A 72,089-nucleotide genomic window follows, 5' to 3' on the forward strand; every position below is an offset into this window, starting at 1 on the left:
ACAGATCTGGGGAAAATATATGATTTAATTAACACTTTGCTAACACAAACTGTTTTCAGTTCCATTGGAAGAAGCATGGTCTAGTGGAAAAACACAAGGAGAGCTGGGAGATCAGAGGGTTGTTCCTGACTTTGCTGTTCAATGATGCATAAGTCACTTAAGGCCAAATCATTCCCTACGTAGGATTTCTGCATGTAAGGACTAGAGACTTCTTGAGGTTCCCTTTGTAGCATTTTCCTGATATGGGTCCCTTGGGGATGACATAAGGTCAACTTTCCCCTGAAGAAGGAGAACTGGGTTAGTCCCCAGAACCACAGAGATCCTCAGAAGCCAGTGCCAGCCATCCAGAGGCTGTGCCCCTCAGCCTGACTGATGTCTCCCTAACAGAATTGGTCAAAAATTTCCATTTAAACTTTTTTTCTAATGGAAAATTGGGTTTCTACTAAATGAATTTTTCACTGGAAAACCAACCCCCACCCCATCCCAAACCATTAACTTCAGCTGAAAATTTTGGATTTCAATTTTTTAAAGAAAAGTCCAAATTTGCTGCAGAAATGAAACTCATTTTGCAACCTGCCCCTAATAGAATAGCTCAGATAGGCCCCATATCACAAAGGAAACACCCACTCTCCCTAGAGTATCCCCAAGTGGGGGAGGAGGGGAAGAGTTCAGGGAGATACATTGATGCTGACAGGATTTAGAGATCTGCTGGGCTGAGAAGGATTTCATCTTCCCAGTCCCTCCCATCCCCAGCTGTGAGGCTTGAAATCGGAAGGGTAGAAGGAAATGAACAGTAATGGCCTACAGGTGGCAATGCCCATATCCACTCCACCCACCACCACCCCCCAACCCCAAAGCTGAGATTCGCTGGTTCCCAGTACCTGACATGGATTTTGAAGGGAAACCCTTGCAGAAAGAGAAGGAATTCAAAGCATATTAACACAAGGGATTGAAAGTTTTCTTTCAAAAAATCCATTGAAAGCCATCAATATCATCTAATTTGCATCTGAAGAAGTGGTTTTTTACCCACAAAAGCTTATGCCCAAATAAATTTGTTAGTCTTTAAGGTGCCACCGGATTCCATCTAATTTGAAGAAACTTTTAAACCCTTTTTTAAAGACATTTTTAATGTAATTAATCTCCATACTGAAATGCAGACAAGCTAAGCAAGGACTTTTATTATTTCTATAGCATCAACAGTGTGCCAGGTGCTTTACAGGAGTCAGGTATGAAACTAAAGCCCCTACTCTGAGGAACTGACAAGCTAAGTTTCAAAGTTTTCTTTGAATATCCTTTCTATTTTATTTTAGATTTTTTAACAGCTTTATGTTACTTCAATAAATACATCCAGCATCCAGACATCATTCTGATGCACATGGGATAAGAAACTAGAGATTGGAAAGAAAAGTAAAAGCTAGTCTTAAAAAAAAATTTAAAAGGTCTATCAGGGAAAAAATCTGCTCAAATTGTGACTCTTCAGATTAGAGATCCTATGGACTGTATGTGAATGTGAGATAACAAAAACTCTGAGAGCAAATAGATAGCATCATACTTGGATCTGAGTTGAGAGTAAGTGCAGTCTGTGAAAAATAAAATGTTGTATAAGGGTGGTCTGAAAATACTTTGGAAATAATGCTGTTTTGTTGAATTGGTTTTCCCGTATTTGCCTTCAGAACTGCTGCAAATTGTTTTATTGCACAAAAGCAGCAGCTCTTGTCACTTTAACTTATGCTTCTACAAGTGAAATTCATGCAAACAGAACAGGTAACTGATTATTTGCCTGTCATGTGTTTATACCTACACAGCACAACCAATTCATCAAATGGGTTGTCAAGTATATCTATGCTGCCCTTGCTATGCACACACAACTTCTATAGTGCTGCATGTAGAGCAAGAGCTGTATACATAAAAACAATGTTGAAAGAATGTTAAGGTTGCAAAGTCAAGCATTCAAAAGATAGGAAATGACAGAATGAAGGCTGTGCATACACCATTAATTCCTCTCCTTTACATATATGCATTATGCCATACCTTTGAATTATATGATCACATACTGTTTTTTTCACAGGACCCCTTTTTACCCATTGACTAAAATTAATTTAGTTAATTCTAGATGCCTCTCTGTTTTAAGTTGTGCATTGTGTTTGCTTAGAAACATCTTAGGGGTCTGTTCTTTAAAAATATACTTACCTCCCTTACTTTGGGCCACAGTATGAACCTCTTACTCACCTTGGTGAGTATTTACACACATAAGTATACCCTGCCGTATTTTTGTGAGAATAAGTTCTCATCCACGAAAGAATTGCACAGTCTAGCCCTTTGAGTGCAAAATGATGAATTTTCTATGTGTAATTCAACATCACAAAGTGTGTGTAAATAGGGGCATATACTGGAATATAAGTAAAAGTCTGATGACGGTTTACTTGATTCTGCCTGTGACAGGTTACCCCCCACCTCCGGGGGGCCACCTGAGGTACTGGGATACTACTGAGCCTGCCTGTGCCACCAGCCTGGGCTCCCTTGCACTGTCCTGCTGAGCCAGGCCCTCAAGCCTCCTCCAGCACACACACAGGTAGGGACACACCCAGCTGCAGAAAGACACAGACACTGAAATCAGCTCTGCATGGGAAGACTCAGCTAGGGAATTGTCCAGCACTCAAATGCATACCTCCTCTGGAGTGTAAACCCAAAACTGTATTGTCTTGCACTGCACAGAAAACTGTACAGCGTAAACTCATAACATTCACTCCCTCCCTCAATGTGGAGGAAGATATGCACAGTCTCTCCCCCCGCCCCACCCCCCCAGTTATGGATTCCACAAACTGGGTTTAGAGAAAAAAACAAGTTTATTAGCTACAAACAATAGATTTTGAGTGATTATAAGGGATAGCAAACAGATCAAAGCAGATTACTGAACAAATAAAGCAAACATGCAAACTAAGCTTAATACATTAAAGAGACTGGTTACAAGTAGTAATTTTCACCCTAATTGTTATTTTAGGCATTTTTTTCACAGGCCAGACACCTTTTCCAGCTCGGGCTCAGTCCTTCTCCCCCACCCCCTTTCTCTTTGTTTCTTACATATTTCCAGCCATCATCCTGGGTGGGGATATGAACCAAGATTAACTCATTTCACTGCCTTAAATAGGATTTACATATGGCGGGAATTCTTTGTTTCCCAGTTTGATCCCCACTCTATTAGTGGAAAATACTAGTAGTCCAAGATGGAATCCAGTACCACATGACATGAACATATGACCTTGCAGTGTCAAAGCAGCCAAAAGGCAAAGGTTGTTTGCAACATCCCAGGAAGCTTCTCAGGAAAATGAGAGATCAGCATCTTCAATGTCCTGTTGTTCCCCCTAATGGCCCATCCAGGCTGATTGTATTTTGTCTGGTGGACATTCCCCAGGTGTAAACACAGTTGTAATAGGTACATAGACAATATTCCCAACTTCAGATACAAAAATGATACATGCATACAGATAGGATAATTATAGTCAGTACATCATAACCTTTCCAACGATACTTCACATGATCCATCTTGCATAAAACATATATTAGTTATTATATGAATATGGCATAAATAATATATCTATGAAGAATATGGGCATAGTGTCACACTGTCATTGATGGGGAATCTCTGTATTGAACTCTGAGCATCAGCTCCAAAAAGCAGTCACAAAAAGGTGCCAGCACACTGCTGACTCTCAAAATAAAATAAAATAAAATAAATAAAGTGCATGTGTGAGGGAGGTTAGTTAACACTCTGTGCTAAACATGACGTAAGATTCAGGTAGGTTTTTATCTAAACTGTTTCCCCATTCTTCATAATAATCAATAGGTGGATATTCACCTCATGTGGGTTCATGATTTTGCTTGGAGTCAGATTATGGAGTACCTTTTAGGTGCTTTAACTTCAGATTAGCTCATTAAGGACACAGAATTAAAATTAAAGGAACATGTACTTACTGGCACTATCATTATAAGTAATGGTAGCTTAGGTATATATTTCTTTAAAAACAGTGACTTAGGGCTGGTTTGCACAGAGTTTTTGTACTGCTTTAACTATATTAGTCTAGAAATCGATATAGTTAAATCTGCACAACTTCCTAGTGCGGACACAACTATACCAGTATTAAAGTATGCTTATATGGAGATAGCTCGTTCTCCTACATTTAGCTAAGCTCAAGACAGAAAAATAAATGTTAGGATTAGAGGCTATAGAAAACAAGGGATGTTGTGGGCGGGAATACTAGAGGGCTCTGTATCATTTATGAAGGTGTTCATTATAAACTCAGAGCTATGTGTTCTATGATAGCACACTGAAAACATTCCCCTTTGATCTGTTTCCCTGACTTCTACTCTGTTTACTGTGTGTGTAAGAAGCACAGTACAACTTTCAACATCCCCACTCTCTCTGATTAGTCATCTTTACACTGGGTGTTTACTAATAAACTCTCTCCCAAAATAACTCAAAAGAAGCCTTGAAAGGTTGTAAGTCTCCAGATATATTCTTTGGATGAAGGTGTTAACAAACCTTAATCTCCTGACCCCTGGGCTCTTAAAAAGACAGTAAAATAACAGCCACTAGAGCTCAGGGGAAAAGATTCTCTAAAATATTTTTTTTCATATTTAGAGGTGTTTAATTTGAAATCTTATTCATGTGTAAAAAAACTGTATAGAGTACAAAGCTTTTCATTTTTGACATATTTTCAATCTAGAATTGATTAGTCTGCAGTGTAGATTCAAAGGCCTTGATTCTTCACTCCCCTGAATGTTGTGTTGTTATTTACACCAATATAAAATGAGCACAAAGTGGGCATAAAACACTATTAGATCAGAGTGATAACATTTAATACTCATTGTATACAAGTGTAAAGGACTATACAAGGTGCAAGAATCAAGATCAGTTTCTCCTAATCAAAGTTTTATCCTATCAGAATGTCCTAAACCACCAATAAGTTAACCTGTAGACAAAAAGTTAGGACTATCTGAACAATCTCTGATAAACAGATTATATTCAGAAATAAATATTCAGATTGAGATTGGTATAAAGAGGGAATTAAAGCCAATTCTCAAAGGTCTTTGATAGCCCCTCTTACCTCCAAGACAATTGGCCACGTGTATTATTGTCTTCCTCTGCAACACAGGGCACAGGTCACTTGCTAGGACCACCTGGGTATATCTCACTTAATCATTTCCCTGACATTGCAGGGCCCTCAGGCATTTGTACACCACAGTCTCTCCTGTTCTCTGCCGGTGGCAATAATATATATATATGCAGTGTTATTTTAGCTGGGTTGGTCCCAGGAAATGAGAGAGACAAGGCAGGTGAGGTAATAACTTTTATTGGACCAACTTCTGTTGCTGGAGGGTACAAGTTTTGAAGCTACAGAGAGCTCTTAAGAGATAATAGCTCTTAAGAGATAATAGATAGTAGCTGGAAAACTTGTACCTTCCACCAAAAGAAATTGGTCTAATAAAAGTTATTACCTCATGTCAGGTTTCCCTTCCCACTCTGAACTCTAGGGTACAGATGTGGGGACCCACATGAAAGACCCCCTAAGCTTATTTCTACCATCTTAGGGTAAAACTTCCCCAAGGCACAAACTCTTTGCCCTTGGAGGGTACGCTGCCACCACCAAGTGATTTAACAAAGAATCAGGGAAAGGACCACTTGGAGTTCCTGTTCCCCCAAAATATCCTCCCAAGCCCTTACACCCCCTTTCCTGGGGAGGCTTGAGAATAATATCCTAACCAATTGGTTACAAAGTGATCACAGACCCAAACCCCTGGGTCTTAGGACAATAGAGAAATCAGTCAGGCTCTTAAAAGAAACAGAACTTTATTAGAAAGAAAAAAGGTAAAAGAAGCACCTCTGTAAAATTAGAAGGGAAGCTAATCTCACAGGGCAATCAGATTTAAAACACAGAGGATTTCCCTCTGGGCAAAAACTTTAAAGTTACAAAAAGAAAACCAGGAATACACCTTCCTCTCAGCACAGAGAAAATCACAGGCCAAAACAAAAGTAAACTAACACATTTCCTTGCTAGTACTTACTATTCTAATGGAGTTGGATTGCTTGCTTTCTTGATCGCTCTCCGGCAAGCACACAGAACAGACAGACAAAAGCCTTCCCCCCTCACCCCCAGATTTGAAAGTATCTTGTCCCTTTATTGGTCTTTTTGGTCAGGTGCCAGCCAGGCTACCTGAGCTGCTTAACCCTTTACAGGTAAAAGGATATTGTGCCTCTGGCCAGGAGGGATTTTATAGTACTGTATACAGGAAGTTTGTTACCCTTCCCTTTATATTTATGACACCTCACCTACTGTGCTGGTGGCAATAACAGTCTAGTTTCCTAAGGGCTGTAATACTTTGGTCTAATTCTGGTTTTGGGCTCGGTGTGGAGGTGGCTGATATGGAGTGGCTGGTAGATGTGCAGTGGCCTGTGAAATAAAGGTCAGATTGGATGATCTAGAGGTCCCCTCTGGCCTTAAACTCTATGTCTCTATGATTATGGGAAGATTTTATCTCTTACTGAAGAATGAGGCCTAAGCCACTGCCAGAGGCAGAATACCAAACTTGACAAATAAATTGGTTAGTCCCTAAGGTGCCACAAGTACTCCTTTCTTTTTTCTAAGAGAGACAACAATTATATTGTTCCAGTGAAAGATATTAGCTCACCCACCTTGTCTCTCTCATATCCTGGGATGAGTATGGCCACAACAACACTGCAAACAAAGAGTGAGTGATCTAGTCTGGCATGATAAGTCCTGCGGCAAGTTCCCGTAATTAGCCTGACACTCTTTATGCATGACTTTCCTACTGTCTGCTAGACGACTATTGAAAAGGAATTGCTGTATCGCAGGAGGTTATCTGACAATCAACAAATTTAAATATTTTTTTAAATGCAATCTTACCATACAAAGTACATGCTGTAAATTTCAAGTAAATAACTTTAATGCAAAATTGACTAAAATTACATCTTCATTTATGCAGGTTAGGTAATACATATGCAAAGCAATATGCAAATTGTGCTTAACGTTCACAAGAGCACTTCATCTAACTTAAATGGATTCACAAGCATTCTTTTGATGGTGCTTTTGATGCTGCTAGATGCATACTGCCCATTTGCCCTCATCTTAACAGTAATCACTCTATATCTTCTCTTGCTGTACATCAAACCTCACTGAATTCAACTAAAAAGAGTGGCACTTTAACAGGAGTAGTTGCTTTTAAAGTACCCCTTTTTAATGAGTCCTTATAAACAAAAGGAAGGGTTAATAACTTCACCCTAGCTCGTATTGTGGGCTGGATCCTGGGCTACCTTAGAGCAGTTTTGCCCAGTATACCTGGCATTAAGTTGCCCTAAAGCCGCAGGAGGATCTCCCCAGTATAGGGGCATTTTATGTGGGAGAAGAGATTCTACATAGTAGCTCTTCCCCCATTTGTGTTCTTGGCACTTAAGAGGTGGAAAAAACTACCAGGATTCCTAGTAGTTCTAGTAATGTGGATGGGACACTTAAAATGTGTCAACTGTTAAGAGAACTAAGTAAACCTAGTTTAATGTAATGTAAACCTACAACCTAATAAAAACAACAAGGAGTCCTTGGGGCACCCTTAAATAAATGTGTTAGTCTCTAAGGTGCCACAAGGAATCCTCATTGTTTTTGCTGATACAGACTAACACAGCTACCACTCTGAAACCTACAACCTAATGGCACCTTACTTCACTGAGAAAGAAAGAAAGAAAGAAAGAAAGAAAGAAAGAAAGAAAGAATTTGGCCTGTGATAGTAAAGTGAGAAACTAAGCGCTGCTTTGCTCTAGTTGGTCACATGAGCCATCCAATAAAGCAATTTTCTAATGTGCAGCTTTCACTCTGATATATGCAAAAAATACACAGTCTTAAATAGGTTAAACAGGCATTTTGCCAGACTGCCATTTTGATCACAGATAAAATTTGGAGGGGAATATTTTCTCAAGGTTAGACCATGCACAGAAAATTCCAACTACATAACTTTTTCTACTAGAAAAAAAATACATATTTTGGCCATTAACACTGAAACAAGAGTGTGATATTGCATCACTATGTACACTACATTTTCAGACAAACACTAAATAATCAATAATTAATTATTCAAAATAACAGTAAGGACAAAAAAAATTAAATACAGCCAAATTATTATATATATACAACAGCCAAATTATTATATATACACATGCACACCCTCTAACCTTCTCTGCAATAAATAAAATGATTATTAAAGGTTAATTTGTTGGTCAGTATTATCGTCAAACAAGCAAATAAATAGACATTTCTAACTACATTCTCTCTGAGTTGTGTGTATATGTGTGTGTCGCTAGTCAATCAAATCTCCAGTGTCAATTCATTTGATAGAAACTACTGAAGATGGAAGACAACAGGCATCACATTTATTAAATGGCTGTTAGTACAGAAACTACATAACACTAATGTCAGCCTCCAGACTCTAATTTCCATCTCAAGTGGGACCGTATCTTAAAAAAACTTTAAAGACATTTTCCTGGGGAAGGAAGACAGCTCAGAAGCAAGTGCTAATAAAATGTTACTATCATTCAAATCTGTTAGCCTAAAGAATTCTACTTCACTTTACTCGGCACCTTACACAGAACCAACGGCTACATGTTTAGTAATTTGTTGCAATTGATTTTCACTTGAAAATGGCCCACATTGATTGTAAAATGGTTCTTTTTATTGGAAAATAAATGAGCTCTGTGGAAAATAATGTGTGAAATGCTCTGCAAAAGTAGATCTATTTTTGACATCATAACAAAATTTGAAAAACCTTAAATTTTCATTTTGGCGCAAATGTTTTGCACACTCCTAATCTGTGTACCTGTACATTTGTGTTTGCATTTATCTACACATGTAATAAAAGGATTCAACACGTATCACACAAATGGTTGTGTGACTGTGTGTATGAAAGAAGAGGAGAATTTCCACATTAGGGTTTTTAAAATACCAGAATACAGAGGATCCATATGCTCTATATTCAAATTTCCTTAAACAGTGGGTAAAATTATGGATCTCGTCGCTAGAGTTTTACAAAAATGTGCATTTTTATTTCTTCAAACTTAACAATAAAATTGAAAAAATTCATGAAAATCCTAGTTTTGAAAGACAAAATGGAAGCCCTTTGAGGGCCTGATTTAAAGTCCAGTTGAAAGACTCCCACTGAGTTCAGTCAACTTTGGATCTGGCCTTATGCCTAAGGCTATGATTTAGTCACAAGTATTTTTAGTAAAAGTCATGGACAGGTCACAGGCAATAAGCAAAAATTCATGGCCTGTGATCTGTCCATGACTTATACTATAAATACCCCTGACTAAATCTTGGGGGGTGTATTGCTGGGAGAGGGGCAGGGGGGACCTCTGCTGGGGGGAGCCAGGGTTTGCTGCTGGGAGGGCATCTGGGGCATGGAGCCAACAGTGGTGCATGATGATCTGGTCAGCAGGCATGGTGCCCTGCTGGCCCCAGAATCTAACGTGGGGAGTGATGGGAGCCAACAGCAGGCCCTGAGTAGGGACAGTGAAGTTCCTCTGTTGCTGAAACAGGTCTCAGAGCAGGCTTTGGAGCAGGAGCAGCACATATTGGGTCCACACTCAGAGAAGCTGTTTGATGCCCCCTCTGAGGAGCAGCCTGCCATGGAGCCTGCAGCAGACACAGAAGGGACAAAAGCTGCCCCTGAGCCTGAATAATTTCTGGCTCCATTTTAATGCTTCTTAATACAGTAACGGAAGGGATTTCCACACTATGAACCAATGCAAAATTTGTGAGAAGCCTTGGCTAACAGCGTGTATGCACTAATGATGGATTGTACACCCCTACTCCCCTCACCATGTCAAGTTCAAAGTGGTGACTGGGAAATGCAGACAGCAAAGAACATCTTTAAAGTGTATTGTCACTGGAAAGGTGCAGACTTTTACTAGGGCCATTCCTGTTTCTTAAAAATAATAACCTTACATTGACATGCCTGTAAATATGCCACTCTGTAACCACTCAATGGTCTATCAAGCTGCCCGGAAACATTGACTTGTGCAGGGGTGGGGACGTGGAAATGTGTTCCATTGACATATCTCGTCCATTTCTGTTAGAGGAAGTCCATGCAGTCCATAAGTGACAAAACCATTTGTCCCAGATACGCCTGGGGTTTGAAATTTTGTTCAGAAATGTGCCAGAGGAGCATGGGGGTGAGGAGGTGGAAGCTGTGGAGTTCTGCATGTTTGCATGCAGTGGTAATGGAGTAAGCCATGTGGAGATGAATGCAGTAACCTAGAATCATAGAATATCAGCATTGGAAGGGACCTCAGGAGGTCATCTACTCCAACCCCCTGCTCAAAGTAGGGCCAATCCCCAGTTTTTGCCCCAGATCCCTAAATGGCCCCCTCAAGGATTGAACTCACAACCCTGGGTTTAGCAGGCCAATGCTCAAACCACTGAGCTATCCCTCCCACCTCATTCCCTCATGAATTCTGACCCTGTTCCTTGTGCAGATAGCTGGAAACTATTCCTGAATCAGGAACTCCAGATAGGTCGTCATATTTTGGGGAAAGGCATATTTTCCAGGGCCACCTCAGTGGCTGACCAGGCCACTTCACTCATAGATGTGCTGTTCAGCCACTGTACGTTTGAATACTTTGGCTGCATACACTGCATGTTTCACATCAGGAGTTTGGAATAACATCTCCTCTGCCAATTGGGCACCACAAGAACTGTTATGTCCTCCAAAATGTGTAAGGTCTGAAATGACAGGAAAAGTTTCTGTAGGATGGCCATTGATGGCACCACCCTCGCCCCCAAGTAGTTCTGAAATTTTCTAAAATCAAAAGAGCAGCTTTGCATTTTTAACTTATTGTGTCTGCACTTCTTTTGCTGTAATTAACTAGGCTGTGTCTACAAACCTTCTGTGGTCTGAAGCATCCCTCACAATATATTGGCGTTCAGTTTCTAAAAGTATCATTTTATGTCCTTGAAATTCCACAAGGATTTTTTCTGTGCTCTTGCACTGAACTATTTGAGACAATAACCCTGTGTCTTGTCCTATTCATGGCCCTTCAACCTCTACTGGCTTCAGTACCTCCACAGTTCACCCACACTGCAACGGAAGCCTGGGCCAACATACCTTCATGGACCGATCTAAGGGGAAGCATTCTCTGATGAATGTATAGAATCATAGGGTTAGAGGGGACCACATGGGTCATCTAATCTGAGCCCCTGCCAAGATGCAGGATTTGTTGTGTCTAAACTTATGGTTGAAGTTCTGGAGAAGGCTGGCAAGCAGGTCCAGTGCCAAAGACAGAGGGGTGTATGGCTAGAGGAAAGGAATGATGGGACGCAAGAGGAAAGGCTCAGGCTGGCTTCACAGGAGCAGGCACTTGCTTTGCAATTTCTGGAACAGGAATGGCAGCTAAGGAAGGACAGAACTCAGCAGAAAGAACTGTGTGTGCAGCTTATATCATTAATGACCACCAGAGTAGCAGAGTGGACAGTCAAGTTTTCCCAGAGTGCACCATGGTCAAAGGGCTAGAGCAGGCACATTTCAGAAGAGCGCCAGGAGGTATGCTATATGGCGGATTTGATTCGGGTCTGTGTGCTGCCGTGTGGATGCCAGAGGCCCAGGTTCGAGCCCAGATTAGAAAAAAGCTTAATGTAGGGTTAACAATCACTGTTGATGCTCAAGCCCTGGGTTCTCTAAACCAGGCTCAGATCACTTGAGTCCCACTAACCCTGGGCATACATTGCGGTGTAGACAGATCCTGAGAGACTTTTTGCTCTACAGGCAATGCTGCAGGCAATTGCTGCACATTAGCTTACAAGGCGGTAACTGCCTGAATTTACAGCATAACTAGAGTGATACCTGATATCATCAAGACCAGGGGTTCTCAAACTGGGGGGCGGGACCCTTCAGGGGGTCGCGAGGTTATTACATGGGGGGTCATGAGCTGTCAGTCTCCACCCCAAACACCGCTTCGCATCCAGCATTTATAATGGTGTTAAATATATAAAAAGGTGTTTTTTATTTATAAGGGGGGTTGCACTCAGAGGCTTGCTATGTGAAAGGGGTCACCAGTACAAAAGTTTGAGAACCCCTGATCAAGAAAATCAGATGATGAAAACTTGAGTCTGCAAGACACTGAGTCTGAGGAGCAGAGAAAGATTGCCAAAGCCAGTTTGGTAGAATGCTACCGGGGATACCTGGGGCTAATATAGTCTGACAACATGGGTAACTGGAGGAGATACAGTATGGTGCACTTCTCAAAGCTGTATGAAGACCATGACACATGGAGGAAGATAGCTGGCCAATAACTCCTGTGTGTTGTGTTTACTGTTCATTGTGATGTGACTCTGTGATGCCTGCACTGTGAGAATGATGATGATTCACCATCTGAATCTATAGTGGGTGGTTTTCTTTTCTGATGAGCGTGTCTCCAATACCACAGATAAAGCAAACTTGCACTTTCTGTATGAAAAGGTAAACTATGTTTCAAAGCCCTATTGTCAGTAAATGTTTACATGAATTTTTTATTGCCAAGTTCTTTTATAGAAATATCTGGCATTATTTTTTGTGCCTGTGTGCCAGCAACTATGTAGTTTTCAATAAATGTCAAAACATGTTCAGAACAATCCTTTGGGGATAACAAATGACTGCTAGTTTGTGAACTTATTTTCTTTGTTATCAGAGCATAACATAATGCTTTCAAAAAGCTGCATGGCAGGCAGGTTTTAGTGAAGCGATTAGGAACACAACATAAAGTGCAGTACAGAATCATGTCTGATATATTAGCGATAAATCAGAAAAAAATGACAGGCTAAAGATTCATCTTTTACTGTTAGGGCCAAAAATTAGAATTAATTCTAGCTTTATGTTTTAAATTAACTACATCTGAGGTCAAGTCACCATTCACATTATCTGCCATTCAGGTGCACTATATTAAATCCTTAACAACCAAAAATTTCAATTAAAGATGAAAATTAGCCCCATTAATCAAGGCATTGATCCTATATTTTATAATTACTTAACAAACATTAATTAATCCTTGCAACCCCCCTGCAGGTTAGATAAGTATATTTATCCCTGTTCTACAGATTAGAAAAAAGACGAAGGGGGACTATGTTGTCTGTAGTGTTGTTGTAGCCATGTTGGTCCCAGGATATTAGAGAGACAAGGAGGGTGAGGTAGTATCTTTTATTGATCAAACTTCTGTTGGTGAGAGAGACAAGCTTTTAAGCTTACACGGAGCTTCTTCTGCAGGTCTGGGAAGTGTACTCTGCCTGTCACAGCTAAATATGAGGTGGAACAGATTGTTTCACATAAGTAGTTAATGCATATTTCAAGGGACAATTCATGGTAAACTGGCCTGTTAGCAACTCTCCAGTCATAGGGAGAAAAGGAGAGGGGAAAAAAGTGGAGGGGATGAGGTTAGTGGGTAATAGGTAGTTGTAAAAAGCCACCAGTACAGTGTCTTATTCAGTCATTGTTTTTTATTGTCTAGCAAAGATACGAATTTATGCTCCCAGGCTCGTCTTTTGAAGAGTTGTACAGGTAACATTTTTTTCTCCTTTCCTTCTTACGTGTTAGTGGGCCACTTAATCTTGAATGGTCCCTTGCAATATGTGTTAACTACTTATGTTAAACAATCAGTTCCACCTTGTGTTTAGCAGTGACACTCTATGGGCTTGTCTTCACTACAGGGGTAGGTCGACATAAGTTATGCTTCTCTACGTGAATAAAGTAGCTGGAGTCGACGTAACTTAGGTCGACTTACCATGGTGTCTTCATGGGGCGGGGCAAGGGTGTTCAGTTTTGTGCAAGTAGAAAGTTGTCAACCCTAGTGTAGCTGTGATAGCACTGGTCGTGGAAGTGGAGGCATGGCTGAGCTGTGCTGACTACATATCCACGGGTTTTAGGTGTTTACATGTATGTGAACAGGGGACTCACACCCCTAACTTGAAGAGTAGTCATAACCTCAGTTGAGAGTCCTGGTTTCTTCTCAGTGGTCACTAAAGCTCAAATCATGTCACATTAATTTCTCATGTGAATTAGGTGTCTAAATTCACTTTACAAATCCCACCCCAAGTCTCTTGGCCCCCAATCCCCTGTTCTATCCACTGGAACATTTAGAAAGTGTTTGCTTCATAATGGCTTCTTAAAAGACCACTTATCATCTTGGTATTATCTCATATCACAATGAGTGCAGTGCCGTGGGGGAGTCTTTTTAGCATTCTTTTCACCTTTTTTCTTGGAATCTCATCTCTGTAAAGATGCTTTTTGATATTGAAAGCTGTTAGTCTTCTGTTCTTCTCTGATGAAGCCATAGATAAGGCCATTCCCTAAGCAAGGATACCATTTTAAAAGATGCTGGAGAAACATAGAGTTCTTTGACAATGAAACCTTTTTAGAAAGCATTTTAACATAATTTTATGCAGTAGGAAGTTTACAGGAAATATATCTGCAAATTATGATAGTGTTGAATGCATTTTTATTGAGTCTGGTTATATATGTATGCAAACTGGATTGACTGTTCAATTTAATAAGTACATACTATATATTTACATGATTTTTCCTTGCTTGCTGCAATAATATAAGGCATTAGAGGGCAAAATATCACAGACCTTTTTTTTTCATCCCAGTTCTGCAGTTTCTCAATTATAACATTTAAAAACCAGTAGGAGAGCACTTCAATCTCCCTGGACACTCAATAACAGACTTAAAAGTGGCAATTCTTCAACAAAAAAAACTTCAAAAACAGACTCCAATGACAAACTGCAGAACTGGAATTAATTTGCAAACTGGACACCATCAAATTAGGCCTGAATAAAGACTGGGAGTGGTCACTACAAAAACTAACTTCCCCATACTAATTTCCCCCTACTGTTACTCACACCTTCTTGTCAACTGTTTGAAATGGGCCACCCTGATTACATTAGCCTCATTACCACTACAAAAGTAATTTTTCCTCCCTTGGTATTCTACTGTTAAGAATAGCCCACTTCCACTTTAATTGAATTGTCTCGTTAGTACTGACCCCCCGCTTGGTAAGGCAACTTCCATCTTTTCATGTACTGTGTATTTATACCTGCCTACTGTATTTTCCACTCCATGCATCTGATGAAGTGGGTTTTAGCCCACGAAAGCTTATGCCCAAATAAATGTGTTAGTCTCTAAGCTGTCACAAGTACTCCACATTGTTTTTGCTGATACAGACTAACACAGCTACCACTCTGAAACCTATCCTGTTTCTGAGTGCCAATAATGAACTTTAGGGAGTATAAACAGAAGGCAAAGCCAATACCACCTTATTCTGCACCTAGAAAGTAAACAGGCAGGGTGTTTGCATTCATGGAAATGGGATCTCAGCAAACCTTGGTTGAAATCATTAGTGTCTAGAAATTAAGTTATGATTTTGTTTTATATGTAACCTTTTGTTTCCAGTGTCCTTACTCAGTATCACTTGAATCTTTGGTAATAAATGTATCCTTGTTTCCATTATAAATTTATCTCAGCGCTGTGATTTTAAGCACTGAATCATACAAGTTGAATCATACAAGCTGATGTGTACACTATTCCTTTGGGGACAGCAGACCTGGTATTTCTGTAAGTATTCAGTGGAGAAGCACCTGGACACTACAGGGGAATGCTTCAATGGGAGTCGGGGACTGGGGTGATTGATTGTTAAACTCCAAGATTAAGTAAGGGCTGGCTTTGCCCAGAGGAGAGTGTTTGGGTAGCTAAAAGGCTTGTGGTGTCAGAGAGCTGACATCCAGTCAAGCACAAGCAAATCTTTCTTTTGTTGGTGGCAGTGGGGTAACAAGGTGACTCACAGTCCTGGGTACCCTGTGAGCCATGACACTGATTTCTTGCTGAATTCCACATAGTATCAAAGACTCCTGGTATGAAGTAGCAATTTGCTATTGAGCCATCCCCTGTTATGTCCTTCAGGAAATGCACAATAGACTGTAGAAGTTACAATTTACAAGAACAAATGCTGGGATCTATTTAATGGCAGCATCTGGTTTACATAACATTCATTTGAAATTCATTTGTGATGGAAAGGAATACAAGAATCTCTTTGTAGTCATATCAAACTCACACCCTCTTCTCCAGGGAACTGATAATCACTGTATCTGCAGTTTGAATCTTGAAAGAGAATGTGCCTGGCTCATCTATGTGGTGCTTCCTGTCTCCTCCAGGAAAGCAGAGTTTCATCATTATGCTTAGGATCACATGTTCTGCAGCTGTTTGTGAGTTCACTGAGGAGTGAACCTGTTACAGCACAGAGTCTGATTTATGTCACAGACACAACCTATTAACAGGACAGTTTAATGCCTTATAGTGATAGACTCAATGAGCTCAATCTATTCAATTTAACCAAGAGAAAGTGAAGTGTGACTTGATCACAAACAACTATTTGATAATGGGTTCTTCCGTCGAGGAGACAAAGGTACAAACACAATCCACTGGCTGGAAGTTGAAGCTAGAAAAATTCAAACTGGAAATAAGATGCAAAATTGTGAACAGTGAGGGTAACTAACCCTTGGAGCAATTTCCCAAGGGTCATGGTGAACCATCTATCACTGGCAATTTTAAAATCAAGACTGGATATTTTTCAAAAAGATACACTCCAGTTCAAACAGGAATTAATTCAGGGAAGTTCTATGACCTGTGTTATACAGGAGGTCAGATTAGATGAGCATAGTGGTCTCTTCTGGTTTTATAATCTATGAATCTATAATCCCATACACACACACACATCTTTCAGAGACAAGTCGCTAGTCAAATTAAAATATCAAAAGGATTAGCATACAGTGCCTGTGTAACGAAGTGGCTTTTGGCGGGAAACTACTGAGAGTATCAATTCAGGACAAATTTCATAGAGCAGCGCAGTCACAGACGAAGGCTGGGGTTCCTTCACCACTAACGCACATAAAACCAGCCAAACAGAGAGGACTTCGGTTTCACCCCACTGGCTAACCAGAATTCATACAAGCAATTCCCTCAGACACTCCAGTTTCCCAGTATCACCACCAGTGTCACTCCTTGTGGGGATGGATGGTTATGAAAACCAATACCCCAGTAAAAGAAAAATGGTTCTCCAGATCCCAAAGGACCTAGCCCCAGACCCAGGTCAATATACAAGTCAGATCTTACCCACAAATCACGCTGTTGCCAATCCTTTAGAATCTATAATCTAAAGGTTTATTCATAAAAAGAAAGAAATGTAGATGAGAGCTAAAATTGGTCAAAGTAATCAATTACATACAGCAATGGCAAAGTTATTGGTTCAGGCTTGTAGCAGTGATGGAATGAACTGCAGGCTCAAATCAAGTTTCTGGAGTAAATCCACAGCTTGGATGGGTCATTCAGTCCTTTGTTCAGAGCTTCAGTTTGTAGCAAGGTTCGTCCAGAAGTAAGAAGCAGGATTGAAGACAAAATGGAGAAGATGCAGCTGCCCTTTATAGTCTCTTGCCTTGTGGCCTGTGCTTCCTTTGTTTCAAACACATGCTGCCCAGCACATGGCTTGGAAGCCTTAGAGTTCTCTCCATAGGCATGTCCCTTCATGCCTTGCTGACTCATAAGGTGTATCTGTCTATTCTCAATGGGTCAGTTGTATAGCTGATGGTCCTTAATGGGCCATCAAGCAGGCTAGGCAGTGCTGATGCCAAACTGGTGGTGTCACCCAGAAGCATAGCACAAGTTTGAAATACAGACATACGTACATATCTATAACTCATAATACAAAAGCAATACAAACATATAAACAAGATTATCATATCTGGCAAATTATAACATTTTCATTGACACCTTACTTGACCTCCTTTGTACCAGATTTGGTGCAACAATAGGACCTTGGTTGTAATAATGATCTATACGGTCACAGTTCATGTCAATAACGTCACAGCCTGCACCTACATGCCTTGCCTATGTATTATAGCACACGGATGCTGCATTACCTCCAGTACAGCTGTGCAGCTGATAGCAATAATGGGACCCCTTACGCAGAGACCACTGGAGCTAACCAGCGTTTTTACCCCAGTGTCCTTCAAAGCTACTCTAACTTGAAGAGTAGTCAGTTTCCCACAAAAGACTAGTGTAGACATAGCCAGAACTTTTCTAATGTGTGTGCTTATTATAGCTCTTTTCCAGTTTCTAATGCTTCTACATTGTACTCACCAAGCCATTTCTTGTACACAGTCCTTTTCTGAGCCTTCAGGTTGTTGTGCTCCCCTGTTGAATAGCAGTAAAATAGCATGTTAAGAATGTATATGAATATTTCAAGTACTGTAATCTTGCTGTTTATCTCACGGTATCGATAATGAGCAGGCATTAAGATCTGATTTTCTCTAGACTCATTGATTTGTCCCATCTGAAATAAAACTAAGCTATTTTTCTGACCTTGTAGGTGGTTAAAAATCATTATGTCTACTTTATTAGAGAATTATTTCAGCGTGAATTTCTCCTGAGGCATAGAGGGCATTCTCCTGTGGGGGAAAAGAATCCATCTCAGACATGTACAGAAAAGGGCTTTGACATTTTAGTCACCCTTCCCTTCCAATATAATATGTTGCCTCCCAAATTGTAAACTAATAATTACGTTTCTGAGTAATGGAGGGATTGCTGGGTACAGTCTGACATTGATTTGTCATAGGGATTTTTCAACCTGGTTTTTGCTTCCCATCAAGTAACAGAATGTTCCATGTAGCATTTCTTTTGATTTACTGAGTCTCTTATGATGCCCTTTGCTACTGGATCAGTCTCTATCAGTACCAATATCTCTGCACTGCTTTTGAAAAAGCAGCAATTTATGGAGTCAAATTCTGATGTCAGTTCAACCCATTGGGATTGCATTGGTGTACCAGAGATCTGTGTTTGCGCCCCTGAATATTAAGCAGTCTCCTAACAATTAAACAAAATGCTAATTAAGGAAAATAAATAGGAATATACTTAACACATCAGTTGACTGAAATGCAATCCTTACATAAAGATGTGAAATTTGGCAATATGGAAGTTCCTGCAAACTAGTAGGGATTAACATGTGACAGTGGTAAAAAAAAATCACAGCTTCACCATCTCCTAGCACTGGGCCAGGAACTTTATTAGAATAAGGAAAACAGTCCAAAAAGCTACTTTCATCCCTAGACCTATTCTGTCTCTTTCTCTTTCTGCTTCCTCCCAGGCTTCCTGCTCCAGATTTAAAGAAACCGTACACTTATCCTCACAGGAATACACAAAATGGTTCTGATAAGGTATACAGAAAAATAAGAGAATGGAAAAGAGCAAAAGAAAACTTAGGTAAAATACAAGGAAAAATTATTAACATTGAGGTCAATGAGACTATAAAATATTGACTTCTTCCAAATGAAGTTTTGGAAGCCCTGTTGCTTGAATCACTTAAAACTAGATTGAAAACGTATGGCAGGATATTGTTCTGTACTGGCAGAGGGATAGAAATGAGAATCCAATACAGTGGTGTCCAACCTTTGTGGCATCCAGAGCTGCATAGCCAATTGCCAATTTATCAAGAGCCTAGGGACGCTGCTAATTTGCATTTACATGATTTTAGTAGGACTTTAATCTTAGATGAATGCAAACAGTTATTGTTTGTTCGTCAAGCAGGGTGATTTTTATACTGCTTTACAAAACAAATGGAGAAAATAAATGTGTGCCAAGGGTTGTCAGTAGAGGTATCAGTGGGAAAACGGGTGTCAAAGCAGCCGGGCCACTTTGCTGATGTTCAACTTTCCCTTTGAGATGGCTCCAGACGGTGTGGCATGCAGGTCTGCATCTATTAGTCCATCTCAGTGCTTTGATTTTGTTCAGATTCATAATGGAAAAGGAGGTTACATAACTAGCTGCCCCCTTACATAAGCCCAGATTTCTGTCATCTGGGAGGCACTGATAGAAATTCAATAAGTTTCCTTCAGAAAATGTGCATCAGAATAGACTGGAGAGCTGTAGTTAATCAATTCTAGCTCAATTTTGGCTTCCGCTTAAGTGGGTTCAGCTGAAACAAAAACATGAACAACCTGACTTCAATGGGGTTGCATTGATGAAACTGAGAGCAGAATTTGGTTTGTTTTCCTCAACAGCTTTGCATTCAAAAGAGGCCAATAATAATAAGGGGGAAATCAACTGGACTTTGTCACATTTAATCTAAATAAAAATCTTGGCCTGTGTTCTAACAGCGTGGGGTTTGAGAGAATTTAACACTCAGAGTTCGGAAAGCTTTGCGGTCAAAACAAGCCCATGTGAAAATAAATCAACTGGATTTTTTTTTCAGATTTAACCTAAATTAAACATTGTCCTTAATGTTATGATTTTATGAGTGATAAAACAATTAGTAAGCTAAACAGCAATATTTTTATTTAGAGTTTTGCAAATCAAAAAGTGATATTTTCACATTTTAAAACAAAATCACTTTGGACGTGGTTTTTCGTTTGGGGGTTTTGACAATCAGGGTCCAGACACCCCAAGAGGAGAACAGGGGGTCTGAACCCCAAGGAATAAGCCATTGAATCAATTGGTTGTATACCCTGTTACTGTGTGTGAATATAGGTCAAGTAAGATCTTTTATGAAAGCTTGTGGTGTTCTGTACTTGATGGTCATTAGCAGATATGTATACAAGTTATGGTTATGAATATAGGCATGTATATATTTGTAGAACATTGTAACTGTAGGTAGCATACAACCACAGCAGCACCTCACAGCAGTGTGGAGAAGCCCTGAAGGGGTCCTCTCAAGCTAATTGTTTATATGAAACTAACTCCAAACACCTAGTTGTACAACCCCGGGAAAGGCCATGGTGGACAACTAGTGGTAACGGAAAGCCGTTGAAACTGAAAAGAAAACCTTTATCTTGAAAAACTAAGGAAGGAGGGAGTTCCCCCCACACACACCCCTAACTATGAATTACCATAGTGTGAGAAAGGGGGGAAAAACACCTGCAAACCCTGTTAAAAGGGAAGAGGGCTTGAAGTGAAGGTCATCCAGAAACTGAGGGCCAGCCCAGCATCTGAGCAGGGAGCTGTCCGTGAAACACTGGAACCCTGCTAGGACAGAAAGCCTGCGAGGAAACTGTTCTGAGACAATAGCTAACTTGTATTAGAAAAGGGAATTTAGCTAACACAGAAGTGTAAAACCTGAGGCGGTGTCTTTATGTCTTATTTTCCGGGTCACTTGTATGGGTTTGCTCTTCCTTACTATTACATCTTTGAAACTAGGCTCTCATCTTGTTGTGTATTTTTACCCCAAGCAGGTAACCTGTGTGGAGAGTGTGCGCCAACGTGAACTGATAATTGGAGGCAGGTTTCACTCCTTCGAGGGTGACAAACCAGAGAGGAAAAGTCTGAGTATCTGGTAGTTAAGAACTCGGAAAGATGGATTTGGTGGGCCTCAGGGCCGGAGGAGGTCGTTGAGGTCATCCTGAACGGAGTAACTAGGCTCCTAGAACCCAGGGTTGAGATCTTTACGCTTGTAGGCTGGCTGCTGGTGCCAGAGCTGTGTGCCATAGCAGCACAGCACTCAGACACCCAAGGTCACAGGCAGGCAGGGACAGAACCCCTTACTGGTCTGGGTGATCTCAAAATGCCACAGGGTTTTTTGACAAAAAATTCTGTAAAAATGTTTTTTTTTCTATTTAGTTAAAAAGCCATGCTCTGCAAACATAAATAAATAAATAAGTTTTGATGCAAAAATGTCACTAATTCTGGCACCAGCATAAAGACACAAGGGAGATGGTTTGCATCTACGTTATTCATAGGGTATTGCAGCTCCAGTACAAGTGAGGGAAGTCATCAGGCTTCAAAGGCTCCTAAGGCAAAGAAAACCCCGCAGCTGGCCCATGCCAGCCGACTCTGGCTCGTGGGGCTCGGGCTGTGGGGCTAGTTTATTGCTGTTTAGACTTCTGGGCTCTGGCTGGAGCCTGAGCTCTGGGGCCCTCCCACATTGTAGGTCCTAGAGCCCAGGCACCAGCCTGAGCCAAGAAGTTTAAATAGCCATGGAACAGCCCCACAACCCAAGCCCAAATTGTCTGGAATGGGCCAGTCAGGGGTAGCACTGGGGTAGAAGAATGCCATGAATCCTGTCCCTTCCCACACATACCCTGGCATAGGAGCCACCTGCACCAAGAGGATTCCATTAGGGTCCCATGCACCTGCCCCGTAGCCTCTTTACTCCAGCCTCGCCTCCATAAAGGGGCTGTAGCACCATGATGGGTAGGGTCCAGTGGAGTTATATCAGGAATTTATTTGGCCCATTGAATTTACACAGGCGTAAGTGAGAGCAGAATTTGGCCTTTATTTCTGAACGTGGTATAATCAAAAAGGACAAAAGACACGTTACAAACGCACTGATGATAATCCCCTCACCTTGCCTATTTGATAGGATTCATTCGGGAACTGACCGCAGGAGCAGGCAGATGTGAAGTGTACGAATTTCCTGCAGCTCATTTGCTTTTACAAGCTAAGAAGCTCATTAAAAGAGGAGGGAAACACAAAGAGAACATTAAACACCTGCATTCAAGTGATAAGACAAAATGATAATGGCAGGTGCAGTGTACAGTCAAACACAGGTAGAAGCTTTCACTGAGCTTCAAAACTAGACTGGATTCAGCACTGGAGACTATCCTGTGCTGGTAGGCGAATGGATAAAGTGGCCTAATATGGCAATAAACTACTTTGGTCAGATGGGTATTAGTGGCTATTGGTGTGTGCTTCCGGTGCATTACACTGAGTGCACTCAAGCCAACAGGCAGCCCAATAGTCAGGTAATGCACACTCCAGAGAGCTTCATTGCTATTAAAGTAGAGATCACGAGCAGCAGGGAGACTATGTCTCAGGCAGGCACAATCTCTCCTGAGACTACTCCATGCACACACAAAGAGGCAGGGATGTAAAATCTGCTTTTCATTAAGGTGGGACAGTTGCTCCCCCAATACACCAGCCCCATTTCCCAGGTTCTAGAGTATGAGATTGGTGTCATGCTGTCTGGAGTGGCTCACGACTTTGAATGGCTACCTCAGGGCAGACTCCCCAAGCTGGTGGTTCTATAATTAGATTTTACCAAGCCAGTGACAAATGTGAACTCCTGGATCACTCTAACAGTCTCACCATGGAGATATAAACAGTCCCCTTAGACTGTCTAGTCTATCTTGCCATGCAGGCAAATTGGACTGAGTGATAAATGGTCACTTAAACCAAAAATCACACAATATTCAGATTTCTTCCAGCCCCAAGAGACCAGTCACTAACCCCAGATCAATTGGTATCCTAGATCTCACAAAGACAACGCCTGTAGCCAATCCTGTAATAAACTATCTAAAGGTTTATTAACTAGGGGAAAATGAGAGTTATTTACAGGTTAAAGCAAGAAAACATATACACAAATGATTAAGAGTGACAGAATTGCAGTGACCTGTCAATTCAGAGTGTTTTTCAGGGTTGTAACCCCTGGGGAATCTCTGGAACCTCTGGAATCTCAGTTTGGTGTCTCTGGCCCTGTGAGATTTCAAATAGCAAAGAGATGGACAATTTTCCTATGTCTTTGTTTCATTTCCTTCTTTCAGCCTCCTAGGCTTGGTCTACACTAGAGAGTAAGACAGCTTATGTTGACCTAATTATGTCAGTGTCTACACTACAGCCTTGCTCCTGCCGAGGCAAGTGCCCTACTACACTGACATAATAACTCCACCTCCACCAGAGGCGTAGGGCTTATGTCAGTATAGTTAGGGCAATGCAGTGTTCACGTAGACACTGCATTACTTACATCAGCCATTGGCTGTCATTCTTGTCGATTTCATGGCTCCATACTGGAGCCATGAAATTGACGATGGTGGGGGGCTTCAACTAGAGCCCAGCTGCCCCCTGGGCTCCCCAATCCCAGCCGGGCTGAGCCCTGCCTGCTCCCAGCTGGGCTGCACCTGCCTGGCTTCCCGCTCCGAGCCAGGCTGCCGCCTGGGCTCCTCACTCCCCACAAGGAGCCTGGCTGTTGCCCAGAGGCTTCCTGTGGGGAGCCCAGCTGTACCGAGGCTCCCAGCTCCCCACTGGAAGCTCAGGAGCCACCTCGACTCCGGGTGCAGAGCTTCCCGCCAAGAGACCTGGGGGCAGCCGGGCTCCCAGTGGTGGGGAGCTAAGAGCCTGGGGGGCAGCAAGACTCCTGGCAGGGAGCTGCGTGTGGAGCTGAGGCGCAGGCTCTCAGTCCCTTACACTACCCCTCTTAAGGCAGTGGAAGCACTCCTGATGATGACATGCACCACCAACAGAAAGAGGGCGGTGTGTACATGAATCACCATAGTAATTACTACTGTGGGTGTAAGTCGATCTAACATAGGTCGACTTAAGTTTCTAGTGTAGACATGTCCCTAGTCCATAGGACAATCTTCCTTCCATGTAGCATTTCCAAGGTGCCATAGGGCCATTAACCAATCCTTTGAATTGCTTGCGCTGTGCAGATTTTTCTATACAGCGCAATACAATATACCTTTGGGTCTGCACTCCAAGGGAGGTGGGCACCTGAGTGCTGTGGCAAGACCCTTAAGATGAGTCTTCCCAGAGCTGATCTCAGTGTCGGTGTCTTTCTGCAGCTGGGTGCGGCCCTGCCTATGTGTGTGCTAGAGGAGGCTTATGAGCCTGGCTCAACAAGACAGGGTAAAGGAGGCCTAGGCTGGCAGAACAGGCGGGCTCAATGGTAATCCAGTTCATCAGGAGGCACCTTAAAGGGGGGCAACCCCTCACAATTGTTTTACCAATAATAATTTATACCTTGTTTCAACACCAGGGAATATGAGCTAAACAGAGAAATTCATTGGTCGCTGACATGTCTTGAGACAACCATATTTCACAAAGCCTCTATAGAGCGTGGTAAAATGATGTTAATATCTTGTTTAGGACATATCTTAGGATGGGAAAGTTAAAAGTAGTCCTGGCTGTGCCTACCTCTCTACTTTTGGTACTTTTTAAAAAAAAATATGTAATGTACAAAAGAATAAGCCAGGGCAGCAGCAGCTGCATGAGCAAATTATACTTTACACACTTCTTCCCTCCTGTTTAATGGTTACTAAATAAAATGAATATTATTAATTATTATCACTGCACACAGAAGTGATGAGAAAAATTACCAAAAAATAGGTTCTGTGAAAAATGGTTTTTACCCAAAAGTTAACATTTTTTCCCAAAATTAGTTTTTGAACACCAAACTCTTTTCACAAAAATATTTTAATGGGAAATTTAAACAGAAATGGGGAAAAATGAACATTTTTGATATTTCCAGCAAAAAATGTATTTTTTCACCAGCACTACCTTTAGGCACAGGTTTGTATTTATACACCTACAGTATGAGAAGAGCTGAGGGCTTCTGAGAAACACTGGCTGTTTTAAAGGATGATAGATGCATGTGTCCGATGTTCATTTACACACAGAAGTTAAATCCATTCACAAATACATGAAGGATTACCTCATCATGCTTTTTCAGAGAAAATTTATAATAGAACCAAGTGAAACATAGTATTTTCCAGGGGGTTTGTCCAAGTTTACCATTTGATGGGGGACAGAATGAGAAAGAACTGGCCTCTCTTGGTTCAAAGGCACAGTTTAAATAAATAGAAGTAAATGTATATTGTGTATCCTGTTTAGCTGTATTTAGTTGCTGTTGCCTGCAGCATCACTGCGGTCACCACAGCTCCTGAACCGGTATATTTTCCATCCGCTAGCTGCCTATCAAGCACTGTTACTTACATATCCCAGAAGGCTTTGTTTCTGTCTGTCCTGGTGGCAGCACTGTTCAAAGCCTTCTGGGTGAGGAATTAGTGCCACTGAAGGCTGAAGAGAATTAGGAAATAATAAGGGGGAAAATAGAGTGAAGAGCATGGGAAGAATGGGGTGGGGGCATTTCAATTAGGAAGCAGATGGGACTTAGTCTATGGGTGGGAGGAGAGGTGTGCTGCTGAGAAGAAGGGATCCAGTCGAAGCACCTAAGCCAGGGAAGTTAATTATTCCCAGCACTGATTTACTCACATAAGCTCTTTGGTTTTCACATAGTTGATCCTGTTGCTGGAAGGGAGTTGTGGGGTTCAGTGTCACTTTCAGCATCTGTTTTCAGATCCCGCCGTAGACTATACTTTAGTCTAGTGATGCTTCAGAATGAAAGGCTCTGTAAAAACAGACATTCTTCCTACCTTTATTCACTAATACGGGGCAGCTCAAGGGGCCCCGTATTAATTATTAGTATGGGGGGGGATATTCCTGCTTGGGGCCCCCAATGGGCTAGCCCTGGCATAGGAAGAGATTGCACATCTTGGAAAGGTTTATATACACCAAGAATGCCATAGATAGGACTCACTCTTGCCCTACTCCCCAGAAATTGTCCGAAATGGCTCCCTTTGCTTCAAACATTTTAAGTGCCAGTGCAAACATCTAGTTATTTTAATTATAGGCCCAGGACTGCTCCTACTGAACTCAATACAGAATCAGGCCCAACTGATCAACAATTGGTATATAAAAAAAAGTTTTGCCATGTATGTTTTATTTATGGCTGTAACTATGTGACTGTAAAGTGCACCTATTGTTCAAGCTGGCATGGTGGGCTAAGACTAATGTTCTTCTGGAATTAACCAGGGACTCTGTCTTCTGGATATAATACCATAGAAACACTGCACCCACACACCAGCCTGTAAATCTTTAATGACTAGAACTCTAATTTCACAGAGTTAAGACTGTTTCCTAAGCGAAATATTGTATTGTTGGAAAAGCACTCAGTGGCTGCTCACAAACAAGAAGAGATGGACTGATGTTGGCTGTGGGGAAGGCCTACTAAAGATGTTTGGATAGTGCCCTCTTTCACCCACCAAATCGCCATTGTTATTTTCTTATTCTTGCCAATGAAGTGTTATCTCCAGAACAGTACCTATGGAAACAATGATTGCTTTTGCAACAGGGGTTGGCATCATTTCTCCACCAGGTAAGTAACAGGACATACAGCCATAGGATGTATATCTGACAGTCACAAGTACCTCTGTATCTGAAGGGAGCCCCTGTGCCATCTCTAATCTGCAGAGACAAACTAGAGGTGGGTGTCACTCTGTGTTTGTTGCCCGATATACCAACCTCTGGCAGTACAATAGCAGGGTACTTAATCATCCACACATTTCTAGTCATCATAAATTGGTGCAATATGTTGACAGCTTATTGGGAGCATTACAGACAACTGGCTGGAGTGGAGTAGCCTGAAGTGTGACTATTGTGTCAGGATTTTGTAGCCTTTCTGTCTCACAAAAGACTTGTGTTTTTCTATTAAAATCATTTTTAAACAGAACAGCCAGCCTGCCCTACTACTAGAGTCTGACATAGAGTGCACTAATTGTGCTAATAATCTCATTTCAATGGCAGCTGTCAGCCAGGGAAATATGGGTATTTTCCCCCTTTACTTATTCTCAAGAGCACAAGTGCCTATCATGTCATGTTCCCACCCCTCCCCAATATCGCCATCCTAGAGAATTCCTGTTTATGTACAGCCTCAAAAGGAACAGAAACAAATGAGAGAAGAAATGGCATTGTCCTTCATCACATAGTGATTTATAAAATTTATTGTGTTGGTTTGGTTTATAGATCAATAAACATCAGGTCCAAATACTGTTTGTTGTAATGATGCTTTCTCTGTGTTTCCTTCCAAAATCAAAAATTGCTGCCAGGTGGTGTCAGTAGCGAAATGGCTGGGTTCAATTTCCAGGGGTTCCTCTTAACATTACAAAACAGAACCAACTCAAGCTCCCACCCAGAAATCTGGGAAACCAAAACACCACCCCCGGGTGCCTCTAGGAAGCAATACTTCCCCACTTGCAAGCACTGAGTCTGTGTATAACAAAAGAGAATTCAGCATTAGTTTGGGAAAACACTGCAACGATGGCTGGAAAAGTTATGCAAATCATAAGCAAACACAAGCCCCACAGTATCGCGAGCGGTGTCCTTTGCCTCAGTTTCCCACCTTGTGGCGTGAAAGTCCACTGGACAAATGTCCCTTTAACATACCACTTCCCTTTCCCTCCACTGTACCCCGCTCACAGTTAGTAGTCCAAAGTCCCAGAATTCATGCAGGTTCACCTCCCATCTCTGAAGGAGAGGGTGGAGCAACACCCCTGCGGCTGTGGGTGCTGCTGCTTACCACTGTCCCTGTTATCATTACTGCTGCCCCTTCCTCTGCATGTTCTGAGGTTCCATTGCTTAGCCCAGTTCTTAATGACTTCAGCTCTCGGTGATTTAACTGGGAAGTGGGGGAACTTCTCTGCTGCTGCATCCTCTGCGCACAGCTGGATAAACTTTCCTGTGGGCCCGGGGCTATTCGATTTTCTGGGGCCTCTGTACACAAATCTCTTTCCTAATTTAAAACAAAATGATCACAATTATGGCACTGAGGCTATTAACGCTATACTAAACTTGCCTTTTAATTAACATAAATCTGTTCTGTGGTTATATTTCAGTCCTAAAAGATGTAGAATATAGTTAAGTTAATTCAAAATAGCCTACTTCTTACCTTAGAACAGCTGTTATATTAGTTTCTTTCTGGGAGGGATTTTGGGTGCAGAAGAGGGCTCCAGGCTGGGGCAGGGGGTTGGGGTTCAGGAGAGGGTGAGAGGTGCAGCCTCTGGGAGGGAGTTTAGTGCAGGAGGGGATTCTGACCTGGGGCAGGGGGTTGGGGTGAGGAGGGGAGGTAGGGTCTGTGAGGGAGTTTGGTGCAGGAGGGGATTCTGACCTGGGGCAGGGGGTTGGGGTGCAAAGTGCAGGCTCCAGCTGGGAGGCGCTTGCCACAGGTAGCTCCCGCCCAGCAGTGCAGCAGGGCTCAGGCAGGCTGCCTGCCTGCCATAGCCCCACGTCGCTCCCGGAAGCGGCCGGCTGCTGGCACGTCTCTGCGCGCCCCTGGGGGGTGGGAGACAGCAGGTCTCTGTCTGCTGCCTGTGCCCACAAGCGCCGCCCCTGAAGCTGCAGGGATGGTGCTGAGGGCTGGGGCAGCACACGGAGCTGCCTCACTCCCCCTTAAACCCCCCACCCTGCCCCGCCAGGGGCCGTAAAGACATGCCAGCAGCTGGCTGCTTCCAGGAGCAGCGTGGGGCCACGGCATGCAGGCAGCCTGCCTGAGCTCTGCTGCGCCGGGGCCCCCCTTAGCCTGGGGCCCTGGGCTGCAGCTCCTAAAGCCCCTGCGTTAATCCAGCCCTGCCTCTGTGTTGTGTTTCATTTGTCCTTACATTCAGTCTAGGGGTCAGCCAGGTAGAGCTACTCATCAGCGATTTCAGCTCTAGCAATCGCTGAGCAGAAATCAGAACTCTAATTTGAATCTGATCAGCTCTGTCTTTAAATACTGTCCAGAGGGGGAAAGTCATGTGGTAGCTATAAGTCTTTAAACAGAATTCCCACCTCACCCCCAACTTTATCTTGGATTTGGCATCATTACCCCCTCCTTAGCGAGTGAGGTTAAGTTAGGGTGACTGCCTGGGGTTGTCTGGGTGTCCCAGGCCAACAGTATCACCTAATGGTGATACTCCAGGATGTAATGCCTGTTGGTGAGAGTTCAAAGGGGCTGCTTCGCCTAGCAGCACTATCAGGCTTGAGCCACCTAGCAGCGAGAGCCCAAGTGAGGAAGGTAGGGGAACCCGGGCCTGCCCTACTCCACTGGGTTCCAACCCCGGGCCCTTTGAAACAAGGTACCATGACACAGGGTCCAGGTCCCAATACCCCCCAGCATGTTCCCTGGGTTGTTTCCTACCCTTGCCCCTGTCACTCCAGTGTCATCTCCGGGGTTGGACATGGGGTGTCTCTTGTATCCGTTCTGTTTCATCTGTGGCAACTCTGCTGCTTGCAACAGCAAGAAGTCCCTCTTGGCTCCTGCAGCTGGCTGGCTTCCCACAGTGCAGCTAGGAGGCTTGACCCCTGCAGATTGGAGTCCCTGTGGCTTCCTGGCAGGAGGCTTTTGCACACAACCACTCTCCTCCTCACTCAGCTGAGCTGCTCCCTTTTGAATGCTCCCTCCACTGGGAACATGCCCAGCAGAGGTGAGGGGATGTGGCTTCTTGGACCAAGATCTGTTCTTTAACCCCTGCTTTGCCAGTGCCCCATCACAGTGACCCCCTCAATTAGGGCATATTAAGTACCGTTCTGCTACTCTTTAGTCATACAGTAAATATAATAACATTTCATTACCCCTGCACCAAAGACTAAAGTGAATCTTAACCCACAACAGCCAAAATTGATCACTGGCAAAGCAGGTTGGTCTGCTGATCACTTAGAGTAAGTAGGTGTGTCTATGCAAATACGGTCTACTCCTGAGGTCTTTTCCCCCAGTTCATCAATAGATGGTAGGGGAGAGGTCATTCAGACCTTGGCTTACATTTACAGTATCGAGCACTAGTTTGTACAGTGGGTTAATACCCTCGCTCTTTGCTTTTGGAAACAGTAGATAGAAACCTTAGCTAAAGTCACAATTCTGACCTGACATCTAAGGAGGCAAACTTAAGATATCTAGCCCAAGCATGAGGTGTGTATTAAGCTACGTACTCCCATATGTTGATGCCATGAAGTTCATATAAAAGAGTCTAAGGGAAAGTTGGAGTCTCACTGTGCTGACTAGATTCTGCTTTATTATATTGATCATCCAAGCAAACTTGATTTCATAACCAATACATCACTACAGCTGAAAGATGCTATTAATGTAGATAACAATACAGAGAAACTAAGATGTGAAAGGAGGAGGAACTTTGGAGGAACTTCCTCATGCTACCTTGTGCCCCACAATGTTGATTCTCAGATCTAAAAAAAATACTTTGGTGATGTTCGTTACTTGTTGTTTATCTTAATCTGCCCAATGTATTATTAAAAGTGTGTGGCTCTCTGATTATAAAGACTTATACTTGTTTTTCTATTAGGTGCTATCACAGCTGTGAAGTTATGTCACTTCTGAATATGTAGTTAAAAACCCAATAGTTCACTTTCCTTTAGTCCTGTAGCTCATGTATATGTGCATGCTTGTTCAGGAGTAAAGTACAAGACACCCAAATGTGAAATTCAATAGTTTTCCATCAGATGGAACAAGCTAATGTGATAAGTAACATTATTCAACAAATAAGAACTATCAGCTATGATGAAGTGCAACGTATTGATACTAAGCCAGAGTAACTGATGAAGGGTGGATTTTCAGTGCCCCACAGCAAGATAAAAGAAAGACTGACAACCAGGGTGGATGAAAATTTTAACCAAGGTACAGAAACAGTGCTCAGAATGATTTGTACTGACACAAATAACTGTAAGCGCATTTGATGAACTGAGCTCTCAGAGAAACAGCTCAGGATTGTACTCAGTCTAAGTAGCATGCACAGTGCAGTTAAAAGAGATAGATGTGACCTTGACAACTCCATGAAGGTGGATGAAAAAGCTAACAAAGCCGGGTACAGTTGCTGGAAATTAGGGAATCCTTTGCAAACACACTGGCTTAAGATTTTTTTAAAAAGACTAGTGATCTGGATGACAAAGTTTTGGATGCCCAACTTGAGAGGACAAAGAGACCTGATTTTCAAAAAAAATGCTGAACTCTTACCCTCCGAACATCAGGCCCCTTCCCAGTGTCTCAAGGAGGCACAGCACAGAACTCACTGCTCAGGGGGTGGGCCAGGTTAAGGTAGCTTCAAGCTACCTTTGCACCCTCACAATTCTGGGCTTCTCCAAGGGCTTAAATGTCCTGGAGATCTGCCTAAAGTTACAGCAGCCTGCCACCAGCTGCTCCTGGGCACAGTGGCTGCCCAGAATCTCCACAGCACTATATATTGTGGCTCTATCCCATCCTATCTCAGATACTTCCCTCCCCCACCAGCCCCATCTAATGGCATGTCTCCTACGCTCTGGCTCACAAGGCATCCTTTAAAGCGTGTGGCTGTCTTCCTCAATTCCTGAGCCAGACAAATTCTGCTGGACAGTTGTGGGGCTTTTAGAGCCTATACTTGCTCTACCGGAGCTGGGGTGGGGATGAGACTCTCAAAACCTTGTGATGTAAGACTAGAGGATCGCATCTATATCAGTTCATATACAAACTCTTTTCAAAGAAGCTGCCATGTAAGTCACAATTCACATCCAGCAGGTGATGCATTCAAAAAAGCAATTGGGTGAAATATCAGGTTCACAGATAGACAAATGCATCAGAGCAATGTCTCCTGATTTCACATTCTGAGATGCGGAAATGTCATGTCTCAAATGGTTTAGTTTATTTTGTTTTTGTTTTTTAATTCATTGGATACCAAAATCACCAGTCACTTCTGACAGTGTCTGCCTGCATAAAAATACTTCACATCTCATAAAAAAATAAATGTCGTTTTTTGGGTTTCTTTTAATTTTGAGGTCACCAGGAATGTGGGAGATCCTTCTTGAAGAGAAAACTGAAAAGAAATAGTCACACACTTTAATTGACTCTGAAGTCTTTATGTAAAATCTATTGCTGGCCAGAGGATGACAATTCCTTTTGTGACAACTTTCGAGGTTTCAAAATTTGCCTTCATTCTCCAATGGAATGCAAACAAACCTTTTGAATGTTTTCATGAAACAGAATTGTGTAGAAATGTTTGTTTTGGGAGCAAAAATGTCAGGGTTTTGATTCCTCTCTCTCTCATCAGAAGTGACCAGAGAGTCCCAGAAGGCAGAAACCTCCAGTTGAAAATGTAGTTGAAACCGATACGTCTCCATGAAAAGTTTTGGCGTACATGAAACAGCATATTTCAATGAAAATACATTTTGTCAAAAATGTTCCGACCAGCTCTAGTAAAATCTTAGTACATTTCTTAAGGGTGGAATTTGCAAAATCGCTCACATTGGTATAACTCTGTTCTCAATCCTGTCTTCAATATGAGCAGTTAGGCAAATGCTGAACCCCTTCCTTCTCTTTTTCCAGGACTCAGTGACACAATTTTTCTAATTTTTTAAACACATATATATATACTATAAATAAATATTATTGTTTGAAGAAGCTCTGCAGGGTTTTGTCCCTTGTTTTTTGTGATGAGTCTCAAAGTTTCTCTGGGAGTAAGGCAGAGAAGGGAGAGGCAGGCTGAACACAGGAAAGCAGTGGGGAGGAATCTACACATTTCCCGAAATCCTGTTTCTGACATTTGGCCACAGTTTTAAGTATCTGTTATTCATACTCTTTTCTTCATCAGGTTCATCTGACTAAAGATCTGACAAAGTTGCTAGAATTGTGCACACATTGCTTCTGGTTTAGGGAGTCTTCATGTCCTGAAGGTGGCATTTTGATGGAGTTCAGGACCCAGCCCCTAATCATACAGAGAATATTCCAGCTCCAGTAACCCCACTCAAGTTCATGTAATGCAAAAGTAAAAGTATGTGTTTAGCAGGGAATCCAGGACAGATGGAATGTTCTTCACTGTTGCTTGTCATTGTGATGCAAATAATAATTTAAAAAAACAGCAAGCACTTGTGAAAGACTTCAATTAAGATTAATAGTTTGTTGTATTAAAACAGGTTGTATTGGTATTTGCTAGATGCTGTTGGTCAAGATTATCTATACTGTTTAAGGTGCCAATTGTCTTCTTACAAAATAAATACAACAATGATTGTGTACAGTTCATCCTAAATTACAAATTTCCTTAGATATTTTGTATACATAATGTGTGCCATATAAAAGTGGTATGTGAGAGTGAAGCATTAATGCCAAGGAGTTGGTGCTGAGCAAATTATCATTGCCTCATCTTAAAGTAAATATGTTGACTCTGCATTTGTTCCTTTATAGAAAAGTCTGAGTAGAGTGTAGCAGGGAATACCTTGGTTTCTTCTGAAATTGGTCAGAACAACCAGAGAATCAAATTCTTTCTATACAATTTTTAAACTATCCTATAAAATATAATACAGAATTTCATCCCATCTGTAGATGCTTTAAAAATAGGATGTTTAAAAATTTTTATAAACAGAATATCATGATCGATTACATTTTATAGGACTTTCCTGTAAGGCTTATATGATAAAAATAAACTCTTTGGTAGGGAGAAATCAAGCACAGTTTATTTGTACATATTATATGGCTGGTATAGGACACACCTTAAGGTGAAGAAGATAAATAAAACCTGCAATAAAATTATATCCTTATGACAGGGAATGAAAACTACACTAATTTAAGGACTGGGACATATTACATTCGGTCCTGCACTACGCCCAGAAGATTATTCCCATCCTTCAGGATAAATGAAAGGTTCAATATCTGATATCGCATGAATCCCATGGGCTGGAAATGCTCATGCCATTTATAATCTGCAATTCTCTTCTTTCCAGCAGTATAAAACATTTGTTTCTATCCTTGACAGGTTGTAAGACAGCAGACCTTTGCAATTATATTATCATTTTACCCCCAATTTTAAATGATTTATCAGCTGCTGAAATAATCTAGCAGTTGAAAAAGGGAAAACTAGTAATTTAAAATATGAATAAATAATGTTTGCATGATGGATATTTATTTACTAATTGGAATATTTTTGAATTCTACGTTCCCCTTCATGAATTTAGTATGGGTTAGTGGAAACATGTGAAAGTGATGGCAATTTCTATTTGTTTAGCCATACACACTTGAAATTGATAGCACATGGGAAATACTACTGACAGAATATATAAGAAAACACACAAACTACATGTTAATGGAGCTATAAGATATTAAACAGAAGCCTGTCTTCCAGGCTTAAGAGCATCAGGATAGTGTCACAGAAAGCATATGGGGCTGGAGGGTTTATGAAATCATTTGAGTGACACTGACAGCACTTTGATGGCAAGTCTTGTGGGATCAGCTGTTTAAATCTTTATACTAGGGGGAAGGGGCAGTCTTCCTGGTGCTCTAAATCCCAGAAGAAATAGAATATCATGCAGAAATGAATTCCAATAGGCATTGACTCATATTCAGATATGCAGTGTAGCTGTAGCCATGTTGGTCCGAGGATATTAGAGAGATCAGGTGGGTGAAGTAATATCTTTTACACAGGCTCTGGCATCTAATTTTCCCTGGAGGTGCTCACCCTCGCTCCACAGGGTCTGGTGCTGCTTTGAATTGGTGCATCCTGGTCTGTGGGAAGCTTGCTTCTGATGATGAGGTTGGGGGGGTTGTTTGAAGGCCAGAAATGGGTGTTCATGAAAGATTTCTTTCAGTGTGGGTCCCCTATAGAGTATGGATTGTAGTTGTTTGATGATATCCCACATGGGTTCCGGTGTGAGGTGGTAGGAGACGACTAGGTGTGTACGGTCAGAGGGGATTTTATTTCTGTATTGAAGCAGGTTCACTTGGGGGTATTTGGGTGGTCTGTTCCGTGATGGGATCTACTTCTCTGGTGGAGTGTCGTTGTTTGGTGAAGGCCATTTTAAATGTGTTCAGGTGTATATTCTGGACTTTCTCCTTGGAGCATATTCTGTGGTATCTGGGTGTCTGGCTGTAGATAACAGATTTCTTGGTGTGTTTGGAGTGGTTACTGGATCTAGGAAGGTAGGTGTGGTGATCCATGGGTTTCTTGTATGTGGTTGTCTGCTGGGTTCCATTGCTGAAGCTGATTGTCATTGATGCTAGTATGGGAGTGTTCCAGAGAGAGTTTAATGGATGGGTGGTAGTTGTTGAAGTCATGGTGGATATTTATGAAGGAATTTAAGCCATCTGTCCAGAGGATGAAAATATCATCTATGTACCTCAGGTACATCATCTGTTTGTGGTGCATTTGTCCAGAAATTCTTCAAGGTGGCCCATGAAGAGGTTGCCATATTGGGGAGCCACTCTAGTACCCACGGCTGATCACAGTGTTTGTTGTTGAATGTAAAATTGTTGTGGGTGAGGATGAAATTGATGAGATTAGCGATGAACAGAGACATAGATGTATGGCTTATTACTACAATGATCTGTAACCCACTAACCTCCTCTTTTTGTTCTATAACTGCAGAGGTGTTAATGGACTACTCTACTTTGGTCCCTTAAAATATGTGTAAACTACTTATTCTAAACAATCTGCTCCACCTTGCATTTAGCTGTGACCCTGGGAGTACCTTTCCCAGACCTGAAGAAGAGCTCTGAGTGGCTCAAAAGCTTGTCTCTCTCACCAACAGAAGTTGGTCCAATAAAAGTGAGTGGCTCACCCACCTTGTCTCTCTCATATTTGGATATGTCATATACCAGTTACATATGTCATACTAGTTGAAACAGCATTAGCTGTGGATGAAGAAAATATGGTTTCTTTAGTAGTTGGGGAAGGTCAGTCCATTTAGAATAATGTATCCAATTTTATAATGCTTTCCACTTCTAAAAGACCTTCCATCTAAGGATCTCAAAGCATTTAAAAATGTTAATGATTAATCCTCACCCAAACCCTGTGAAGAGGGAAGTACTGTCATCTTCATTTACACCTGGAGAAACTGAGGTGCAGAGGGTTTAAGCAACTTCTTCGAAGTGAAGCAGGAAGTCTTAAGTCCGATCCTTTGGATAGATCACATGCTTCCTGACTCCTGTTAATATGCTTTGACCACAAGATCATCTTTCCTCCCTGTTCAAAGGTATCTATAGCTTTTGAGTGCAAGTTTCACTAAGGGCTTTATTTAGTTTAGAGGTTTGCAAATAATAGATTTTTCCATTTGTGGGGAATTCTGAAAAAAAATGAGGGGGAAATAGTTTCAAGCCAAATGGAAAACGAATATTTTTGGTATATTGAAAAGTTGAAAAAAAATTGTTTTTCAGCTCAAATGAAACTTTTCGTTCAACTTGAAATGAAATGTTTAGTTTAGATTTCAGGTTCTTTTTTTCTGTTTTTCTTTTCTTTTCTTTCTTTTTTTTTTTTGTTAAATATAAAGGAAATTTTGAACCTAAAAATCAAAATGTTTCATTTTGAAAATGTCAAAACTCTTCAACTTTTTGGAATTTTTGTTTGGTTTGGTTTGGTTTGATTGGGATTTTTTTTTTTACACAAACAATTTGGCGAAACCAGCACAAAATTGTGAAATGTTTTGGTGAAGATGAATCTGCATTTTTCACACACACAAAAAAGAGTTTAAGACAAAAAAGTTCACCCAGTTTTAAATCTTTTACCATTACTGTCGCCCTATTTGACTAGCTTCCCTCCAATGAAATTATTGATTTTCCACCCTATGCTGATGTCACCATGCCTCAATGGGTCACAACTGAGAATGCCAAATTCAGGACAAACTGCTGAGAAACAGGGTAGATCTATCCCAAACTCGGGGTTATTCTATCTTTAGATATAGATATATTCTATCATTAGATATACCAGGCCTACTAGTAATACAAGTAAACTTGTGTCTCACCACACTGGTTAACAGAAAGTCAAAAATGCAGTCTCCTTCGGCATTCCAACCCTTGTTTCGCCACCCAGACGCTGGATCTATGATGAGTGGTTATTGAAAACCAGTTTAATCAAATAAAGGGTCCTTCTGGTCTCAAGAGATCAGCCATTTAGCCACGTCGATATATAGCTCAGATCTTACCCAATAATCACACTAGTGCCAATCCTTTAGTAACTATAAAAGAAAGGTTTAACAATAAAAAAAGGAAAAGAATAAGCGAATTAATAATGGTTAATAGATCATATACATACAATGTTGCAAAGTCCTTATATCAGTTTTGTAGCAGTGATGGTATAGACTGCTGGCTTGTAAAGTCTCTCTGGGGGTAACTTCTGCAACATTGGAAGGTCATCAGCTCCTTGTAGTTGTAAATCCACAGTCCAGAGAATCAGGGCAGGAAGGAGGGAAAATGAAGATATCTCAGGGGTCTTTTATACCCTTTGCAATGTTCCTGGAAATTTACTGGCTCAAACACAGCTCACAGACTCTGTTTATGGAAAGTTACTGGCACAAGATGGAGTGCAGGGTCACATGAGCATATCACATGTCTTTACATGCCTTGATGATTCACAGAGGTAGCCTTACCCACATACTTGTTGAGGCGTCTACAGGAAAGGCTTGCAGGGCAGGATGAATTTCTTTGATGGCCCATTGTTAGAGTGAAGTGTCCTCAATGGGCCATCAATACATAGCTGTCTGGCTCTAATGTAAATCTTATCTGGTGGGTGTCACCCAGGAATAAACACATTTGAGATACAGTAACATAGCCAATATTCAAAACTTAAGATATAGTGGTGATACATGGATTTAACCAGAATAATCTTATTTAGCAAATCATAACTTTTCCATTGACAGCTTACATGACATACTTTGTACAAGATTTGTTGCAATTGTATAACCATGGCAATATCAATGATATAAATGGTCATATTCAATCATAAGCATCACAGCTGCCTATTATTAAAATTGTATGCTGTGTATATAAAATAAATAAATCAGAGCAACTGGGCTAGTTGGGAGGACAGGGGGCTCAGAAACAGGCAGACTTGAGGAAAAAAGCTGATAGGAGAGGGGTGTACAGAAAGACCAGTTGGGGTCTAAGAAAAACCATGGACAAGGAAGTTGGGAGTGGGGAGGGGGATGGAAACTGAACAGTCCCTAGGAAGGAGGAATCTGGAGGAAAACCCACTCAGAAGCAGGAACAGTTGCTAGGAGGTGGTATGTGAAGAGCAAAGAGGTTCCTGGCACCCTCACCCCATCATTTATCACCTTCCCTTCATGTGTGTTTGGGGATAGGGAAGGAAATGGCTTCTCACCTCTGGGACACTCCAAACTTTTGACCAGGCCTGTTTCTGAAAGGCTACACAACCTGCAGTCTCAGGGGATGCCAGTTCTTGGTCTGTTCCCCACTCCCCCTCCTCCACACATCACCTGAGGAGCATGCTGAGCTGACACATGGACATAAAGTTCCTGAAGGCTCTGGCCCACCCAAAAACTCACCTCACATCTTACCCTTTCTCCACTCAACAAGTCTTGACTCAACATTATGTAGTTGTACATATAGCTCATCTATTTTAACATGCTACCTTTCACTGTTAAATCTTTGTCCCCCCTACCAGAACTGGTTAGAAATTCTTCTTCTTTCCATGGAAAACTTTGGCAATTTTTTTCATTATCATTTAAATCTTACATGAAAATATTTGATTTTACATCAGAAAACCAAAATGTTTTGGCTGAACACACACGTTTTCAGCCAAAAACGTTTGGCATTTTTTGGTTAATTTTTTTTTTGCCAAAACATGCTGGAAATGTTCTAGTTTTGGCCAAAATGTGTTGGATTTGGGGGCTTTCAGATTTCTGAAGAAAAAACAATTTTGTTTTGGGGAACATAGGTACTTTCTTTGGAATTTTTCATTTTGTCCGAAACTACATTTTTCAATTTAAAAGAGGTGTAGACAGAACATTTTTGACCAGCCCTTTATTCCTTCTTTCTCCCCTTCTATTGTTTGTTACACCCACTTTTACATCTTCATTGAAACTAGACTGTAAGCTCTGTGAAACAGGGCCCATTTCTTTATTATGTATTTGTTCAGTCAATGCCTTGCACAATGGGGTATCTTGACAGGGGTCTTTGGGCACTATTGTAATACAAATAAGTATTATCATTATAAGTACGATGAACACATGATTGTTGTTGTTATTATTATTAACAACCACAATAAATAGGATTATGAATTTAAACACACAAAAGTCAAGACAGAACAAAGTTAAAAGTTTTCATAGAAAAATTTTACTCTTCTAGAATGCACAGATTCTAATCTGTATGTGAAATTTTGCATTTAGCTGTCTAACTAGTAATCACAAATATTACATAAGTTCAGTGTGGGTGAGTTATTGTTATTAGGGGTACATTCTCTTTTTGACAGAATATGAGCTGGAGAGCGGCATGCTATTATTTATCAAGAACTTTTGTGACATAAAGGTATTAGTTAGTAGATGAAATAATAGTTTGTCTTAATAACCTTGACAATCTGCATCTTCTCTGGTGGGTTAATGTGTAATTCCAGCTTTTTAGGACTATAAAGGTATAAAGCCACATTTGGTTGTCTGTTACACGGTTGTCAATCTAAAATCAATGGAATTACTTTGGATTTACACTGTTGTTGAGCAGAATTTGGCCTTGGTGCCTCAACTGGAGTGCTCAGATGTAATTCTTTTAACTTAAATGTGCTTTCACGAAGGGGAGCACAGACATGATAGAGCCAGCCCCGTGACTTTTGTACAGCACATAATGTAGCCACTTATAAATCTTACTTTAGATGTAATCCTGTCTGATATTGGCAGTTCCATTTTTTAAAAAGGGGAGGAGGGTGATCTATTGTGTGTTTATCTGTTGACTGAGATACACCAAATGGACATTGTCTTTTCTAAGAGCAAAGTAAATGAAACGTGTTACAGTGAATTTAATAAGCTCCAAAGGTGACATAACATAAAGTAAGATTCTACTTTGAAAAGTGACTCTGTAAAACTGGCAGATTACAATTGCAGATGAAAACTGCTCCCATTTATAAGGGGAAAAATAGTTTGTTTAACTACCAGCTCTCTTCAAATTCAATTTGGGATGTGAAAGTCAAGCTGGGTTCTTTCTGACTCATGATTCATTATCCCCAGTAAAAATTATACCAGCCAGATTCTTCCTTTAGTTATACCTGTGCCCCCACAGTGTTTTCAAATTCTGATTCAAATTATATTTCTAGAACCATATGGAAGACAATGGGATTGCAGGGAGGAAGGGAAAAAAGATGGGGCAACTTTCAGATTTGAAAATAAACTGGGTTGAGCTATTAAACAAATTCAGTTCAAGGTTGTTCAAGATGTGTTTAGATTATGATGGGGTGGGGAGTGCCAGCGCCTTCTCTCCTCTCCACCTCCCAGCACCTTGCTCCTGCTCTTGAATGGGTTTCCCTCTAGATTCCTCCTTCCTAAGGACTGTTCAATGTGTATCCCCTTGTCACTCCCAGCTTCTGTGTCTGTCTCCTTTCAGTCTCCCTCCACCCATCCTGTCTGCCTGTGCACCCCTTTCCGACACACAAACCCACATATGACTGCAAAAATTACTTTGCAATATGAAGACAAAACTTTACCATGTGCCTAACAGCACCATTGTATGTTTCATCCTCAACAGTTGCTATGCATACATCCTTTCTTTGGGATCCTTCAGTGTACAATAGAATTACTTCATAGGGCTGTGTCAGATTTTCCCATCATGTATGAAAAGAAAATATAGTCCCTGATGTCCTCCAAAATATTCATATGCTTGTTACTTTCTCCCAGGTTTAACAATTTGCAAGATGGTAAGCACAGAGCCTGTGAGAATACGATGCCATCCTTTTTCCAGCCAACACTGGATTTTCAGCCTAAGAAAACAATACTTTGTTGAGGACAGAGTGCAGGAAGATGTGTGTTGCAATGCATTTTTACCACAGATTCATATGCAGGCAGAGGATCAGGTGTTTGTTTTTATAGACAGCACTGTGAATCTTTAACTAGAGCTGGTTGAATAATATTCACAAAGAATAGATTTGTTTTTTTTCTGTCAGTTGTCAAATTACTCACAAATAGTTGTTTTAACTATTCAACCAGCTCTATACATGTTGAAATCACTAACTTCTAATTCTGAGTCATATAATTCAGTTAGAACTGTCTGTCATATTCATGGTGGAATTATGTCTGTTCAAAAAAGAATTGAGGCCTTTATTTTTTATACTTTCTCCCTTTACTCATTTGCTTGCCATCTTTAGAAATACTCCTTGAGAAACAGCTGCTGAAAGAATACTGAAATTTCCTTCCAAAAACAATATTAATACATAAACTGGCAAGGGTGATCATTAATAATGTTGTTTTAATTTTATGTAGCTACTACTCAGGGCAGGTTAGCATTTGCAAAGTAAACTAACAATGCTGGGTGATAGCTCTGTAGCTGAAATCTCTTGGATCTGATGCATTTTGAAATTAAATATAAGTATATATACTAAATCCAAGTTGTATGTATGATACTATGTGAATTGGCTTACACTGGAGTATAGTGTTGTCCCAGAAATTACCTTTACCCTACTTTCCCAAGTGTAAACAAGCTCTCTATTTTTTTTTAAGAGCAATTTGGCAACAGTCAAGCTATCCTCTCTTTGATGCAGTTTGAAGCTGTGGGGAAAAATCCAGTGGGCCTAAAACTTCCCAAGTAGGCCTAAAACTTTGGTCAAGCTCTGGCCTGGGTTTGTGTGCCAGTGTGAATGAGTCGAGTAAGTGAGGGTCACAGGAAGACGCCCAGAGCACTCTACAAGGCCAAATGGTCCATGACCAGAGTTGTCTCTAATACAAGCCCTGTGGCCGCACCAAGAAGGTCAAAGTAAGACCATGACCCTGGTGGTTTCTCTCTGCATGGCATGACCTGTGAGGGGACTGTCCGGCTCTAGGAGTGTGTGACCCCATCCCTTCCATCCTTGGGCGGTCTGTTCCCACACCCTCTTTCCTCCCCTGTGTCTGGCTCCTGCCTGGGGTGGTTGAGATAGAAGCCACCGACTGGTCTGAAAGCCTCAACTGAAGCAACAGAGTACGCGTCAGCCGATGCTCTTTGCGGAGATGGGCTGTAGGACAGTGGTGGATGTTCTAAACAAGCCTTACCGGTGTGAAAGTTCTCCGGGTACTGGGAGCCGGTGGTCCAAGGTGGCCTCCGCCTCACCAGAAAGGTACTGGGACTGGACCAGGAAGGTTACTGGGGGACCGATCACCTCGCCAAAGGGCACACAGTTTATGTTTTGTCTGTCTGTGCAGTAATAGTTTAGTTCATCAGAATGGGGGCCGGTGAGTCTAAATGGAGCACTGTCACGCCAAAAGGTACCCCAGCCTATTACATGTATATTAATTACAGTCCCTCTACTTGCAAGTTTTTGAAAAAAATGGAATTGGTACTCAAGAGACAATTCCATCTTGCAGTTTCCTGTAGAGGAAAGTTTTGACCTTGACAAGATTGTGCACCTCCAGGGCGCCCTTCTTGCCAACTGTGTCGGACCAAGCCAAATGGAAGCATATTTTGATTGGTATGGAGAAACAAAAATGGCGCCATGAATCTCAAACAAGGAATCTCTTAAATTGTAGTTAAAAGAAGCCAAAGAGAAATTAACCTCTCCCCGACCCCCGGCCGGCCATCCAACTCCCCTCTACCCCTCAAGGCCCCTAGAGAAACGCCCCACCGCCCCACCCGAGGACTTAATAGATTTTTACTTGGAAAACAGACAGCTGGTTGCTCCTATTGCCCCATGTCATTTCGGCCACCTGGGTCAGCGGGCAGCCTTTCACCTGGGCAGGGTGGAACAGGTGGGGAGACTGAGAGGTCGCCTCCACCGGAGTACGGTCAAGAGACGGAGATTGACTCCACTGTCCCAGGTTCCCCATCCCACACCAAGGCATGATCCCCATCAACCTCTCTCACGGATTCCTCCGGGAGCACAGTTACTAACTTAGAAAATACACACAGAAACTTGGATGGCCAGATAGGACAGCTGCTGGCTGCAGCCAGGCCACTGACTCATGCCCCCTTTAGCCCACTGTCTAAGCATACTAGATCCGGATCCCTACAATCCCAGGGACTTCTTGTGCCCTCCAAGGATCCCCAGATTGCGCATCAGCTTCCCTTATGCCAACTCCCGGGCATAAGCCCTTCAGGTCAGGCATCCTTGGTGACGGTGGATGCACCTTGGTCTCCCATGGACCTGTACAACTTAATTGAAAAATGCCCCAAAATAAGGGAGGACCCTGTCAAATTCCGGGAAGAATTGCAAACAGTCATATGCTGTTACAATCCTACCTGGGCAGATTTGAATCAGCTTTTGAGGAGAGTCTTGATCAGGAAGACACTGAACCACATTTTCGAAGAGGCAAAATGGCCCAAAACTGACCCAGGTACTGGGAACTTAGAAAGGCTTAGAAATGAATTGCTCAATGCAATTCCGAAAGTCTGCCCGAAAAAGGCAGACTGGACCAAAATTAGCGCTTGTAAACAAAATAAAGGAGAGAACCCTGCTGATTATATGCAGTGCCTTAAACAGATGTTCGAAAGGTATTCAGATATAGACAACACAGAGAATGATGCTGAACAAGCTATCATGGCTGCTTTTGTCCAGGGACTAAATCCCCAGTTGGGCGACCTACTAAAAATAGGCATTGTGGACTGAGAGGAAAAAGGCCTGAAGGAAATCCTATCATCAGCCCTGCATTACCATCATCAGTTAGAAAAGAAAAAAGAGGACACTGAAAATAAATTAATGACCCTCCAAATCCAAAACTCACAAGGGTTTCGCACTAACCGCCAAATGCAGGGAAGACGGGGGAGGCAAAACAGAGGTCCCTATCAACCACCCAGTTACCCATGGACAAAGTAATAACACTTGTCATTACTGTAAACAGGAGGGACACTGGAAAAAATTATTGTCTCTATCGCAGTGCCCCCCAGACAAGGGCTTGTCCACCAACCACACCTGTCTTTCCGCTGCAACTTCCTTCCCCTGCACCAGCTTTCCCTCAAGACCGCTAGGATAGCCAGGAGATGGGTAATATCATTGCTTCGCTTATTCCTTTAGACCAGACTGGGCCATATGTAAACTGTATGATAAATGGCACTCCTACTTCCTGTTTGTTAGACACTGGTGCTGCACGATCCACTCTCCGCACTAGCAATTTTCCTTCTCTCCCTGTAACCTCTGAAATAATAAATGCAGTGGGAGTGGGCAACACTCCCATCCCTCACCCCATCTCCTCACCTCTGACCGTGTCTATTGGCCCTCTATCCAACCAACATGCTTTCCTTCTCAGTCCTTGTTCACCGGCTAACCTTTTGGGAAGGGACTTGCTGTGCAAATTGAATTGTACCATCTATTGCACCCCGGACGGGGTGTACTTAGATGTCCCGGATTCAGGACACAATGAGGTTTTGGCAGTTTTGCAGACGGACCCCTCTGAGGGGGAGGCCGGCTCCAGCCCTTCCTTGTTGCCACAGGAACTGCTGGCTAAGGTTCCTCCTTCCTTGTGGGCTGAACATGCCAACCAGGTTGGGTGCATTAGGACTGCCCAGCTGGTTGTAATTCACCTGAATCCGGCAAAACATCTTCCTAGAGGACAGCAGTACTCTCTCTCAAAGCAAGCTCTTATTCAACCAGGAGTTATTGTTCCTACTGTTAGCGAATGTAACACCCCTATCCTGCTGGTAAGAAAGCCTGGCAAGCAAGCTTGGTGCTTTGTTCAGGATCTCCAGGCTATAAATGCTTCTGTTCTCCCAACCTTCCCAGTTGTTCCCAACCCTGCTACTATCCTTTCCTATATCCCGCATTCCACTCTATACTTTATCGTTGTTGATATCTGTTCGGCTTTCTTCTCTATCCCTATTCATAAAGATAGCCAATATCTGTTTGCCTTTACCTGTCAAGGGCTTCAATATTCTTGGACCAGGTTGCCCCAAGATATACTGAATCGCCCACTTTGTTCTCCCGGGTCCTTAAAAAGAATCTCAATGACATCAAGTTCCCAGTAGGGTCCACTCTGATCCAGTACATAGATGACCTGCTACTAGCATCCTTGTCCTTGGAAGCCTCAAAAATTGACCCCCTTACACTACTGCAGGCTCTAGCCCAAAAGGGTCATAAAGCCTCCAAGTCCAAACTGCAACTCTGTCTGCCCAGGGTCCATTATTTGGGACATGATATTTCAGCTGGAGAACGGCACTTGTCCTCTGTGCAAATACAAGCTATCCTCCAGGTCCCTAGACCAACCACTAAGAAGCAAATGAGCAGCTTCCTAGGTATGGCCGGGTACTGTAAGCAATGGATCCTTGGGTATGCAGCGATTGTCAGGCCCTTACAAGAGCTAACTCATGACAAGCTCTGTGAGCCCCTTCCATGATCCACTAAAGCCAAAAAGGCTTTCGCTCAGATTAAGAAAGCTCTTACCAGGTCCCCCGCTTTAGGCCTGCCGGATTATCAGAAACCTTTTACACTTTATTGCCATGAAAAGGAGGGAATAGCCTTGGGGGTCCTTACCCAAAGTCATGGTGATAAACAACACCTTGTAGCATATTATAGCATGCCCTTGGACCCTGTAGCGGCTGGACTTCCTCCTTGCCTTTGGGTGATAGCTCCCGCCACTTCTCTTGTGGAGGCTTCTGCTACTCTCATTTTAAAATCCCCTCTATCTCTTGCCATCCCATATGCTGTAACCACCCTACTTCCAAAAAGCAAAACCCAACATCTAATTCCAGACTAACCAAGTATGAGATGTTGCTTTTAAATGCTTCAAATATAACCCTTACCCGCTGTCCCGTCCTCAATCCCACTTCCCTGCTCCCCATGGCAGCTAAGGGAGAGCCTCATAATTGTTTAACGGTAACAGCGGAGCTTTCCACCCCGAGAGTGGACCTGAAGGACACCCCACTTCACAACCCTGATTTGCTTTTCTATACAGATGGATCCTGCCTTAGAAATCCTATGGGCCTACTCGTGACTGGCTATGTGGTTTGATCCCAACACGAGCCTGTAGAGGCCCATTCTCTCCCGGGAGCTCACTCAGCTCAAGTCACAGAACTTGTCGCCCTTACCCATGCATGTACCTTAGCTAAGGAAAAATCAGTTACCATCTACACCAACTCCCGATATGCCTTTGGAGTGGTTCATGACTACGGGCAACTATGGAAATACCGAGGGTTTCTCGCTTTGGGGGGGCAAGGATTAGTAATGGGTCTTTTGTTAATGCTCTCCTCTCTGCCCTACAGCTCCCTTCCACCATTGCTATTGTAAAATGTGCTGCTCACCAAAAACTTTATGATGATGTTACTAGAGGAAATGCACTGGCAGATGCTACTGCCAGACAGGCGGCCCTTTCCTGGTCTCCGGCTCCCTTTGAATTTGTGTTTTTCAGTGCACAACTCCCCTCCATGCCTACCTCTCTCCATGATTTAGCTCTGGTACAGGATTCGTCCCCAGGCTTAGAGAAGGACAAATGGAGGCGGGATGGATGCTCCTTGCATCCAGATGGTTTGTGGCACTCCCCAGATGGCTGCCTGGTGGCGCCCAAAAGTCTACTCCCCCATCTTGCTCGTGCGTCCCATGGAATGGCGCATGTGAGCAAGGGAGGAATGATTGCCTCAGTACTGCACCATTGGTATGCCCCAAATTTTTCCATTATGGCACAGCAGTACTGTGATTCTTGTCCGATCTGCCTGGCCCACAACAGTGGCAGGCCAGTATGGACAAAACTAGCAGAGCACCCCACCCCATGGGTACCCTTTGTAAGTACCCAGGTTGATTTTATCAATATGCCAAAATGCTGCTCTTATGAATATGTCCTTGTTTGTGTTTGTAGGTATTCTGGTTGGTTAGAGGCCTACCCTTGTGCTAAGGCCAACTCCATTACCGTAGCAAAAAAACTGTTAAGGGACCTTATGTCTCAGTTTGGTCTGCCTCTCTCCGTCAACAGTGACCGAGGTACCCATTTTACAGGCCAAATTATGCAACAAATTTGCAAGGCCCGTAACATAACTCAATAGCTACATTGTGCTCCTCACCCCCAGAGTGCGGGGGCAGTTGAACGCAAAAATGGGGAATTGAAAAATAAACTCTCCAAGATCTGTGCTGAAACCAACCTAAAGTGGCCTGATACCCTACCCCTTGTTCTCATATATATGAGAAGCACACCCTCGCGCAAACATGGCCTGTCCCCACATGAAATCCTCATGGCCAGACCTATGAGAATGCCAATGCCCCCTCCCCCGCTACCAGGCCAATTGGATCTGCAATTAAATGATGATACTATTATGGCCTATTGCAAGGCACTAATTCAGTGCATCAGGTCTATTCACCCACAGGTGCAAAGTGCCCTGACTGAGCCGGCTGACTCTCTGTGCCACCCGCTGCTGCCTGGAGATTGGGTCTACATCAAAGTACACCAGAGAAAGACCTCCCTGGAGCCCTGGTGGAAAGACCCATATCAGATCCTACTGACCACCCACTGCAAGAAAACAATGCGACCTCTGGACCTAGACGCTGGGGATTTCCAACCAGCAAATCCGGTTCCTGAAAACCACCAGAGCAACCGTGACAACAACCCTGCTTCAAACCCCAAGAGGGAATCTAGGTACAACCTCAGAAAAAGAAAGTGATACCTCCAGTGACTCGCCTTTATAGCCAGCTGAAGCGTCGGCCTGCTGGTAAGAGGGACCCCAGAGACCAAAATAAAGCCTTTAGAAGTCCAGTGGAGAGCCTAGCACCCCTGGCACTCAGCTGCCATGACCAACCCCGCGGCCAAAGTAAGGGAATCGGTCATGGTGCGAAAATGGCTGATGCCTTCTATTCGGTTCGTATTTGTAACTATGTTCTTGCTACTATTGTTGAATTTTCATTATACTGTTATGTTCTTTTGGATGGACAAATCTACCAGCCATTCATCAACAACAAAACCCTTTGAAGGACTGGGTGCAGTGCCAGTGACCTCCCCCTTGTATAATGTTAAACCATGGACATTCCAAGAAAGGAGGAGGAACATCCGTTCTGCTGAAACCAAGGTACAAGGATTCCTTACCAAAAAGGTCATTGAGAACTGGCCCTGGTGGAAGAGACTGAGTAATGTACACTGGCAAGGAGGAAGTTGTGGACTCTTTGCTTGGGAATGCAGTATTACTTGGTATTTAGGGTTTCTCCCGGGGGCAGCAAATTGTGCCGTTGGGCAAGTACCACAGGGATGTACTGCTCTCCCTAACTGGCTCCCAGAAAATGAATATCCAAAACACCTTTCTACCCCAACCATCGCTTCCTCCATTAACCTCACCACCACCACTCCCACAACTTACCCAAATATAGACGATACTGTATATTCAAATGAAACTCAATGGCCAAAACCTTCACATTTAAGTGATTTATGGAAATTTTGTTCCGAGAAATTATTTTTTAAGATTCGGGACTGTTCATATGAGCGAATGATTGAGTGGAGAACCGATGGGGTGGTGGAAATAGAAATATATGATATCACTGCCACTGAGCCCCAAACGTTAAAAATTGAAATTGATGGGGCCCATAGTGGGACAGATATGATGGCCATTCCCAGAGTTTGTAGCATGCTAAACAAAAAAGGCCCTTATTGTTATTTGGTCACCCAACTGATAAATAATCAAACAAGTACCCAAAAAGTTTGTTCCACTGCTGAAAAAATTACCTGTACTGAAAATGTCCCAATAACCAATAATTTAAACTGTACCATATAGCAGTACACCCTGTCCTATGCTATTGATGCTGGGGCCTCTCAAGAGTATATAAGGGTGTTCAGCCATCAAATGTGGTAAAATACTTCATCAGAGAGAGATGGGTTGGAGTTTCGATGGACTGTAATTAAAGCTACATTAGGGACTATAAAATTTTCACTACCCTTATGTAGTTTTCAGATTACCTCTACATATCCAAATGGCTCTAAAGGGGCTGCCATCACACAGTGGAGTGCTGTTAGCACAGCAAAGGGCCTGGGTTTCCGCTAGAAAAAGGAGGGACTTGACTGGACACTTATGGGATGGTGCAAATAGCATAGCTGCAATCTGGAATATCCATAAAAGTCAACAACATGAGTAAAAATTGGGACAGTTGGAAAAAGCCACGGGCCTTATTACTGAAGCACAGCTAGCCCAGGTTCAGGCTGGTGTCGGTGAATTATACGTTATCTCTGCCCGTAGCTCAATGACCCAAAAGCTGTTAACAGAGATGGTACTGGTATCACCAAAGCTGGAAAGGCATTGCAGTGGGATCTGGCCTGTTCAGAGGTTCAGGATTTTCTGAATGAACAACTCACGGCCATTCAGGAGGATCTTGAGCATCAGGCATGGCCTACTGCCCTTACAAATACCTCAGGAGTTCCATCTAATCTGTGGTCATGGAGGCATACTTGGCGATTTTCTAAATGGAAATGCAGACGTTCACAGTGCTCCTTCCAAGCATACGGGCCGGTCGGAGGGGTATGGGCTCCCACCTACGGAATCCTGCCAAGTCCGTGGGGAGGATGCATGTGGGATTGGATAATTCACCGAGACATTTGGGAACTTGAACTACCTGGTATGCCCAACTGATTTGTAGTCAGTGCTCCTGGAATAATGCCCGACATTTGGGTAGGGATTGGAAGTCAATGGACACTCTGGCCATTAGAACCCCCTCAACTTCAATGTGTTCGTAAACTAAAACCAGGAGAGGTTGTCACTGTTCATGACAACATTTGTTGGGAGGGTATGGGATGCGGGACTACCCTGACAGGACACCTACTTTTCCAAGTTAATGATAGCTATGTGCATGTTGAGAGCACTACCTTGAATGATGTACACTTTAATCTCACCACAACCGCTGGCAATCATATCATTCATTCGCCTGCGGATAAAATTCTATAATTAGCCCTTAGGTTCCAAATACCTTTTAACTGGACTATTTTAGTACCTGACCGATTCCAAAATTTGCTTTCAATCCTACCAGAGGTTCAGAATATTTCTGAATTACAAGGACAAACTCACATGCTCCAGAATATATATCAAGCTGAAAAGAACGTCTTTTATACTGCCTATAGAATGTCTACTTTGTGTATCCAGACTGATATATTGTGTTTTGTGACTAAAGCTATACACCAATCCCAGCCACATTATATTATCACTGTGGGAATGTTGTTGCTTTTATTGCTGTTTAGCATAGGGTTATGTTATTGTTGCTGTAATAGATGTATCTATCATTGCCTATCCAGCCCTAGGCCTGCCAACCTCGGTTCAAGAAAGCAGGTGACACTAATGGTTGTAAATGAAATGTATGACACAGTTGGGGCAGAAGGATAGGAGGACGAAAAGGAGGAAATTAACAAGCTCATGGCCATAGAAGTTTAGGCCCAATTGGTGGTGCCAGAAAAGGCATGAAAGGAGGGAATGTGGGGAAAAATCCAGTGGGCCTAAAACTTCCCAAGTAGGCCTAAAACTTTGGTCAAGCTAACTGTGTGTGTAAAAGCATAAGTAGAGGCTGAGGAAAATTCCACTGTGGGGCAGTTGCAACAGAATAGCTTAGGAAATGTAACCCTAACAGTTAGAAATTAGGAAAGACTCTCTAACTGCAAAGAACAACCTGTCAATAACAGGAAAAGCTTGTTTTGTTATATCCCAATTAAGGAAAACTACTGTTAGAGCCTATACTATATGCCAAATATGGAAAACCCTGTTAAAGGAAGTGTGCTTAACAAATTGTGGTTTTCAGCTATATAAACTCCTGTATTTTCTTCTTACGTAGAGCAGCTATTGCTGACTCTCCCTGTATACGTACACTTGAATAAAGCGCTTCAGGCATTTCTGATTTCAAGCACAAAGCGTGGTTAATTTTCCACCACAAAGTGTATATTGATAGCTTATCAATTGTAGTCTACCTAAGTAATGACTAACATAGCATCATCAATTTCCTGTGGCCCAAGGGGAAGAAAATGAAATTTATTATATGCATATATGCATCTTGATTGTGCTGGTCGGCACTGGTAATGGAAGGTAATTAGAATATTTATTGTTTCAGAGTAGCAGCCGTGTTAGGCTGTATCTGCAAAAAGAAAATAAGTAATTGTGGCACCTTAGAGACTAACAAATTTATTTGAGCATAAGCTTTAGTGAGCTACAGCTCACTTCATCAGATGCATGCAGTGGAAAATACAGTGGGGAGATTTATATACACAGAGAACATGAAACAATGGGTGTTACCATACACACTGTAACAAGAGTGATCAGGTTAGGTGAGCTATAACCAGCAGGAGAGAAAAAAGCCTTTTGTAGTGATAATCAAGGTGGGCCATTTCCAGCAGTTGACAAGAACGTGTGAGGAACAGTGGGCGGGGGGGAGAATAACATGGGGAAATAGTTTTACTTTTTGTAATGACCCATCCACTCCCAGTCTTTATTCAAGACTAACTTAATGGTGTCCAGTTTGCAAATTAATTCCAATTCAGCAGTCTCTCATTGGAGTCTGTTTTTGAAGTTTTTTCGTTGTAATATTGAGACTGTTAGGTCTGTAATCGAGTGACCAGAGAGATTGAAGTGTTCTCCAACTGGTTTTTGAATGTTATAATTCTTGACGTCTGATTTGTGTTTACAGAAAGGAGTGCACCTTCAGCTGTATCCCCTTGTCAGCAAAAAGACTGTTATGAAGAAAGCAAATTATAAAATGCGCTATCATCATGCCCCGTATGCAGACATTCAGCATATCACTAACAGCTAGAATCACAAGGGGGACTTTGGTGCCTAACTACGAAGTCCAGCATTTAGGTACCACTGTCACAAAACCACCACCTCTCAGCTGGCACCTGACCCTGCAATTGCATAAGTACAGCAGCACATCTAAATTGGCTTTGTAGCAGTCTGGATTTCATAAACAAGATTTAGTTAAATTAAAGTATCCTGATGCTGTCATTCATTTGAGAGAGACAAGGTGGGCGAGGTAGTGTCTGATTATTATTACCTCACCTACCTTGTCTAATATCATGGGGGCCAATGCAGATACAACAACACTGCATACATTAATTTGAGAGTCTGTTTGGTTCAGATTCAAAAGATGCATGAGCAGAGCTGTGATGAAACCCAAAGCCAGGTGTGTTCACTAAGAACCCTTTCGGCAGCCTTGGACAAGGTTTGGAGTGACTGAGTGGGCTGGAACACAGTACTCTCAAGCTAAATCTGTGAGAAATGTAGTGGTTTCAGCTTAGTTTCGGTAGTCCAAAGTAAAACTGAATGGACATGAATCCATGGGAACCACAATAGAAAAGTGGTCCTCATGCACTCTTCTGAACCAAAAGGGCAGAGCTTCACTCAGCTCTGCACATGAATATTTCCACTACATCCCAGGGTGTTCCTAACAAGGGCAATAGAAATATTGAGCACAGAAAAATGACAGCTCTTGAGATTTTGGTTTTAATTCAGTGGGCTCCACAAAATAAAACCATTTTTAAACAAAAATTTAGAGCTGAGATTTAATTGCCCGATTTCCACTAATTTTATAGGGAATAAGCATCTAAATCCTGTGAGCGGCTTTGAAAATCTCAGGCTATGAGTAAAACTTTCAAAAGTGACTTTGGAGCCCATTTTCAAAAGTGACCTTGCTACATAAGTTTCACTGAAACTCCATGGGATTTAGGCTCCTAAGTGCCTTAGTAATTTTCAAAATGGGACTTGTAAGCCTGTATCTCTTAGGGTAACATTTTCAAAAGCCCCTATTTCTTTTCCTATTGCAAAACCAGCCTTCCCAATGTTAATCAGTGTGTGTCTGCCATATACTGTTGACCCAGCCTTGCAAAGAACACCCTACATAAATAACAGCAGCAACAGCAAAAAAATATGGACTCTAAACTAATTTTCAATAATGTGTGAACTAGCCTTTCCTTCACCCTGTTAACTTCACAACAATCGGAGGCCTGATCCACACTCAAAAATTGGGTTATTTACCCACCTACTAACACTCAAACTCTTCCAAACCCCACCTCCATCCCTGGCACCTTCCTGAGGCAGATGGCACAACTGAGGTTGTGTGCCCTCCTGAGCTGAAGCATTGCAGCGCTAAGGCATTGACTGTCTTAAACAAAAGTCCCCTTGCTTTTTTCTTCACCCCTAGGTGGGGCAGGGCCCTCTCATAACTCCAGTCAGGCTCCGTGTTCCCTGGTCTGGAATCCTCCTGGGGGTCTCAGCTGGTTCTCAGTAGTCAGTGCCGGGTTGGATCCTTCTCTCTACTACATGCTGGTCACTGCAGTGCTGGAGCTGCCTACTCTGTGCAGCTGAGCCTCAGAACAGTGAAAAAACTCCCATAGGAGGAAGTGGGAGTTTAGCAGTGCAGCTCTCTTAGCGTCCAGACTCAAAGTGAAACTAAACACACTTTGTAAAGTCATTGTTCCGGTGGACTGCTTGTTCGGATCACCTGAGCAGAAGCCTCCTTATTGGCCCCATCAGGAGTCTCTAGTTCCTTCTGTCCCCAACCCTAACTAAGCATGGTGGTAAATAGGGTCAGAGGGCTTTGGTAGCCATGGAGGGAACTCCTATAGGCTCACACCAGAGCTTCAGGAGATGGCAATCTCCAGGTGAGGTTTACATAAGCAAGTGCTTAAATGCTGTCCTGAATAGAATAGGCATGTGCTTAAGTGAATTCCCATACTGGGGCCTACAGCAGAACATCACTGGCCCACTGCCACATTTACAAGTTTATTTCAGCTTGGTTCTTGGAGATGTTCCTTTTACTTTCCCAATCTCTTTTCCTCTTTAGTAACTGCAATGGATGATGGGCATATGGGGTGGGGATATCAAAGGGGCCGAAATGACTCAGCCCCACTGACTGTGCTCTTATTTGTAAGACCCCACTCAGGGCTCCTTTTTTCTTGATGCTGCTACTACAAGTACTGACAAGTGGAGAATGTGGATCTTTGCAAAGTCCTCTCTAAACACAAATTAGAAATCTTGTATTTTAAACGGGTAAGAACTATCCACACTCAGTAACTCATTCTGACTGAAGAACTGTGTTTATCAAAATCATGCTCTGGATTACCATCCTCACAGGGCTTAGACATGCTGCTTTACATGATTGTAAAATGGTTACAATTGTGGGCAAAAGCAGCGTTAGCTAATTTTACACTGTGTTACAATGATGACCCATGAAATGAGTTACAATGATGACCCAGGTTACATCATGATGAGTTACATGATGAGTTACATGATGAGTTACATGAGTTACATGAGTTACATGAGTTACATGATGAGTTACAATGATGACCCAGTTACAATGATGACCCAGGTCTTCCATGGGGTACATAAACTCATCTAGATATTTGCCTAGTTTTACAACAGGCTACATAAAAAGCACTAGCAAAGTCAGTATAAACTAAAATTTCATACAATGACTTTCTTATACTGCTCTATATGCTATACACTGAAATGTAAGTACAACATTTATATTCCAATTGATTTATTTTATAATTACACGGTAAAATGAGAAGTAAGCAATTTTTCAGTAACAGTGTGTTGTGATACGTTTATATTTTATGTCTGATTTTGTAAGCAAGTAGTTTTAAGTGACATGAAAATTGGGGGTACACAAGAAAAATCAGACTCCTGAAAAGGGTACTGTAGTCTGGCCAGGTTGAGAGCTGCTGCCTACAATGACCAAGATGTATTTGAGTGTTCAAAGTATTTGTCCTCGAGCTCGGTCAAACCATATGTAAATGCATGCTGCAGCGCTAAATGCCTCCACTGAGAATGCCCTGACCAGGGCCGGCTCTAGGCACCAGTAAAACAAGCAGGTGCTTGGGGGGGCACATTTCTAGGGGCAGCATTCCGGCGCTGGCCATGCTGCCCCTAGAAATGTGCCCCCACCGCCCCAGCTCGCCTCCGCTCCGCCTCTGCCTGCTCCCCTGAGCGCGCCGCTGCCCCTCCGCTACTTCCCCCTCCCTCCCACCCTCCCTCCCAGGCTTGCCGCACTCCAAACAGCTGTTTCGCACGGCAAGCCTGGGAGGGAGGGAGAGAAGCCGAGTGGTGGTGCACTCAGGGGAGGCGGCGGTGGTGGAACAGAGGTGAGCTGGGGAGGGGAGCAGTTCCTCTACCCCCCCTGTTACTTCCTGCGCTGCCCCCCCCCCCACTCACCTCCACTCCGCCTGCTCCCCTGAACGCGCTGCCTCTCCCTCGCCTGAGAGGGAGGAGGGAGAAGCGGGGTGGCGGTGTGTTCAGGAGAACAGGAAGGCTGCTTGCACCCTATCTATAACCCCTGTGTACTCACACAGGGGCTAGCTACAGTTTGGCTCTTTGTATGCCTAAATCAGATTCTTTACTGTTCTTTAGCTCATCCTACATAAATTAGTTTTGGTCTACTATCAGATCACTTCAGGAAACTAAAAATACACTAATTAAATGCATAACTACATATTACTCTCTCTTGGGGTGACGATGAGATGCCAGGGTGGTACGGCTTCATAGCTACTGCGTGAAACTGTACCAGCATTATAACATATGTCTCCAGGCAAAACTCAAACAGCAAGTGTCAGATTCTGCTCTCAATTACCTTGCTGTAGCTGAGATGGCACTCAAGGGAATGGTGCTAGATTTACAGAATTTTCCTCTCCCTTATTATAACTCAATCACAATACTGTGTAACATCTCTCAAGTTATCCAGCATCTTGCAGGAGTCTTTCAAGAGGTCATGACACGTTTCCTCAAGTTATCACTGAATATGACACACTTCACAAATTAGAGAGACAAGGTGGGTGAGGTAATATCTTTTACTGGACCAACTTCTGTTGGTGAGAGAAACAAGCTTATGCAGAACTTTGAGCTTATACAGAACTTACACTGAGCTCTTCTTCAGGAGAGTTCTTCAGAAGAGCTCTGTGTAAGCTCGAAAGCTTGTCTCTCTCACCAACAGAAGTTGGTCCAGTAAAAGATATTACCTCCCACACCTTGTCTTTCTAGTATTGTGGAACCAATGGCTACAACAACACTGCATGTTTCACAAATGTTAACCTAGATGAAAGTTTTGCCCTTGAGAGCTCTGAATTTTCCTATGGATTTTGAATTTTCCTGTTTACAGGTATAAAGAGAAACCAATATGCTTATTTCTGTCTTCTCTTAGGTTATATTTTATAATAATGAATACAATGAATAATGAAACAGTAAATAAGCTGCTTTCTAGTTCACTGCTCAGGTAAGATATTTTAGAGCACTTCTCATAATTCTTCTCATAAAAGTATTGTTTAATTAAAAGGTCAAGCCCTCAAGGGACTATGTGGAATAGGATTAGTTTTCCGCTTTACCTCCACAGGGTATGTAACCCATTATAAACTCAATGAGATGCAATAAATTGCCATCTTGATATCCATTAACTTAGCTTTGAAATTGTGACTCAATTTACTTCAGCCAGCATTAAAATGTTGGTCATTATTTTCTATGAAACTAATCTGTAAGATCAGCATGATACAGTATTTTAGTAATCCAACGATCTAGCCTGTTAGAGCCTTGACTGCTCCCAGATGTCTTGCTTTAATTCCTAGCCTTGCTTTTTGCATCAGCAGTCTGCTCTTAAAGAGAACATTATTTTTATCTCTAGCGTACGCTGGCAATTGCCTTTAAAAACTTGAGAAAAAATGGCTTGTGTGTTTCCTATAGCCAGGATCGATTCCTTCAATTATTTGTTAGTCACTTTCAGGATTAATAGGTGTCTCATTACACTTTTTTTTGCAGGTATTTTGCTTCTGAGACTTACTCCTTTAGTGTAAGGAGGCCCTTGAGGAATTCCATCAAGATTTCAAAAATTTCCACCCCACCATCAACCTCAGCCTGGACCAGTCCAAACAAGAGGTCCACTTCCTAGACATGACAGTGCTAATAAGCGATGGTCACATAAACAACACCCTATACTAGAAACCTACTGACCGCTATACTTACCTACATGCCTCCAGCTTCCATCCAGACCACATCACACGATCCATTGTCTACAGCCAAGCTCTAAGATACAACTGCATTTGCTCCAACCCCTCAGACAGAGACAAACACCTACAGGATCTCTATCAAGTGTTCTTAAAACTACAATACCCACCTGGTAAAGTGAAGAAACAGATTGACAGAGCCAGAATGGTACCCAGAAGTCACCTACTACAAGACAAGCCCAATAAAGAAAGTAACAGAACGCCACTAGCCGTCGCCTACAGCCCCCGACTAAAACCTCTCCAGCGCATCATCAAGGATCTACAACCTATCCTGAAAGACGATCCCTCACTCTCACAGACCTTGGGGGACAGGCCAGTCCTCGCTTACAGACAGTCCCCCAGCCTGAAGCAAATACTCACCAGCAACCACACACCACACAACAAAAACAGCAACCCAGGAACCAAACCCTGCAACAAACCCTGATGCCAACTCTGTTCACATATCTTTTCAAGGGACACCATCATAGGACCTAACCACATCAGCCACACCATCAGGGGCTCATTTGCCTGCACATCTACCAATGTGATATATGCCATCATGTGCCAACAATGACCCAGTAGTGTGGAGGTGGCCATGTACATTGGCCAAACCAGACAGTCTCTACGCAAAAGAATAAATGGACACAAATCTGATATCAGAAATCATAACATTCAAAAACCAAAAGGAGAACACTTCAATCTCCCTGGACACTCAATAACAGACCAGAAAGTGGCAATTCTTCAACAAAAAAAACTTCAAAAACAGACTCTAACGTGAAACTGCAGAACTGGAATTAATTTGCAAACTGGACACCATCAGATTAGGCCTGAATAAAGACTGGGAGTGGTTGGGTCATTACAAAACCTAAACCTAATTTCCCCCATACTAATTTCCCTCTACTGTTACTCACACCTTCTTGTCAACTGTCTGAAATGGACCACTCTCATTACCACTTCAAAAGTTATTTTGCCCTCTTGGTATCCTGCTGTCAATTGAATTATCTTGTTAGACTGACCTCACACTTGGTAAGACAAATCACATCTTTTCATGTATTTATACCTGCTCCTGTATTTTCCGCTCCATGCATCTGATGAAGTGGGTTCTAGCCCACGAAAGCTTATGCCCAAATAAATTTGTTAGTCCCTAAGGTGCCACAAGGACTCTTTGTTGTTTTTCCTTTAGTGTAGTATGCAACAACCTCCTGACATCTGTAGGAAAGTACCACAGGAGACACAGCTCTAAGGAACTGGAATCATAGCTTCAGGGTTAGACAGCACAAGATAAAAATCAAATCACTCTTCATCTACAAAGCTTTATTAAGGAATCTTATCTTGAATATATCTGAATATATCTCATTTAATCAATTCCCTGATGTTGCAGGGGCCTCAGTCCTTGGCGCACCGTGGTCCCACCTATTCTCTGTCTGTGGAACACAATATTTTAATCTCCTGAGGGTTGTAATACTTTAAATCCAACAAGTGAAATTAGAGTAGTGTGGAGGTGGCTGGATGGTGTGTGAGCAGTGATCTACAGGAAATCAGACGAGGTGATCTGGTGGTCCCTTCTGGCCTATAGCACTATGATTCTATGATATTTACCAAAGGAGAATTTTCTTTTTTTTTTTAGCTGCATCTCCAAGGAAATGTAGTTTTATACTTCCAGGCTTTTATCCTGTGGACTCTTAGTGAACCCAGCATTTGGAACTACTATTCGGGCTCAGGATCGGAAAGGGACTGCAGCACAGTTACAGTGGTCACCATTCAAAGTCAGTGTTTACCAGAAATTACTACACCCTACTGTTATGCTTCTTCATACTTAAATAGTAGCCCTACACTTTCAGTCTGAATGACGTTTTAGACATAAGGGAAAAAACACAAGAACAAAAGTGAATTCTCCTTGAGACAACACAGTGTATGTCACCTCTGAACTATGTATCAGCAGTGTCTCATAAAAAGGGCAGCTGTTGCTGCAGACAAGCAGACTCTTTAGAAATGTAAAGTTATGGTACACATTAAAAAAGGCATAAATTTGACATAACTACACAGTCTATAGGAGAGACCAGGGTTATTTTTATTCCAAATATAGAGTCATACTTCTGTCTGGGAACCGTTGGTAAATATGGACTTTTAATAGCAGCCACTGTACATATAGTAACATCATGTCACCTTGGCTACTATTTCAAAGCTTCTCAAAATGTGGCCTATGGATCAGTGGTCAAGATGAACTGGGGAGCCTGATCCCAATGAAGTAAATGAAAAGACTCCCTTTGATTTCAACAGAACATGGAGCTGAACTTAAAAACTTTTTTTTCTACTGGTTCAAATGGTATTCCCCATTCTATGCACAGGAACTGTCTCAGAAAGTGGTAGAAATGTTTAAAACAGAAAAAGTTTGATCATTGTATGAAACAGAGTGATAACATTGTTCACATAATAACTGCAAGCAAGGTGGGATGGGTTCCTTTAATAAAACATCTAATTTCAAAACTTTACATCTGCTCTCATGACTCTTCTTTTGATCCAGAACATGCAACCCAAGCTGACACAAATGGCCATAGCTACCAATATACCTACAGGTGGAAAAACACAGAATACTAATAGTAGGTCTCAGGAGCAGTTCTTTCATGTTGTACACAAAGAGAATGCAGTCAGCCTGTCAACTTCCAGCACACAGCTACTGAAGCAAAATTATCATGCTGTTCCAACTTTCATATCTCTATAAAATAGATCGTTTTCATCAACAGCTCTTCACATTCCTGATTCTCCATCCATGAATGAACACTTGGATGACAGAGATGCATAACATATTCAGGAGCTTGGGAGCTCATGCAAACATCAGTGCAACATGAAGAGGAGTTCTGAGTTAAACAGGTTTTAATATATGAAAAGGCATTTTTAGTATAAAGTCTTAATCTTGCAATACGTAGAGAGATCCAATAATGCAAGATACATGGATTTATTTCCTTTAAATCTGCCAGCAGTTTCTAATAGGTTTTTTTGCTTAGCCATTGCTCAGAAAGATATGCTGCTACAAACTGAAAAATTATTGCATGAATAAATGTGCTTATTATACAGTATGTAGCGATGGGTGAAGCTAAGAGGCTGCTGAGTTCAAAAGCACCCTATAATTTAAATAAAGCAGTAATGATTTGCAAAAGAGCAGTAAACAATTTTAAAAGTCCAGATTTGTTTGGTTAATGGGAAGTGACTCCATATGTAATAAAACAATGTTTAATAAATAATAATTTACATATTGAAGCTGAAAACAGATATTACAGAAATCCTCAGACTCTCAGGCCCTGATCCAAAGCCCATTGAAGTCAGTGGAATCTTTCCATTTGACTTCAGTAGGCTTTGGATCAGACCCTTAGCTCTCCAAGGCTGGATGGAGTCTATTCATCAATCTGGCTTCTGATAAGGACTTGTATTTCACTCCCAGGTATATGCTCTTTTCTTTCTATTATTTTCCTAAACTCCCATCCCCTTCTCCCTGTGTGCTTTCAGGGCTTATATTGTCTCACTGATTCTATAAACTAATCCTTCTTTATTGACTTTGTCTATTGACGTGTCTATGGACATGTGCCTTTGTCGCTGGATTTCTCTCTCTGACGCTACTTGGCTCCTCTCTTCACTCCAGGTATTTTTCTACACAAACATTGTCCAAGCCACTTAGGAAACCTCTCTCTGTGTCCTTCAGATATTCTTCTCCCTCTTGCAGATCTTCCCTAGTTCTACTTCAATTCCCTCTTTTGGCATCCAGGTCACCCCCTCACCCCCAGCATTGACAGAATTCCACCCTAACTTAGTTCCTGGAAGAAAACTCCAGTGGGGGATTGTGTGTCATTTTTTCATATCCTGTCATTTATTTCTGGCAATTGCTTTGTTTTCTTAAATTAACTATTACTTGACTGTAGAAAATGGGCTGGGGTATTTTCCTTTTCCTACCATAGGATCCAATATTTTTTGCTACAGAAATGGGCCATAAATGACTAGTAAAATGCACCTCCTAACTCAGCATATCTGCTCCCATGATATCTTCAATGTTATAATCTGATGACTTGAGTTACTACTTGCTGCTCCTGGTAACAGAGCATAGCCAGAACAGCTAGGAGAGAGTGAGCTAGATTCTGTGCTGACTCATGTTATCTGCATCACCTAACTTATGTCCAGCTGCAGAATCCTTGTTGATGATGCACAAGCCATGCAAGCAGCTTGACTTTCATAACCCACTTACTTGAAGCTTGTTGGGCTGGCAGTTAGCACTAAACAAAAAAGCATATTTTCACTGGATAATGGCTAATTGGGAAGATATGTTTAGGAAGTTACTGAGATACAAAAATTGAACCCAATATATGATTTTTGCAATGCCACTTTTCAGAATAGTACCACATTATGTGGACCACATATTATAAGATAAATGTTCTTATTGTTGTTACATGGTTGCCATAAATAATAATAAATAATCCAAATTTATTTGGAAAATGGTTCAGTTTGGTTTCAGTTCAGATAAGGGCTCAACATTTCTGAAAGGAATTCAAGAGACTGGGACAAGGTGCTAATAAGATTGTCAGGTAGTGAAGTCAGAGAGATTTCTGATAGTTCTATCTGGTATGGACCCATATGCCACAGCAACAATATATAGTGTTCTGGCACTTTTACAGTTCTGCTTTGAAGTTTTCAGAATGAAAAGTAATGGGTGGAAAGGCTAACTGGAATTGTGAGACTCCAAAAAAGATGTGACTTTGAGTTGTGGGTGAACATTTGGGGATGAGAGGTTGAAACAAGGGAGAAGTTGTTATTTTAGTTAATCGGCTTTCTCAGTTCTACATATCTTTTATGTACTTGGTCCTGAGAGTCCATATGCATATGCATCTGCCTCCTTCTCTTGAAATGCATTTCATTCTTTGCCTCTTTGTATTTTTGGAAGATGAACTCTTCTGAATGGTTTCATTGAAGAATGATCTGGAAATGTCCCTTCCCCCACTCCTGCCCATCCAAACGTCAAATATAGAATAAACCTTTTTGCTTTTCTGGTGCTTTTCGTGAGCAGCAACAGTAAAAGTCAAGAGGGCCCTAGAGCAAATCAAGCAGTTTAAGGGTCCAAGTTAAGCATGTCTGTGATGATGGCAAACCAGGTGCCAACTTGTTCCAAGGACCCCATTCCTCACTTGAATACTGACAAATGCACAACTGGAGTCAGTATGGTTCATCTCTGTGTTAGTATTGCTAAAATAGGTATTAGACTTTAAAAGGTGCTTAGTGTTTAAACATTATTGAATGCCCATAAGTGCCTGCATGCATAAATCTAATTTATAACATCTGTAGCCCATATTGTAGGTAATATTCAAATGTTTGTATTAGGAGCCTCTGTGACTGTGTAAATCACCAAAGGAGAGAGACGTTAATTAGTGTAAAGTGCTGAACTCCAACAGAAGGTGTTTTGTTCTACCCCACAAGGAAGGCCCACCAACACCAGACATATTATTGTGGAACATCCAAAAGGACAACAGACTTTGATTGCTCTCTCCTGCACCTATGAAGAGGAGTTGTGCAAGTGAATTCCTTCCAGCAGCTGAATTTACAGCTCAAAGTGCAAGAGGGGAAGGGAATAAAAAGCTCTCACAAGGAGGGACTGTAACTTTATGCTACGTGGACCCTGAGGGGCAAGGATTACTAAGCATAAGCAAAAGCTCCCCAGTGCTTAGCCTGGGTTAGCCCTCAAGGACATATAGAGCTTGCTTATTATAGCAGCTTCTATTAGTTTTTGAAACTTAAGATTGGCACTTATTTGTGTGCATATACAGTGCTTAATTCATAATGAAAGAGGTGCCGGGGGTAAGACCCGGCAAGCCCCAGCACAAATTAAGCACTGGCTGGGTGGCCACAGAGTAGCAGCTGCTGGCATGGTATGGTGTATTGCCACCCTTACTTCTGTGCGGCTGCTGCTGCTGGTGCAGCTCTTCCTTCAGAGCTAGGCGGCTGCTGGCCAGGAGCTGAGAGGTGCCAACGGTATGAACTGCCAAGCCTAGAGGTGCCGGGGCTCAGCCCTGGCACAAATTAAGTACGGTGTATCTATGTTTACCTGCTTTACCTTGTAAATAACTCTCATTTCCTTCTCCTATATAATAAATCTTAAGACAATTTATTGTAAGATTGGCTACTAGCATTGTCTTTGGTGTGAGAACTACGGTGTAATTGCCCTGGTGTTAGAGACTTGTCCTTTGGGACTAGGAGTCATAGGCGCTGACTCCATGGGTGATCCAGGACTGGAGCACCCACTGGCAGCTCCCCTATCAGCACCTCTCCCTTCCCCCCTCCCGCAGCGCTTCCCGCCGGCCAGCAGCCCCACTGATCAGTGCCTCCCCCTCCCTCCCAGCACCTCCTGCCTGCCTTGGATCAGCTTCTTCTGCAGCATGCAGGAGGTGCTGGGGGAAGGGGGGAGGAGAGAGGGTGGGGTGCACTCGGGGGAGGGGGAAGCACGGGGTGGGAAGAGGCGGGGCGGGAGTAGGGCTTGGGGGAAGGGGTGGAGTGGGGGCGGGGCCTGGTCCCCTGGCACATTAGAAAGTCAGCACCTATGCTAGGAGTAACCTGAATATTGCAGTAATATTTGGTGTATGGGACTATCTATCACAAAGGAAAGCTTGCCGAGGTGGCAAGACAGACTGGAGTATCCAAGTGGCTGTCTGACTTCATGATCAGGTTGTTATAGTGCCTAAGGAGTTTACTCTTGATAATTAGTTAGTTAAATCTAAGTATAGAACTCACAGCCAATTTGAGGCTTGTGCCCTGTTTCCTAGCAGTCTGCTCTGAGGTCGGTACCCACGTTCTAGGGCCACTGCTGGACAGCTTCACAATGTCCCTCTGTGTTTGTTAACAAATTATATTGGCATCAGGTCTAATAATTCCTTTGATAGTTGAAGTTATCATTTTAAACAGCAGACAGATGAAACTGTATAACATTATGATTGGGAGAGGGACATGCCATGTGGTGATACGTACGGCTGGTGATATGGCAGACAAGATATTTTTAAAATGTATTCTTTAATTTCACATAGATGTTTCTTTATTCTTGTAATGATTTCTGATTTACGGTAGATACATGCAGGACTTGAGTGTATTTCAGAATTGGAGGGCAAATCTAGGATCTGAACAAAAACTTTCATTTTCCAGTATGCTATGCATCTGGGAGATAAGAAGCAAAAGTGACTGCTGCTCTAATGAGAGAGAATTACTTCACTAATCATATTAAAGAACATGGTAGGATGGGGGTGGAAGGAGAGATGTAGAATCTGGAAGACTTACACACACCATGGATATAACTATTTCTATAAGAATCATAAAGCTTACATTAGAATTTTTAAAAGATATTTTAAAGCCTTACTATGATGAAACCCCCCCCCTTAAATTCCTTTATTTGGGCCTGATCCAGTGCTCCTGGAAATCAAATGCAAGACTCCCACTGATTTTAATAGGCATTGGTTTGGAACCTGTAACAGCAGAGCTGTAATGAGTGTGTCTGCAATGTTGCTAGGACCAGAATGGTATAGAAAAATATGGGCACTTGGGATCTAGATTATGAAACAGAAATATTTTAAGGGATTTAGGATGGGATTCATGAAGGGTTTTAGGCATTGGAATGCTGAGCATCCTGGCACTGAACTTTTAGGTACCTAGAAAATCACAGGAACAACATCACAACCTACAATGCTGAGTACAGTGAATGGGGAGAGATAGGTGCCTAAGGATATGTGTACACAGTAATGTAAGCCCAGGTTTGAGCCTAGGCTCAAGCCTAACCCCCTTTGCTTCCACACACCAATTGTGCTAACTTAGGGCTCAAACCCAGGGTCTGAGCCCATGTTAAGCTGAGATCTAGCGTCTGAGCACTGTTGCTTCCCTGAGTGCATGTGGCCCTGGTTTGACTTGGGTCCCAGAAGTCCTCTGGATGTATCCCAGAATTCCTGGTGGCAGAAGAGCAGTGCTGCAGGTAGCCAGAAGCACCATTACTGCCTAGTCAAGCTCACTCCCTGTTCCTGTTCTGGCTCCTCCACGCTGCCATGCTGAGCTTGCTCAATGCAGGGAGCAAAGCTGACTGGTGGGATGCGGCTCCTAGCCACTGGGATGTTCCGTGCTGAGCCAGGAGCCCTGCCGTTCTCCCTCCCTGCTCTCTGGCCCTTGCTACCCCCCCCATCCCCCGCCCTCCCTGGGCTGTGGATGCAGAGGCACCCAGACAGCAAGCACTACGAGGGCAGTGAGCAGGGGCCAGCCCCAAAACTTCCCAACAGCCTCCTGGGGATCCCAGGAGGCAGGGATATCCAGAGGTGATCTGCACTCGAAACCCCAGGGATGCACTTCACTGCTCTGCAGCCTTCAGCAGCCAGGCTTGGGGCAGGTGGTTGGGGTGGGTGGGCGGGTGGGCAGGTGTGTGTGTGTGTGTGTGTGTTTTTCCTCTGAAACCTACCTTTTCTCTCAAACTTCAAAACAGACAAAAATAAATAAAAAGCCAACCACACAAACCTTCATTGAACATCTAATTTTAAAAATTAAGAATTGGAAAGTTTCATTTTACTAGTTTGACATTTCTGGAGACTGATGTCCTCATTATCCTCAGAACAGGTGCACAGGGACATTTTCCTGCCAATGTGACAGCCTAAAGTGCAGAGCCCAATTCTCAGAGTAGATGATAGTTCACTATAAAGCCTCCACAAATGGCAGTCATTCTACTGAGTCAGCCACCAACAGAGCTACTTATGCAGTTTGTGTACTCATGTGCTACTTATGGGCATTTGAGTCCCATCAATAGCGCTATCACAGTTAGGAAACAGGGTGGACAGTAGAGTTTTCCCACAGTGCAACACATTCATAGGGCTAGAGTGTGGACACAGGCAGGGCGCCAAAGGCATGCTGGGGTAGGGTTACTTTGATTCAGGTCTGTGCACCGCAGTGTAGATGCCAGAGTCCTAGGTTCCAGCACAGGTCAGAAAGTCCTTAACCTAGGGTTAAAATGCAATGTAGGCGCTCAACCCCAGGATTCCCTGACACAGGTCAGCTCCCACCAGCTGAGGATCTGAGTCTGCTCATCCAGTTTGAAAGAGGGGGGTCTCTTGCTTCTCAGGAGAGTGTGCTAATCACTGAGCTATGGGATATTCCAGTGTGGAGCTCCCTCAGTCTCTCCTGTAAAAGCTGTTGCACCCTGGAAAACTGATGAAAAATGTGATTGGAGCAGAGGGATTCGACCCAGATTCTCCTACTTCCCAGCTGGATTCCCTAACAATTAGGCTACAGAGTCATTCTCACTCTCTTTCTGGACCAATGTGGATCACAGTGGAGTCATAACTGAGATTTAGACACCTAATTATCTTTGTGGATCCCACTCTTACTCTTTAAGACTGGAAACATGGCCACACATGAGGTTTCTACAATATGTTCAATTTGGAAAAAGTCTTTTAAAAAGCCCTGATTAGAGAAATGTCCAATACGTACCAAGTCAACATGTCAGGTTAGTGGCTCACACTATCCCACCAGCTGAGGATCTGAGTCTGCACATCCAGGTCCTAGAGATAAGGGACCTGCTGCAGCTCCTCCGTCTTGTCTTCAATCCTGCTTCTTACCTCTGGAGGGATTTTGCTACAAAAGGAAGCTCTACACAAAGGACTGATGACCCATCCCAGTTGTGGATGTATTCCAGAGACTTGATTTGAACCTGCAGTTTATTCTGTCACTGCTACAAGCCTGAGCCAAGAACTTTGCCATTACTGTATGTAATTGATTCCATTTAACCAATTCTAGCTCTCATCTATATCTTTTTCCTTTTATGACTAAACCTTTAGATTTTAGATTCTAAAGGATTGGCAACAGCGTGATTTGTGGGTAAGATCTAACTTGTATATTGACCTGGGTCTGGGACTTGGTCCTTTGGGATCAAGAGGACCTTTTTTCTTTTACTGGGGTATTGTTTTCATAACCATTTATCCCCATAACGGTGGCACTGGTGGTGATACTGGGAAACTGGAGTGTCTAAGGGAATTGCTTGTGTGACTTGTGGTTAGCCAGTGGGGTGAAACCACAGTCCTCTCTGTCTGGCTGGTTTGGTTTGCCTTAGAGGTGGGAAAACCCCAACCTTGGGCTGTAACGGCCCTGCTTTAAGCAATTTGTCCTGAACTGGCCCTCTCAGTCGGGTCCCACCAGAACCAGCAACGTTACACCTTCCTATCAATTTTTTAACTAACCTATAAAATTCCAGAACAAGGATATGATTCCCTGTTCAATTATATAGAATGGTTTGAAAAATATATAGAAAGGTTATTATTTCCTCTAGGACATTACAATAAGACTTTTCTGCATGAGGGCAAATTTCCCCGGAATGAATTGCTTGTAGGTTTGAAGGTTCTCTCATTCATATGTATTTATTACGAATCAGCATACATTAGTTCCAGGAGCTAAGGACACCTCCAGCTGTGCTGACACATCTCTTATTTTGAGAAATAAGCATTTAAAGAGTTGATTACACAATGTGATTATGGAAAATACCAAGTCAGGGTACATATGCTTTGTTAGTCAAAGGCAGCCCTAGGTGTGCTAGCATAAATTCATTCACAAAACACCCATAGCAAGGTGGGTTCAGCCAACAAAGTCAGAACTCAGTAAAAAGTTAAGAAATTAATTAAGCCTCCCCTGCACCAAGACAATAACCACATCTAAGCATTGTTTGTGGCCAAGCTATGTTATAATACAATTTATTCTTGCCTGTGTGAACACGTTTATAACCATGTTTTAGCCTCGGGACACGATTTTCCTCTTACACTAACTTTAAATTAGTGTGAGTCCTCTAACTGCAGTGGAGTTATTCCTTGTTTACACCAGTGTAAGTGAGGTCAGAATTGCGTGTTAGGCTAAATATGGTTTCCTAATATGGTTGTAAGCATATTTATTTTCTGTCTACACTGGCAAAGAAAACCTAACCTGGCTGCACTTTATATATAAGCATAATTACTTTTATTTTGTTTGCCTTTACATTAGAGACTGGAAGTGTTGGTAACTGAACCAGTGGGATAGTACCTATGTAACACACTAGCGTCCACACTGTGTATGGTGTTGTGAGAACTATGTTGTTTTGCACTATGTTCACACTTGAATTGTACTACATTGTCGCAGTTGCACTGCTCTCTGGATACCTATCCCACAGATTTATGTCAGTGTTTCCTAAAGCATTGGGGTGTGAGAGATTTTTGAAGACCTCCTGAGAGCCCAGCAGAGTTGTGGGAGAGGTGTTCAAGCTCACATAATTCCCATGGGATAACAACCATAAATCCTTCTCTCAAAATGGAGGCCAAGGTGAATAGGCAGGTCTTGCTTGACAAGAAAGATTTTTGCTGGAACTTTCAATAAGCAGTCGTGAGATGGCTGAGGTCAGGTAGTGGTGGATGTCATGGCAATAGCTGTGGAAAGTTAGTTGAGGGATGGTGCTCACCAGGTGGCGTGCCACTTTTGGGTCCACACCATGATCACAGACTGGTGGGACTGAGTTGTTCTTAAGAATGAGCCATGGTGGTTACATACCTTCAGAATGAGAAGGAAGACTTTTCAATACATCTCTGACAAAGTCCTGCCTTTGCAGGACCAGAGCAAGATGATGAGAACTGATGGGCATGGGGAAAAGTGTGGAGATTGCCCTGTGGAACTGGCTATCCCAATTAGTTGGACACCAATTAGTTGGATAGCAAGATGAGGCTAGGAAATCCATGCTGACACCTGCTGTTGTGAAGGTGTGCGTGATAATACATCATGTGTTGCAGAAGTGAGTGATCAAAGTGATTATTGTCCAAGAGTTCACTGGACAAATTAAACAGGGGGGTTCCTGGAATCATGCAGGAGCTATTGATGTAACCCATATGCCTATTCTGTGCTTTGCTCACAGGCTTAAGAGTACATTGACAGAAAAGGGCACTGCTCAGTGGTGATGCAAGCCTTAATATATCATTGTGGCAAGCTGATGGACATGTTCATAGTGCTTCTCCCGTTTGGCACTCAGAGTGCTATTATTACACTATTGTCAGATCTAGAAAGCTGGCAACATGCGTTTGAAATCTATACTTTGACAAACACTTGGAAATCATCACAAGAGCTGCCTTTTGTTATCGCGAAACTTTGCCAGACTGTGGTCAGCAAAAAAGCACTCTGGCTGTTGTTGATTAAGGCTTTTGTTATTTCCAAGGGTGATTATGGTAACTATTTATTTTTGGGCCCCACTGATTGTGCTATTCAATGGGCTGTGACTTCCTATGGATGCTGCAGATCAGTTTCTTAGCTGAATTTGGAGTAAAGTGAAAAAAATAACTCTGCATTGGTTCCTCTGCATGATTCGTCACTGATTTAGAAATGTCACTGCTCTTATTCAATTCTCACTCGACCACACTCCAATAAACTTCCATGGGAGAGGGACTAAGAAAGGATTGGCTAAAAAACTGAGGGGGTGGTTCCTCCTCAACCCAGGCTCCCTGTGCAGCAGAACTCGCTGCACCAAGACATCGCCCTCCCATTGGGGCACCTTCCACTCCCACCATCCCCAGGCCTGTGGAGAACTCTCTGCAAGTCCAGGCATCTGCATATGGCAAAGGCCCAAGGTGGGCCAGGATTGGAGTCCTTTGATGATTTGGAATCCCTTCCATTCTCAGAGGGCCTTAGAGATATAGAGGGTTTGCAAAGCTGGCTTCACCAGCCATCTGAAGATTCCCTGGAATAGGGGAAACCACAAGTGGCATACAGTCAAGGTAGCTGGCCCTACTTCAACATTTCTACTCATTGCTCTGTCAAAGGGCGCATGTCAAGGAGGGAGATGGCATGGCTGAACGCTGCTGTAATTGGGCAATACTCAACTGCTATGCCAGCCCACTGGGGGCCATTACCAGCTGCCACAAGTTAGAACAGCCCCAAAGGCTGCATGCATGTAAGTAGCATAGAGCTGCCTTTATTTCCGGGTCCTGACCAAGCTCAGCTCTGACAGACTCTTTTTCCATAAGTGATGAACAAAAAAATATTTTAAAAAATCAATGCATCAGTCCTTAAATTCTTGCAGGTAGCAAATAAAACACTTCAAGGCCATTTCATGTTTTCACTGGAAAATACAAAATTAATGTATTAAAAATAATTGCTAGATGCTGTGGGAACAAAAGCAGACATTACACACGACATTCTAAAATGCTTCCCCTTCATTATGCTTTCTAATATACTTTTCTGGAGGTAAAGCTGTACTTTGGTCCTGAATCATATTAAGTTCCCATTACCGTTATTACTTCTATCATTATCACAGCACCACATCCAGTCTGTTGCTCTGAGAGGGATTGGCTATCGGCCTCCAGAGGATGCTGTGGACTCTACTGTATATTTTCAGACACTAGAACAATGAGAAAAGCACTTTTCATGCACTCCCTGCACTGATTAGGATGGAGGCATTTACGTTTCTAGACTTAATATCCCAGTGTTTTCATTTATAAATCTAATTTTTTTCATTTTCTAAAAAACTGACAAAGGCTACATTTTTTCACCCAGCAGGAAGCCATTCCCTGTACACTCTTGCTCTTCTATTTGTCTAACAAGGGATTTTGGAGACATGGAGTTCGCACAAATACATGGCGGATAGCCTGGAAGGCATACTAGTTCCTCCACCAGGCAGTATTAATTTAAATGAAATATATGGGCCCAAAGAGTCAAAGGTGTTAACATAAGCCAGTCACTGTCCAACACTAAGCAGTTTTAAACGAGTTTTGGGGTTTGGTATACAGAGACCCCAGCCTGCCTAGTACCATGGCAAGGCACCATTAAAAATTCTTATAACCTTTTATTAAAAATACAAAACAGAAGGAAAAACAGTGAAAGCATTTGAAATGTAAAGTATTAAACAAGGTTTTTATTTTCACAACATCCCTTGTTCCTTTTCTGTCTATCTCGAAAGAGTCTTTAGGAGGGAAAAAAATGCCAGTCTTTTGGATGGTATCAAAGATGGTAATAAAGATGGGGGGAAAAAGAAGTTAGTTGAGATGGGCTGAGGCTGTTGTTGTTTAAGTTCAAACTCATTTCCTAGACGACAAGACAAACACACAGAAACGGGGAAGAGAAAAGAACAACAAAGATAGAAAATGGTGTTGACTCTCACTTGCAACCTCACTGCTGGAGAAACACAGGTATAGCACACTGTCTTATTAGCCACTCTGAGACCTGGAAAGCTCGGGCTGTTCAGGGCATTGCTTTCAATTGTCTCTTTCTAATAACAGGCTTACAGTAGTGTTGCAAAATATACAGTCTTGCCTGGCTAAACCATATTCTTCTTAGATGGTAAAAGGAGAGGTAGGAAAGAGAAGAAATAAGCTGGTGAAGAAAAAAGGACAATTGGAAGGGGAGAATTGTGGGGGAGACAAAGTCTCACATCTGAGGTGGTGTTTGGGATCCATCCGTACGTGGTGGAGGTAGCGATGTCATTTGGCTCCCTGTCTCTCGCCTGGTCTGGCCAGCACATCTTCCAGGCGAAAGATGAAGGTCTAGGGTCCCAGGAGACATTGGGAGTGGCAGCTACGATGGTGAGGTTTGTTCCTTCTCCTTCTCTCGTCTTTCAGTCAAGGTCCATTAGCTTTTCCCAGAAGAGTCTGTTTCTGAAGACCCCAAAAGTGAGTGATAAGCAGAAT

The sequence above is a fragment of the Natator depressus genome, chromosome 3 (genome assembly GCF_965152275.1).
Source record: "Natator depressus isolate rNatDep1 chromosome 3, rNatDep2.hap1, whole genome shotgun sequence".
NCBI classification, from domain to species: Eukaryota; Metazoa; Chordata; order Testudines; family Cheloniidae; genus Natator; species Natator depressus.